The sequence below is a fragment of the Canis lupus genome, chromosome 3 (genome assembly GCF_011100685.1).
Source record: "Canis lupus familiaris isolate Mischka breed German Shepherd chromosome 3, alternate assembly UU_Cfam_GSD_1.0, whole genome shotgun sequence".
NCBI classification, from domain to species: Eukaryota; Metazoa; Chordata; class Mammalia; order Carnivora; family Canidae; genus Canis; species Canis lupus.
In genome coordinates, this window is record NC_049224.1 from 69,134,031 (window position 1) to 69,206,119 (window position 72,089).

Consider the following 72,089-nt stretch of genomic DNA (forward strand, 5'->3'; position numbering starts at 1 on the left):
GAGGTGAATCCATCAGCCCAATCATTTATTCGGTCATATGTAACAAATGCATACAGCTTAGGAGAGAGCCACGTCTATGCTTTCATGGAACTTTCACTTGAGTGGCAGTCTCAGTTACAATTACTTGTACAACGTTGGTGTTTCTTCCTAGATGGAAGTTCCATGAAGGCAGAAATCCATCTGCTTTGTTCACAGTTGATCTTATAGGTCTTCCCACAACTGTGTCCTTTAGCAGATGCAAAATAAATACTAGTCAAGTTGAAATGGAAAGAATTTGCTAATAAAATTAAAGCTATTGGAAATCAGTTCACCATAGTTTTGAGTGTCTAGCACCAGACACCTAGCTAAGATTCAAGATAAGAGCAGCACACAGACCCTGAGATCCTAAAGCTTGTGTTTTCCCTGGAAAGTTACATGTGAAATAACAGAATTACATACAAAGTACACAATTAGCTAAATGGAGGGCAAGGCTGATTACTCAAAAGTGAGAGATCATGAAAGACATAATCCAGAAAGTTATTCCAGAGCTGGGTTATTAATGAATAAGAGGCAGACAGATAAAGCGGGGGAGGAAAGATATTCCATGCAAGGAGAAGTAGCATTTGTCAATGTTTTAGGTTAAAACAACATGGTGAATTTCAGCAATTGGCCATTTTCACTGATTAGAGCAGTAGAGAGCTAGACTGTTGTCAGATTGCAAGTGATAGGGAACCATAGAAGATTTATGAACATAGGAGCCACTGATGAGATATATTTGTGACAAACCTTTAGGCAGCTCTATGTAGGGTGTGCTTTGGAAAAGGGGACTACAAGAATGAATGGAGAATAGCAAAAGTAGTGAGTCAGTCAGAACAGGAGGTGGTAAGCCATAGCCGTGGGAAGAAAAGGAGTGAATAAAATATGGAATGTTTCTAAAGCCACATTGACAAAATCTGGTGGCATCACTCAGTCATTCAAAAATATTAGTTAAGTGAAAAAATAACTTAAAATACATTAAGGTCAATGGCCAATCCAGGTTGTTGGAGAAAATAATTTGGAAAATGTCCTGTCAACGTGGTGATTTTGTTGGAAACACACTTTGTGAAGTGAATTTTATATCAAGGTGCTGAATCCCATCTAGTCTTGTTGCATAATAATAGTAACATCAACAATAATTACATCTCATTATATTTATAACCATAAGACTCACTTGATTATCACAAGATGCTATGACTGAAAAAGGTGAGTTATAATTATCACCATGTTGAAGAGAACATGAGGAAAATGATGTTTAGATGAAATAAGTAACTTGCATGATGTCAAATCTTATGTAAATGGTGGTGTGTGAGTGTGTCTGCCTGCACCCATGTATTTAGAGTTCTTATGGTCATTCCACCGGGATACCTGTCAAAGCAAACAAAACAAAAAAACTGGTACACAGTGCCTATATGAAGATTATAGCTGAATCTATTATGATTAGACCTTATAGGGGAGCAGAATTTGCCACCCCAAATTATGTCTCTTGACATAAGGATTATTTTAGGCTATTTCTTAAACTACTGCAAACACAGCAGAAACTCTGAGACCAAGGTGGTCTTACCCTTTTGTAAGAGATATTTATATTTATAAGGGAAATCTCCATTTGTAAAGGTGTTTCCCTCACTGTACCAGGGAGGGGGGATAATGCTAACTATGTAGAAACTTATCGGTGGAGAAGGCAATGACTTAAATCTTTATGACAACCTTACCCTTGCTTACTATGCTTTTCCTGGGCACCTTCCATGACTGACTTCCACCCATAAACATCTTCTTTTGTCTTTAGCTGAAGATTTTATTTAAAGTGATGACTTTGACCATTTTGGAGAGTTACTTGGTTTTCCTGGGTCTCTCCCATATATACAGGAGGTATACATATTATTAAACTTGTGTTTGCTTTTCTCCCATTAATCTCTCTCATAGCAACTTAACTATTAGATCAGCCAAAGAACCCAAAAGGGAAGAAGGAAATTTTTTTCTGCTCCTACAACCTCTAATAGCAAAGTGAAGAGCTTCAAGAACATTATGAAAAATTCACATAAAACGTAACTTTAGCTTCAGTCAGTTTTATCTGAAAGAAATTTATTTTTTAAATTGCAAAGCATGATGTAGGGCACAGATGAATTAATCATTCTTTGACTTGGGCTGTATTAACCAGAATTTCCTCTGCTCATGAATTCATTTCCATTAACTTGACAAGATCAATTATTTCTCTGTCAGAATAATAGTGGTGAGTCTAAACAGTATAGTTTTAACCTAACAAATGTTTAAAATAAAAAATAATTATTGGTGTTTGTTCTTGAAAACACCCTCCCTTTTCGACATGTCTCCAAAAGGTAAAACCTTAGTTCTAGTTGATGGTTGAAAACAGAATACTAAAGATAAAATGACTCAAAGATGTTGATTTTTCTGACTGATGACATCAGTGGACAAATCTGAACATGAAAATACACCTTGCAACCTATCTTTCTCCACTGAACATACCATCAGACTTCATGTTCTGTGTCTTCCAAAATTCTTGCCACTTAAAAAATTCTTCCTTCATTCAATAGCCATTATCATCTTTTGAGAAACAAATATTAGGGCATATTTGTCCACAAATTAAAATCCTCCAATGGTGGGATGCCTGGATGGCTCAATGGTTAAGCTCTGCTTTCGACTCAGGGTGTGATCCTGGGTTCCGGGATGGAGTCCCACATCAGGTTCCCTGATGGGATCCTGCTTCTCTCTCTGCCTATGTCTCTGCCTTTGTGTGTGTGTGTTTCTCATAAATAAATAATAATAAATAAATAAATAGATAGATAAATAAATAAATAAATAAATAAAATCTTTTAAAAAAAATCCTCCAATGGCTCCCATTTCATTTGGAATTGGATTCGAAGTCATTGCTCTGGCTTATAAAATTCTGATAATTCTCTGTGTCAGCCTTAGAAACCTCTCCACTCTCCAGATTTCCTTCTGCCAGCTAGTTCCTGACTCTTACCTGAATACTCAATATTCTTTTTGTATCTTTGTTCTTAGTACATCCAGCTATCCAGAGTTTTAGCAGCTGGAATTGACAGAACTTTCTATACATTTGGATGTGAGGAGGAAGGAAGGGCAGGCAATGACTATTACATGGTGTTTCTAGTTGTCTCTCTTCACTTACACAAAAGCATTAATTTACTTCTGTTCTGGAAAACTGAAAGCATTGGTGAAGAATTATGACTGTTTAGGGAGTGATAGTAATTATGTCATAATAACGACTGAGTGTATTTTAATTGTGATTTGCTCATAAATATCAGCCTATCCTCTCACAGCTGAAGTAGAGAGGTTAGTAGCTGATCTATAAGAATAGTGGGGAAAAAAAAAGAATAGTGTAGCATAGGCCATGTGATCTACATCATACTATTCAGGGCAGCACAAGCCCTGGGAAAAATGAAGTCCTAAATGCAGAATGTAGAATACTTGACCAAAAACACCCAGAAGTGGGAGTATAAAGCCGAAGGGCAGAGCTATGACCTATTGCTCATGGAAAACACTAGGGCTCTTCAGGACCAAAAACTAGACAACTGTAAATTGTTGACAAGATGGAAGATGAATGGAGCTAAGCATAGATTTTAACAAAATTCCAAATACTCAAGGTGCTTAATGACAAAGGAGAGAATCAAAAGAGATCAAAGGAATCAAAAGTAGATAGAAAGCTAGAAAACAAGAAAACATTTGCAATGTTTATAGTAAGCAAGTGGCTATATCTAGGATACATAGATAACTGTCACCAATCAATAAGATAAAGACAAATAGTGCAATAGAAAACTGGACATGAAACTTACAGAAGGAGGACTATAAAAGATCAATAAATATGTGAAAAGCTATTCAAGCCCAGTGAAATGCAAATTAAAACAAGACACTATTCCTCAGCCATTGGCCTGGCAAAAATGTAAAGATTAATAATAACCATTTTAGCAAGGGGTTAGGGAACAGAAACACTTACATTCTGGTGGGAATGTACATTTGTGGAGCCCATTCAGGAGGCAGGTTGGCATTATTGATAATTCTAGAGATCTAGCCCAGAGAAACATTTTCACTGAAATCTAACAAATCAGGCATAAGGATGCCCATTGTGGGTGGCATTGCTTGGAAGAACAAAAGTTAGGAAACTATCTAATGCCTATTAATAAAAGAATGGCTAATAGCCTTGGACCTCACATAGAACACTATGTGGCCTCTAAAATAACTAAGTCGATCTATACTAACAAGTAAAATTCTCAGAGACATATTGTTAAGTGAGAAAAACAGTATGATTCCAATTGGTAACAAACAAAAATCATGGTCAAAAAAACCTATAGGCAAAACAGCATTATGTACATAAAGGCTTTTAAAGTCAAGCTGGATAAACAAGAAGCATCACATCGACCTGGTAGCTATCTCCATTTACCTGTGGAGAGAGGAGGGGCCTGAGGCAGGGGGTAAGTAGGGATTCCATTTTTGTTTGGATGAAATCTGAACTGGACTGGACATGCTGCCAAGGACTGGAAAGTTGCATAATTGAAGGAAAAAAACAAATGTATGAATGTGTTGGAGGAACAAGGGTACATATTCCCGATTCCAGTTCTTAAAGACTGGAATCCTGTGAAACTTCTAATAGTCACTTATAATAATATTAAATTGCTTTATTTTAAAACATTAATCTTAGGAAATGTGATTAGAGAACTAAAGAAGAGTAAAAGAACACAATCAAACATAGTATTTGCATGTAACCCGTGATTGTGAACATGGAGTCTGAAATAGCATTTTCCAGAAAACTTAAAAAAGAAAACAAATAATATCAGCCATCTGGTTAATTCAAGCTGTGATATCCAGCACTGCCTATGTTATTTGTAATAAGTATAGCAGTCTCTTTATCTCTATATTCAAGATGTCAATCGCTTAAAAAAATTAATGGGACTGGAGTGCTAGAACCCATTACTCAAACTTAGATTTTACCTAGTTCATAAAAACAACTGCATAGCACTCTAAAGATGCAAGCTAAAGAATTTTTGGTTGCAGGCCACAGCAATAAACTCCAGCTAAGCAGAGAAAAGAGAGGGCAGCCCTGGTGGCTCAGCGGTTTAGCACTGCCTTCAGCCCAGGGCATGATCCTGGAGACCCGGGATCGAGTCCCACAGTGGGCTCCCTACATGAAGCCTGCTTCTCCCTCTGGCTGTGTCTCTGCCTCTCTCTCTCTCTCTCATGAATAAATAAATCCTTTAAGAAAAAAAAAAAAGAGAATGAGTTGGGTACATTAATAGTAGCTCACAAAAGAGCAGGAATAGCTGAGAACCAGGGCTTGTGTAAGGATCCAGGAAACCACTACAAAAGTAGGTATCATTTATTAGATGCTAACTTTAGGGAGCCAAAAAGTAACAAACACTGAGTTTTTTAAATATCCTCAATGCTAAGCTAAACTCTGAATATTTTAGCTAATTTATTTCCTCCCAACAATTATCATCATGTCCATTTCACAGATCAGGAGACCATCAGTGAACAAGATGCAGAATTGTAAATCGAGCCAAGCAGTCAGATTCCAGAAGGGCCACACTCTTAATTACCATGAAATTCAGTCCCTATTATGTAATTAGCAAGGCCTGTGTGGACCTTTCACTGGGCATTGGTGACTCAGTCAGTGACCCCATATCCTAGCCCTTCTTGCATCTTCTGTCTAGTGAACTGGACAAAGTGATGCATGCTGCTTCCAGAGTGCACCCTGCAAAACCTTATGTGTGATCTTTCATGGTCTCTCTTTTCCCACCTGGCTAGAGGACATCAATGACCAAGATGACCTTGAAAACCACATGTTGATAATACCAGAGTTTCTATCAGCTTGGATCCCTGGATGAACACTAGGATGACCTTAGAAGCCACATGCTGATAATACCAGAGTCTATCAATATGGATCCCAGGATGAATGTGTGGGACACAGCCCCTCCACCCTAACCTGATGTCCACATTAATACATTTTCTCATGGTAAAACACTGAAATTTCAAGACTCACCTACTGTAACAACTGTCAAAACTAATACCTTCAGACATGTAAAATGTACTAGAGAAGGTGAGCAGAGATTAAATGAATGAGGAAATACTCCTGGAGGAGTATTGGAGTGGTGTAGTGGAGTGGAGGTAGCACCTGAAATTAAAATAAGAAAACAGCTGCCACTTGTATTTTAGGATGAACCTGACTTTGGAGCTAAAGAACTTTGTGAATAGTCAAGAACTCAAGAGTTAGAATTTCCCAAGATCTCCAAAGTCTGTGTTCCTATGGAAAAGGTCAAGCCTAGAAATTAATTGAGGCTGCCGTCTTCGATCCCCTCTTCTGATCCAACTGGGTTTAATTCACATGCTTTTCTGGGCACCTCTCTTGGCTCATAGTTATGTGTTAAAGCCAAAGTGAAACAAACCACAAAACAAAGAGGTAAGTAAAATCCACAGTCTTTTTTTTTTTTTTTTTTCTCTCAAGGAGTTTCCAGTCAAAGGAGGAAGAGTAGACTTGTCTTGAAGTAGATGATGAGTAGTGGCATTAGGTCCTTCCGAGTGTTCCTTCATCTGTCTTCTTGTGAATTAGAATGTGACGGACACAAACAAGAACCAAAGAACATTTTCAGTGTCTGCACACCAGATATCAGAGTGATTTTGGAGAATCTCAATTCATTGGCTCATTGATTATTTCTCCTGAAATTGTAACCTGTCAAGAGTTGATTCGATCAATTTTATATGCTAAATACATTTACAGATATTCTATATAAGCCTCAAGGTAAGTTTTTGCAACTGGCATTATCATAAACATTTAAAGAGGCCCCCTGTGTTTCAGAGTAAGGCTGCTTGCCTGGATCTACCCAGGAGGGAGGAAACAGAGTGGGGGTGTGAACAGAGCTATCCACTCCCCCACAGCTGTCATCTCTCCCTCACCCATTTCCTTCCCTGAGCTCTTTCCAGCTTTCATTTCCCTCCTTACAAGTAGCTGTTTCCCTCCTGTGCCTCTCTTGCTTGAGATTGAAGTCTCAAGCTGTACACTCACCTCACTCTGCTTCAACAGACCTGAGAGAGAGGAACAGAGGGGGAAAACAGAAAATAGCTCAGCAGATGTTTCCGGATAAATGTGTGTGTGTTTTTTTTTTTAAGTGTAAGTTGCTAATGCGGAGGTTTATTTTGGGGCCTGCCAGTGTTAGCAGATGTTTGAGAGGACAAGTACCTGCTTAGACAATTATACATAGAAATTGATAGGTTTGCACAAAGAGTCAATCTTTTTAAAAAGATAGTAGAATAGGATTTCTTATTCTAGGGTAAGATTTGGCATGCTTATCCTAGATTGGTTCTGGGAGACTGATTTGAACTCTGTATTTATTGCTGAACATTTGTACCTACAGAAAAAGGGGCCATAGCAAAGGGGAAGTAGAAATAGCCTCTGCCTGCAGATGCAGAGCCTAGAGAATATAATTAGGGAACACAATGCCTAGATACCCTGACACTCAGACGTTGGAGCTCCGATTAATTGCATCTATGTTGTTTTTGGATATAAATATTTACACTTCATTTCTCATTAAAATTCTGCTTCTTAAAATATTAAGCCCAAACCTCTGATTGCTGGATAATTAATGGCAAAATAACGCATCAAGACTTTCAGGAAACTGAAGGTGTGCAGTTTTCACTTTGGATATTCTCACAGCAGGGAAGGAAGATGCCCAGCGATGCCATTTAGTAAACAGTCCCCGCACATCCACCAATGGGTAAGGACCTACGTACTGGGATTCAGAGATAAGTAGAGCTCCAGCTTTCAACAGCCTAAATCTCATGAATATCCTGTTACAAAGCTGATAAATCCCAAAGACTTCACAGAAAAATTTCCCTCTGAGTGGGAAGAAGTTGTAAGAATAAACCTCAGACGAGTGTAAGGACTACCTGGGCCTACATGAGGAGAGTGTGCCCAGGAAATGGTCCTTTGAGAAACCGTAAGCATGATAATTGGAGGTTTAGAAAGGTTCTGACATGATGTTCTTCAAGATCAGTAGGCATCAGTGGGCAGGAAGGCACTTCTGTTGGGGCTTGATGGCTGGTGGGGCAGAGGACAGGGGATACCTCCAATGGGCAGCCATAGTTGAGGCCTACTCAAATACTACAGCTCTGATGGCCATCTGTCCACAGGGACATCTGAAATTCTTTACTGGACTTGTATCATTTCTCTGTGTCTTCTGCCACTTTTCCAGCGAACATCATAACCCTGTATCCTCAATGTGTGAGTCTTCTCAGTTGAGTGACTATATCACTATACCTTGGCTTAAAGTATCTTAGCATTTGCCTTTGCTGGTAGGCTGTATTCTATCAAAGCACCCACCATCTGGCTCCTCCCTGCATCTCCAGGCTCATTTCCAGTGGTTTCTTCTTGATAATACTGACATCAGAGGTCTACAAATGGGCCAAGCTACTTTAAAATCCCATATTTTGCAGATGCTGGAAAGCCTTTGTTCCTGAGTTTTACTTCAGACCTATAAACTGTGATTGAACACTATGTTATCTGGTGTCTCCTGGTTCGAGATGACCTTCTTGACACATTGTCTTTCCAGCGTGCCAGTACTTACACTACTACTATTATTCTCTTGTGGCATTGCCATGTAGACTGGTATGCCTGTCCCCCAAAGTAGCTGTGACTCCCACAAGGGTAGGAGCATACCATACTGATTTTCACAGTTCCTCCCCCAGCATATACCTTGGCACACAGTGAGGACTCATGGCATGCCATTTGTCTTACTTCCTAAGTGTGAACGCTTCCCTTTGGAGGGACATAGTTACTCAACTGAGAAGACAAAACTAGCCTCAATACCATGATAAGAGTATTGGTTCATGTGAGTGGGAAGCACTGGGGTGGTATGACCTGATCTAAGAATTCATGTCAGAACTTGACATCTCTTGGCTGTGGTTCTATTTCTTTCTGAGAACTGGCTTTATTTGCCCATAATTCATATGGGCTTTTGCCAAGTAGTGGCTGCTTGATGTTCTGGGATCACATCCTTGACTACATAAACTAAAAGAAAAGAGACAACATTTCTATCTAGTGGCCATATATAAATTCCCCAGGAGGAATTCTGATTGACTAGAATGGGGTCTAATGCTCATCCCCAGCCTCACTGAGGTTAGGCGGATAGGGTAATGTGGTTAGGGTGAATGCCCTGCTCACCCCAATAGTTATAGGGTGCTGTGATTGTCAGGCACACCTAAATCACACAGAGTAGGGCAGGGGCAAAGAGAGAAAGGTAATGAGTGGGGCCAGAAGAAGCCAAGAGCACATCTTCAACAGGCAAAAACAACAGTGGTTTTCTCTAACTACCTGGTCTACTGGCCTTCGCAGAGTGTATGACTCACAGTGAGTCCCTAACGAGTGAATAAGCTTCAGTTCACTTACTCCTTTTAACCCATCAGTGACTTGTACAATTACACAGAAAGTGTCTTGCCTTATGTGTTTCATGATTGGAAGCTCATTTCTCTGAGACCCAGACATTCTTCAGGCTCAAAACATACTGCATTCAGTTTCCAACATAAAATTTTCATTTATATTAAGAGATTCTCAATCCAGCAATCCAGTCAGGCTACTTTTAGACTTCTGCCCACAAGCACTGGCATCAATCTGTTTCCAACAAAGTGTTGTTTGCTGTGATAATCTCACCTCCATCAGACGCTCCAAACTTTAACTCCTTGTTTTTAAAATCATGTAGAGGAAGCTCAGGAAAGATAAGGCCCCGGGCTAAGGGAAGCTGGCAACACGATGCCAGAGGAAGGCAACTTGTGTGGGAAATTTATATTTGGTTTTAAGTGTAACTTTGATACCAACTCACCTTGAGTGTGACACTTCACCTCTCTCAGCCATTATTTTATCTATAAAAGAGATTAGATCAGATGATTTATTGGTGTCTTTCAGCATTAATTCTCTATACACCTATGAAGATTCTTATGTCAAAAACAAACTTTGAGCAACCATGACTTCATCCAAGCCACCGGAACCCAAAACACAGCATCATTCATCAAGACTAACCATCCAGTGAACACATGACTTAGATTTGTGCAACCAAATTATTAGACTTTGACAAAATTTCCAAACAATATGATTCCTTTAACGATTTCCAACCCCTCCCGAAAGAGCTAATTTGTTATTCTCCAAAAATCGTGTTTCCCTTTTGACTTTTACTAAGTTTTTTCTTACACCAGTAAAGCTCTACTTAAGCTCTTTCGCCTGCCTGTTCCTCTCCTACCCACCCCTGAAGGTCCAAGTAGATCATACGTACTCTGTAAAGTTTTCCTACTTCCCACCTCATCTCCTTTCTTCAGAATGCTTCTCTCCATTTTTCCCTGAGCTCTGATAGCTCTTTGTTTATATCTTTGAATAAAAGTGAACATCACCCACTTCATGTTACAGTAGTTGGGGGATTTCTCTCATTTCTCCCTCCGCAATGCAAGAGTCTTCCCATTAGGATAGGATGTTCTGTGCAGCTGAGAACAGGGTTAATCAGATCCCAGGACTGCTGGCTGGTCCTTTGGGGAATCATTTGGTCCTTGTGATCATCAAATTCCTAGCAGTCAAAAGAATAACCTCTGGCATGTTGGAAAGACAAAATGGTATTTAAATGAAAATACTTAGTACCATGCTTGGAGCATGGAGTGAGTGAGTTTCACTTAAGGTTAAAGTGGAACACTCACAAAGGCAATTAAAATCTTTCTTCTTTACTGCACTTTGAATACAGTTAAGATTCCTTGCTAGGGCTCCCAAGGCTGGGCATAATCTGGCTCTGCTTCTCCTCACTTTTTTGTTTTGTTTTTGTCATTGGTTTGCTTTTAACAGCTTTATTGAGATATAATTGGCATATAATAAGCTGCATATATTTAAAGGTATAATCTGTTTGGTTTACATATAGATACATACACTTAGGAAAACAGCACCATAGTCATGATACTAAAATATTTACACCCCCTAAGGTTTTCTTTCCTTCCTTTTGCAATTCTTTCTGCCAACACCTTTGCTGCCACATCCCATATTCAAGCAGCTACTAATCTGTTTTCTGTTAACTATACATTAATTTCCATTTCTTTGAAATTTATATAAATGAGATTGGCCTATATATACTCATTTTTTGTCTGGCTTCTTTTACTCAACATATTTATTTAAAAATTTATCCCTATGCCAGAGTGTATCAATAACTCATCATTTTTTATTTTTGAGTGTTATTGCATTGTATGCTAGTTTTTTGACGGACATTTGTGTTGTTTTCAGTTTTTAGCTATTGCAAATAAAGCTGCTATAGATATCCATATGTAAGTGTTACGGAGACATATATTTTCATTTCTTTTGGCTAAATATCTAGTAGTTGAATGGCTGGGTCATATAAGAGTAGGAGTTTAACTTTTTTGAAAAACTGCCAGACTATTTCCATTTTACACTGCCATCAGTAATATGTGAAAATTCCAGTTTTTCCACAACTTTGTCAACACTTAGAGTCATCAGTCTTTTTAATGTTAGAGGCTTTGACAGGTGTATAATGGTTTTAATTTGCATTTTTTTAGCCCCTAATGAGGAGGAGCATCTTTTCATAGACTTATGTGCTCGCCATAGGAATTCTTTGTTAATACATCTGTTCAAATGTTGTGCCTCTTTTTTTTTTTTTAATTGAGTTGTTTGTTTTCATATTATTGAGCATTAGGAGTACTTTGTATATTTAAGATACAAGTTAATATCAAATATATGCTCTGCAAATATTTTTTTCCCAGTCCGTGGCTTGTCTTATTCCATTAACAGTATCTTTTGAAGAGCAGATTTTACTTTTAATTAATTCCAATTTATCTGTTTCCTTTTATGAATTATACATGTAGCTCTCTGTATCTAAGAAGTTTTGCATAACCTAAGGTTATAAAGGATGTGTTCGATCTTTTCTTTTAGAAATCTTACAGTTATGTGTTTTATATTTAGGTATATGATACATTGTGACTTAATTTTTGTATATGGTATGACGTATTGATGAAGATCATTTTTGCATGTGTATATTCTGTTTTTCCAGTACCATTTGTAGAATTTTTTTCTTTCTTTATTGAATGTTTTCCCAACTTTGCAAAACAGAAATTTTGTGTACACCTACGTCTGAATTCTCTATTGTGTTCCACTGATAAATTTGTAAGTTTTTAAACTAATTCCATACTGTGTTTATTACTCTAGCTTTATAAGAAGAGCAGAATAAATCCTAAAATAAAGTACTCTTTGTCTTCTAGCTTGGCCTTTTTTCAAAGCTCTTTTGCTATTTAGATTGTTTGCATTTCCATGTAAATTTGAGAATCAGTTTGTCAACTTCTACAAAAAGTAAAGCCTCTTGGGGTATTGATTAGGATTACGAGAAGAAGCCACAGACATTTTGTGCACACCAACTTCTTAATAATATAGAGCCTCCTTACACATAAACACAACATATCTTCCCATTTATTTAGGTTTTCCTTCATTTTTTCAGTAATATTTTATAGTTTCCAGTGTACAGATCTATCGTGCTCTTTCCCAGGAAAAAGAAATACAGTTGATTTCTGTACATTGATCTTTTATCCTGCAAAATTACTAAATTCACTTAGTTTTAGTGGTTTTGTGTTTTAATAGATCCATTGGATTTTATACTTAAGTAATCTTATCATAAGTAAATAAGGAAAATTTTACTACTTCCTATCTAATGTAAATGCTTTATTTACTTTTCTAATCTGGTAGCAAGGGCTAAATAAACCTTTGGAAGATACAACAATGTAGGATACAAATGGTAAGGTTGGACAAAGGGGTGAGATATCCTGATTGTTTGGAGGAAAGCATTCAGGCTTCCACCAGTAAGTGTGATCCTAGATGTAAAGGGTTTTTGTAGATACTTTCTATCAGATTAAGGACATTTCTTTCTATTCTCAATTTTCTGAGAGTTTTTTAAAGGCATGAATATTGGATTTTGTCAAAATGTTTTTCTGCACATACTGATATATGATTATATGAATTTTCTTCCTTCGGTTTGTTATATGATAAACTATAGTGATTGATTTTCAAATATTAAACAATCTTTGTATTCCTAGGGTAAAGCCCCTTTTGTCATGACACACTATCCTTTTTTTGTATTGTTGGTTTTGATTTGCTAAAATTGGTTTCGAATTTTTGTATTTATGTTTATGAGTGGTATTGTTCTATAGTTACATTTTCTTTTCTCTTTTTTTAAAGATTTTATTTATTTATTTGACAGAGAGATAAGAGTGAAAGTCTACACACAAACAAGAGGAGCAGGCAGAGGGAGGGGAAGAAGTAGACTCCCTGCTGAGCAAGGAGCTCCATGCAAAGCTTGATCCCAGGACCCTGGGATTGTGACCTGAGCCTAAGTAACCCCCTAAATAGACTGAGCCCCCCAGGTGCCCCTACAGTTTCATTTTCTTATAGTATGTATAACTGGGTCTTTATTGGTAAAATGTTGGCCTCAAAGAAAGAACTGAAAGATATTCTCTTCAGTTTTCTAGAAGAGTTTGAGTGGAATTGTTTTTATTTCTTCATTGAATATTTGGGGGAATTCACCAGTGAAATTATCTGGACCTGGGGATTTCTTTGTAGAAAGCTTTTCAGTAAAGTTAAAAGTCTTTAATAGCTGTATTAATATCCATGCAATCTATTTTTGAGTATGCTTTTGTTGTGTTTTTCAAGGAATTTCTCCATTTCCAGCTTATCAAGCTTATAACCATAAAGTTATTTAAAATAACTCCTTTTAATATCTATAATATCCATAGTGATGTCACTTCTCTTATTCCTGATTTTGATAATTTGTGATTTTTCTGTTTTTTATTGTATCAATTTTCTATTCTAATAATATTTTAATGATTGTATTATTTTTAAATCTTTACTAACAATTATTATATATCTTTTCTATTTCCTTTGGGTTTAATTTTGTTTTTACTTTCTTAAAATGGAAGCTGAGTTCTCATTCTTCTTTTCAAATATATATATTTTGTGCAAATTTGTCCCTAAATTCTGCTTTTGATGTATCCTACAGATTTTGATTTTACTTTCACTCAGTTTAAAATATTTTTTAACTCCTTTTTGTTTTGTTATGTACATCTGTGTTAATTAGCTTTTAAATATTTAGCACTTTGCCAGATATCTTTCCCTTATTGATTTTTATTTTAATTCCATTTTATTTAATTCTCTGTCAAAGAGAAAACTTCAAAATTCTTTTTAGTCTATTCAGATTTATTTTATGGCTCGCAGTATTATTGCTAGTGTTAAATTTTCTGTGTGTACTAGACAGAATGTGTGTATATGTACTTTTTTCTGGTGGAATATTTTATTCTGGTGATATATTCTTTTTAAAAAATATATTAATTTATTTTTAAATTTAAATTCAATTAGTTGACTTATAGTGTATTATAAGTTTCAGCAGTAGAGTTCAGTGATACATTAGTTGAATTTAACACCCAGTGCTCATTACATCACATGCTCTCCTTAATGCCCATCACCCAGTTACCTCATTCCCCCCATCCACCTCCCCTCCAGGAACCCTCAGTTTGTTTCTTATGATTAAGAGTCTCCTATGGTTTGTCTCCCTCTCTGGTTTCATCTTGTTTTATTTTCCCTCCCTTCCTCTATGCTCCTTTGTTCCATTTCGTAAATTCCATATATGAGTGAAATCATATGATAATTGTCTTTCTCTGATTGACTTATTTCACTCAGCATAATACCCTCTAGTTTCATCCATGTCTGTAAATGTCAATTAGGTCGAGTTATTTTGTAGTGCTGTTCAAATTTTTTATACTTTCCCTGGTTGTCTATTTGTTTCCTGAAGGATGAATATTGATATTTCTGATAAAAATTATCAATTTCTCTATTTTTTTGCATTTTATCAATTTTGCCTCATGTATTATAAAATTCTGTTCTTTGGTGAATGAACATTTACGATTATTATATCTTCTTGACTAACTGACTCATTTATAATTATCATTACCCTGAAATCTATTTTGGTGTTGAGACCACCTGGGTAGCTCAGTCAATTAAGCATCCAACTGTTGATCTCAGCTCAGGTGTTGATCTTAGGGTCATGAGTTTAAGTCCCATGTTGGGCTCCACACAAAAAAACTGCATGAAATCTATTTTGGGGTTAATATAGCCAACCTAGCTTCTTTTGATTAGTGTTTCCATGGTTAATATTTTCCTTTTCCTTTTTTTGGGGGGGGGGGGATTTTATTTGTTCATGAGACACACATACAGAGAGGCAAAGACATAGGCAGAGGGAGAATCAGGTTCCCTGAAGGGAATCTGATGTGAGACTGGATCCCACTGCATCCCACTGGCCCTGAGCCAAAGGCAGATGCTCAACTAATGAGCCACTGAGGTGCCCTGGCATATCTTTTTCTACCTTTATTCTTATAATTTATTTGTGTTTCTGTATTTCAGGTCCATTTCTTATAGAAAGCACATAATTGGGCTTGGCTTTGTCCTACCCCACTCCGACAATCTCTGCCTTTTGACTGGGGTGTTTAGACTATTTACATTTAATATGGTTATTGATATAGTCACATTTAAGTGTATGATCCTGCTATTTGTTTTCTTATTTTTCTCATGTGTTCTCTATTCCTCTTCTTTTGACTTCTTTTGAACTAATTGAATTCACTTTATGATCTCATTTATCCTTTGTTGTCTTATTACCTGTACCTATGTGTTATTTAAATCATTGCTTTATGATTTGTAGCATATATTTTTTTAAGCTATCACTGTCATCTTTCTGATCACTATTATCACACATCAGTGAGTGTAAGAAACTTAAGCAGTATACTTCCATGGCTTTGATGATATTTTTATCACACATTTTACTTTACCTATAATACACCAAATACGTGCTTCTTATTTGTGTTAAGCAATTATCTTTTGATACTATGCAAACAATGGGAAATAATCTTATGTAATTACCCAAGTAATTACTAATTCCAATGCTTCTAATTCCTTTGTACACATGCATATTTCCATCATGTATCATTCATCTTCTGCCTAAAAAACATCTTTTAAGATTTCTTATAGAATGGATCTACTGTTTTGTATATTTTACCTTCATTATGTTACAGATATTTTGGCTTTGCAAAGGATTCTAGGTTAAAAGGTGTATTTGCTTGCTTTTCACTACTTTAAAGATATTACCCAACTGCTTTCACACATACTGCTTTCAATGAAAAATATGCTATTATCCTTTATTCCTGGGAATATAATATATTTTTCTCTATCCACCTTAATTAAATTTATTTATTTATTTTTATTATTTATTTATTTATTTTTGCTTTACTACTGATTTTGAGAAATTTCATTATTATGTGATTTGTTACAGTGTTTTTCTTCATGCTTCTGTGTTTGAGTCTGATTGCTTTTCTTGAATCTGTGGGTTATAGTTTCCATAAAATTGGAAAAACTGGTATTTTTCTCCCAAACACACCCAAAGGCACACACACACACACAAACATACACACCCCTCCTCTTTGGAAACCCCAATATTATACACATTAGTCCAATAAGAACATTTTCTACAAGTCACTAAAGCTTTGCTTATCATTTTATTCTATTTTTTTCTCCATGCTTCATTTTGATAGTATTTTATTGCAAGACCATCTCTAACCACACTAATAAAGCAGAACATCCCCACCACTAAGTTATCCCTAGCCAATGTTGAGCTTTTTTTTTCGTCTAATTTTTACTTTTCTTCTTTACTAATCTCCATTTACATTTATTTAATTGACTTTTTTACACTAAATATATGTTGAAAGAAGGGCTATGTCAAATATTCAAAGAATAATTGAAAGTAGGTTTATAATAGGTGCATGGAGAAAATTAGACAATTTAGAAGTGACTTACAAGGAAATTTGCCTATTTGACATAGCAAAGGGGCCCAAAGTAAGACAGTTCTAAGATTAGTTAATTCAGTGTCTCAGTGACATCAAGATTTCAGTTTCATTCTGCCTTTCTGCCTGTCAACCCTAGTGTATTGATTGATTATCTTAGCCAGCTTCCCTTATTTTCCCAAGATGCTATAATTTCAAGTAGTACATGCAAATAGCTTTCAGAGATTATAAAGGAATAATATTTTCCTACACCTCTTTGTAGAAGTAGAGAAAACTGGCCCCAGATCTTCTCAACAACCTCACCTTGGGCTGATGTTGATACTATTTCCAAATTAATTAATGGCAGTGGGAAATGGAAATTGCTGATGTTGGTTTAATCTAATCAAGGTGATACCTTTTTCCCAGACCTTTCCTCTTTGTCCCTGGGTATTACGGAGGGTCTTTCCTCCACCTCTTCCAAGCACTTAGCTGCCTGAAATTGTGAAGTGTGGAGTTCCATTAGAAAGGAAGATGGGAAGTATGTAGTTAGGTAGGCTGCCACAAATTATCTTACTAGGATGAGAGTATGCAATTCAAACATTTCAATAAACTTATTTTAGTTTCTCTAGCTAATCTCTCAAGTGATTCAAATATTTTTCAGAGTGTGAGACAAGCCTCCTGATGTCAGCTGAGTTGAGCATAAGGTTTTTTAACTTGTATTCCTAGTCTTTTGCTTTTTCTAACATCTCCAATTCTCGGCCTTCCTTCCTGGTATCTTGCCCACCCTGCTGATGCACATTGTCAACTGAAAATACTGTTGCCACAAACTTCCAACAAGCTGGCAATAGGATTTCTGAAGTAGAAACATATTTCATTTTTTTTTCTTTTAAAAATGGAAATTTAATCATAGTACATTTCTTGTCATGATACATCCATTCAAAAATATTTACAGCTGATTCTATTTACAGTGAATCCACAAATCTCACCAAAATTTTTCATCAAAGGGATAGTGCTATACTTCATTCATATTTTGTGCAACCTTGTACTCAGAATTAAAATTACATTATTTTACTCCAGGGAAGACACCTAGAAATTACCTATTCATTTCTTGTGTTGAAGATGTAGAAACTGAATCTGAGGAAATTAATTGATTTCATCAAAGTTATATATAGTGGTGTGCTTGATTCCACTCATATCAGCTTAGGGGAGCTAACTGTCGGCATCTGCTCCTAATTCCACCATCAGTGATATCAAATTGATAGCTCGAGATTGGCTGTCATATTTACACCAGGGATATTGGCAATATCCTACAAATCAGGGTCTTTTTTTTTTCTTTTCTTAAATGCTGATTGTTAGACATTAACCAACACATCACATAATCAGTAAGATACAGAGCAAGATCTAAGGTAGTAGAACTGAAAGAAATAAGAATATTAAAACCATATACTATTACATGTTAATATTATTAATACCTAGTTTTGCTATCATTATTAACATCTCCTGACTCAGACTCTAGTCTTTTTTTTTCCCACAAAATTGTGATGGTTTTTAGTTTTTATAACTCATTCATATCTACCCTTCTCCCCAGTTTGATGGATTCATTTGTCCTCGGATACATTTGGATTGGATGGTATTTCTGTCAGAATTTTAAAGATGAGTAACAGAAAAAAGACTCTAATGAAGGCAGAGAAGGAAATTATAAGGATATATGCTCACTCATGGAATTAATAAAGGATGCTGAATAAACTTAGAGGATGGGCAGGAACCAAATGGACCTGGCTGCAGAGGCCTGAGTTGAAGTCGTGCCTATAGGACGGTCTGGTTATGACATTGTCATTGGTTCTACTGCAACTGTTGTGAAACATTGTGCCTATTTTATGAACCACAGAAAATAATTTCTGCATAGTCTATGCTTCTAATAACTTAATATTTAAACTCTGCTTCTAATAATGCAATTTTTAAACTTTGTTAGAACCATGTGATTGGGGGATCCCTGGATGGCTCAGTGGTTTGGTGCCTGCCTGCCTTTAGCCCAGGGCGTGGTCCTGGAGTCCCAGGATTGAGTCCCCACATCGGGCTCCCTGCATGGAGCCTGCTTCTCTCTCTGCCTATGTCTCTGCCTCTCTCTCTGTGTGTCTCTCATGAATAAATAAATAAAATCTTAAAAAAAAAAAAAAAAGAACCATGTGATTGGTTGAGACTAGACCATGCTGTTGGTATGGTATAGGAATCTTGTTTTGCCTCAACTTCCATTGTAAGAGCTGGGAAATTGCCTTCCACAAAAATAATTCTCAGTGGCAAACTCACACCAAAGTAGGAACGAAATTTGGTTAGTGTGCGGCAAGAGTGAAAACAAAAACCAAACAAATGTTCCCTACCATTGTCACTATTTAAAACTGGAAAAAAAAAAAAAAGAGTGCACTTACTACATGATGATATGAGGATGGGAGGTAGCAAATACAGGTGTAGAGAAAGGCAAATGTTAGCTGTGGTAGTCATGAAGCCCCTTGAGATGGGCTGACCATGCTGAATTTATTGTAGTTTTTGCATGCAGCTTCTGTCCTAAAGAGGTTCATCCAGGAAGTGAAAATTTTCACATTTATGTAAAGAGAGAAATGGCTCAGCTATAAGATTAAAAATGGATTCCAGAATAGTGATAAACAGCTTAGCTAGTTGGAATCAGGAAAGCAAAAAAGTGAAAGTTAGAGACACAGAATTCTTGGGAAGACACATATTAATAAACATATAGCCATGAAAAACAAGGATGTCTGTGTCTCATGTTAATAATGCCCACCAGAAAATATTCACTTCAAAGAACCACTGCATAACCAGGTAAGTATGATGATTCACCTAGAACATGAGAAGTTCGTATGTCTTCAGCCACCTAGTGCTTTGCTAAGAGGCCCATGATGGACATAATCATGGTGGCAGGAATGCAGGCTATGCATTGAGCCAGGTAACATGGATTCTTACCACACGTACTAGTCTCTTTAGCTATTGTATGCCCAAACAGCAAAGATGAACTTTAAATCCTCAATATGGCTCTATCCCTTGAGATGTCCAGCCTGCTACTTGGTACTCGGTTATGTTGGAACCAATGGTTAACAGGGCAGCAATTTATCTTTACTAGAATAGTAAATCAACATGAATTTGCCTTCCTCCACTTTCATATCTGTGCCAAAAGCAATTTCCAAAGCTGTTGAGTATTTGCTTAATAAACATGAGATCTTGCATTGTACTGGCTCAGCCAAGGGATTCATCTTATTGAAAAGAAAGTGCAACTACAGATGCACATAAAAGATATTCGCTGACTCTACCGCATCCTTCATCACCCAGAAGCAACAGCCTGATAGAATGTTGGAATAGGATTTTGATGGATTCTTATCTCACATTTCGATCTTTCAACAATTTGAGTTTATCTTTGTGTGTGGTATAAGAGAATGGCCCAGTTTCATTTTCTACATGTGGCTGTCCAATTTCCCCAAAACCATTTATTGAAGAGACTGTCTTTTTTTCCACTGGATATTCTTTCCTGCTTTGTCAAAGATGAGTTGACCATAGAGTTGAGGGTCCATTTCTGAGTTTTCTATTCTGTTCTATTGATCTATGTGTCTCTTTTTGTAGTACCATACTGTCTTGATGATCATAGCTTTGTAATACAGCTTTATGAATGGATAAAGAAGATGTTATGTGTATACACACACACACACACACACACACACACACAATGGGATATTAGCCATCAGAAAGGATGAATACCTACCATTTACATTGATGTGGATGGAACTGGAGGGTATTTTTTTTAAAGATTTTATTTACTTATTTATGAGAGACAGAGAGAGAGAGAGGGAGGCAGAGACACAGGCAGAGGGAGAAGCAGACTCCATGCAGGGAGCCTGACGTGGGACTCGATCCCAGAACTCCAGGATCACCCTCTGAGCCGAAGGCAGACTCTCAACCGCTGAGCCACCCAGGCGTCCCGCTGGAGGGTATTATGCTGAGTGAAATAAGTCAATCAGAAAAAGACAATAATCATTTGGTTTCATTCATATGTGGAATATAAGAAATAGTGAAAGGGATCATAAGGAAAGGGGGGAAAATTGAGTTGGGAAAAATCAGAGAAGAAGATAAACCATGAGAGACTCTAAACTCTGGGAAACAAACAAAGTTGTAGAAGTAGAGTTGGGTAGGGGGATAGCATAACAAGACGATGAGCATTAAGGAGGGCATATGACAAGATGGACATTAGGTGTTACACTATATGCTGGCAAATTGAATTTAAATTTTTAAAAATTAAATTAAAAAAAGAAACTCAACCAAAAAATAAAAAAGGAATGTTGGAATAACCTATAAAAAGCTCAGCTAAAACACCATTTAAGGACAACATCTTGCACATTGGAGTGCTATCCTTCAAGTTATGGTACATACTTGGAAACAATGATTGATTTATAGTAATTTGTCCTCAATAAACAGAATTCTCACACTCAGGAATCTATGAGTAAAAGTAGAACTGGCTCTTCTTCCATGATTCCCATAAGCCAGTTGCAAACTCTGATCAAGCTATGACTTCCATCTGTTCAGTTTGGACTCTTCAAGCATGGACAGTCAGGAAAAAGTGTTATCATACTGATTGGGTTGACTCTCCCAGATTTCAGAGGGATTAAGTTCGCTGCCATATAATGGACTCAGGGATTCAAAATCACTCAGGATTCAAAGAGTCATATTTAGCTGGTTTTGTGCCTTGTGATAACAAGTTGTAGCAAATGTGGCCAATATGCCCAACAAGGGTGAGGCCTAATAGGATTGAAGATCTGGATTGCTCTAACATGCACGTACCTTAGAGAATCTGAAGTGTTGCTGGCTGAGAGTGGGAAAAATACAAGCTGTGTAATGAAAGAGGGAGATGATGAATCTCAAATGCAGCCTCAGGTGCACCTGCAGTGATGTGGCTCCCTTGCTTTTCCAGCTAGCTACTATGAGGTTTTAGAGGTTTTTGTGTGTTTGTTTGTTTTGTAAATTATTCTTCAGCGATTATTTCTGCCTACCACTAGGAAGAATCAGTGACAAAAAGGACTTCAAATGAGGATGATCAGAGCTGAACACACAAAAGGTAGTAGATGCCTATGGTTCTGTGTCCCATTTCTTCTGATTTCATACAGCCCTAGTGGATGGCTCCATGCATACTTACCATGTGCCACCTCAAGCAAAAGCTTCAACATCTGCTTTCTGCCCTAGAGCTTTTTCTAATGTCATCTTAACCCACATTCAGGGAAGGCCAAAAATGCAAGAACTTATGCATGGGATCCCTCAACCACTGGGGCGTGAGACTGATAGATCAATGTTGCAAACTCATTCTTGGAGAGACAATTCTGAGAGGATTCTATGTGGCCCACAGCACAACTTAAACCCAGTTTTCATTCTGATAACCAGTTTAATAATGCACACTCCATGCACACCTTCCTGGGTCAGTCAGTAGAGCATGCAACTCCTGATCTTGGGGTTGTGAGTTCAAGTCACGTGTTGGGTGTAGAGATTACTTTAAAAAAATTAAGGGTCACCTGAGTAGCTCAGTCAACTAAGCATCTGCCTTTGGCTCAGGTCATGATCTTGGGGTCCAGGAATGGAGCCCCACATTGGGAGTCTACTCGCCCCTCTACTTTTCTACTCTGCTCAGGCTCTATTTCTCTCAGAAAAATAAATAAAGCCTTTAAAATTTTTAAAAAATAAATCTCATACTCAGGTAACATTTTCACTTTCAATATTTCACTCCTAAATTCTGGAGTCACTTCTCAACAATATAATCTGCACCCAAATTATTGTCTCAAGCTCTATTTTAAGGGGAATCTAAACTGAGAGAGTAGGGAGGCTGAGATAGTTATCCTATTGTTGTTTGGTGAGCATAAAACTTAGTAACCTTCTGGCATCACAGCCCAGAGCACCTTCTGCTATCTACAGTTCATGGGATTCCACATTTAGCATCTCCTTCTCTAGATCACAATAATGAATACCTTCTGTGTAGTTGACATATTCCAACTATAAGTTTTAAATAGTACAATGTTTATAGATCACTTAATCCGGTGCCTGATGCAAGGCAAGCATTCAATGCATGCTACTGGCAATGGTGATTACTATTAGTACCATTATGATTGTAATTTCACTAATTGATCTACTGTTAATTCTGTTCAACTTGAAGATTATTTTTTTACTTAGTTTGTTACTTAATTTCTTTCTTATTTAAAAGATCATTTGAGAATAACACAATTGCCATCAGCTAATTAAGCTAATGCTTAAAATACCTACTTTTCAAGATAATTTTGAAATTAGTGTATATAATGACTAAAACGGGGTCGAACATGTGGTGCCTTTCCAATAATGCTTTTTTTCCCTTCTACTGCTATTATCTATTACTGTCACTATTGTCAATAGTACAATCGGTACTATCATTATTCTTTCCATGGAACAAAAAAATCAGTGTAAGAACAGAGATTCTACTTTTCTCTGCTTCACATATTTTGACCCTATTAAATTTGAGAGTTTCATTTTCATTAACTTTAGTTGCTCAATAATTCATTTTCATCAAATATGGCAAACCTGACCAAACAGACAAATAGAAGATGGCATTTGCAATTTGTGTGCTCTTTTCTCAAAGCCACCAGTAAAAAGGGCTTTCTAGAATTTATTGGATTTACAATTGGGACTCATCCATATGACAATATAGCATGCAAGGACCATCATTGATTGAGTGCCAACTCAATGGGCTGGGCTGGGCATTGGCTTATGACAGTCCAGGACCATCCTCTCTGACTTCTCATCATTGATCTTTATTCATAGGTGAAGCACTAAAGGCACAGAGATGGTCAATCACTCACACAAAGTTATGGATTTTGTACATGACAAGAATACCTCCCTCAGATCAAATTCATGGGTGTTATTTACTATATATTTTATTCCTAATACAGAGACCATATGTACGTTTCAGAGAAAGAAAGGTATCTCTACTCTGAACTCTGATCAAGAATAGGAACTTTGAAGGTGACATTCAGACCCAGAGGCATATCAGAATTTTACAGCTTGCCTACATCCTAGTTAGTAACTGCTCTCACTGTGTCTTTTGAATAGCCTATTTTGGTCCCCAAACCATCAGAAAATCTGAAATAACTGAACCATGTAACAAGAGCTTATAAATTTTTTTTTAAAGAAAGAAAGAAACCCTTTCAGAGACAGGTGCCCTCCCTCTGATTGTACAACTTGCAAAACCTCTCAACTCCAAAGGGGGAATTCCACAAGGGCTCTCAGTACCTGAGGCAGGTGGGGGGCAGAATCAGAAGCTCAGGTCAGCTCCTCTTTCTGCTTCTGCTTTTATCTCTCCTGGTGACTCATCCTGTAATGTGAGTCAAATAAACTCACCAAGGGTTTATTTTTACTCTTTGTTTTTGACTTGGTCTGGTAGATCCTGTTCACTCAGATACGCACATTAATAAAAGGCCAATTTTAAGCTCCATTTTTGCAAAAATCATGATGTCACACAAAAAGTACAGATTTTAGAGTTGCAAACTTGCATTCAGTTCCTGCTCTGCCACTTTCTATCTGTGACCTTGAGTCCATTCCCTAGCCTCTTTGAACTTCAACTATGGCCTTGCTTAAGGGAGATGAAATATATTTTGCAGGGTTATCACGAGAACTTAATGAAAAGAAAAAAAATCCCAGTGGAGTTCCAGATTCTCAGCGTGATATAAAGTGACTATTCATTCCCCTCATTTATTTCCCGTCTTCTCTAAGTTTGACTATAATTTGATGGGACTTATTTTGGAAAAGGTAATAATAGAGGTAGAGGCAAAAAACCTGAGCTCCCATTCACTCTCTGGCCTTTCCTAGCCACAATCTGTTCACATGATTAGATGGTATGATGCACTTGAAAGCACAGAGAATGGCTACTTTGCTCTCCTGGAATCTTGAGCGACCTTTTCACCTGCTCATAGCCCAGTTGTCTGGGGAATAAGGGATCATGGGGCCATCAGGCATGGTAACAAATAGCTCAGATTCTGGCTGCCATACCCAGCTCAGACATTAAATGTCTTTGTGACCTGGGGCAAGAGGTGTGGCCTCTCTGAATTTTGGATGCTCAATTATAAAATGGGATTAAGAACAGTACCTATGTCAAAGCGCTGTGGTGAGCGCTAAGTGACACGGAATTAAAAAAGCACTGCCTGACAATAGGAATTATACATGCTAGCTATCATTATTTTTAATTTCTTTATGGGAATTTTCAGTTCTAGATGGCTTTTTACCTGTTCATTCATGTGTCAATAAATTTACTAGTTCACTTAATCATTTATTCAAGAAGTATTTCTGGAGTGATTGCTATGTTCCAGGCACTGCTGAAACTTTAGAGAAGTGTATGACATGGATCTTGTCCTAAGTATCTCACAGTCTATATTAAAGAGCCTGGCAGACGAACCCTCAGGTACAGAACACAGCTAGGTCCGAAAGATGGAGGTATGTAAGGGGTGCAATGAGAACACCTGAATTTAGAGGGTAAATAAGTAGAAACATGAGCCTCCATTTTCCACCAATACCCATTACCACATTGAGTGATATTTTAGGAGCTGCTGAAGATGAGCTCATATGTCAGAACTTCTCATGATGAAAATGGCTCCAATTTATATTTCATGGTAGCTTCCAATAAGCCAGTGTGCCATGAAACTAACAATGTTAATAATAGGATGTTTCAATTTTCTTGGTTTCCATTGGTTTAGCAAAATCCTTACTCTAGGAAAGATATTTTATCTGCTTGGGAACACTTCTATGGCTACTTCTACTAGGAAGAAGTGCCACGTCTGCAGCCAGGATGAAGCAATTTGCAGTCATCAGATCCCATTTTGGAAAGAATTAGAAAGAAGAACAAAATCATTAGCAGAGGGAATTCCTCTAGGAAAATTTAGAGAAGATGGATAGTGAGGTTCTTTTAAAAGGTAAAATAGTCAGAAGTGAGTTTTGTAATGTTTTAAATCATGCATAAGGGTACATTTTCTTCCATTTTGCTAACTCTGAAACAAAAAGAGCACTGGGCAGAGAGTCAGATTTGAGCCTTAGCTTCATCTCTAATTAGTGATGTGCTCTTGAGCAAGCCAGAACCATTCTGAGTCTCAGTGTCCTCATTTATTTTTTAGAAATGGATGATTATGGGATAATTAATGCTTAGAAAGAACTCTGCAGAGTCACTGACCAATAAGAACATTTAGTAAATAATATCCATTAATGATAATGATGATGATGATGATAAGTAATAATTAAAAAAAAATCCTTGCTGCTCATTTAAAATGAAGCCTGTCAAGAAATCTCGTTGCAAGCTGCACCAGCATGTGATTATAAATTGGGTTATGAGACTGGGAACCTAGAATATATCTATGAGATAATGGCCCAAGAGGAAACCAGAGAGTGAGACTTTAATACTTTCATTAGGAGGAGAAGCAGCTTAAGCATGTAAATATCCCCCATGGACCATAGGAAGACTTTATGAAATTGAGAAGCATTAGAGAAAAATATGGGACTTGAAAAGCTACCTTTGTGTCCCCCTAGAACTTGTGTGTATTTTCCATCTGTTACTGCCTTAGGCAGATGAGTATTGGGATACCTCAGTCAGCCAAAGGCTGTTCATGGAGGGCTTCCACTAAATTAGTGGGGGGATCTGGGACAGTAACTTTCATCCGATATAATATAAAACTCTCACTGATGTGCCAGTCAATAAGTTTCCATATAAAAATTCAGGGTGGTGAAAATTGATTATGATACTACTAGGAGGATGCCTTCCAGGTAAAACACGAAGCTGAGCTGGTTGAACAATATAGAGAAGCACAAACTACAACATGCCTTTGGAAAGAGGTACAAAAATCAAAGCATGATTAGCTGATACTAGAAAGCACAAGAATTTCAGCTAACAAAATGTAATACGAGCTGAGTGAGGACAGGGCAAGACTTTTCTACAGCAGGAGCCTAGTGCCAAAGAGTGATTAGGTGAACAGAATGGAAGTCAGGTGCCAATTACTAGAGGTGGTTTTGTAATTATTGATAACTTTTGGGTCTTTAATATCTTCACACTTAGCAGCAAAATATCTAGCATGGGCAGCACTCTTCTTCCTCACAAGGGTTTCAAAGCGCTGCTTTGGAAGGCACAAAGAAAGACCTCCACCATGACTCACTCCTGGTCATATCTGATCTATTAGTTGTGTAACACATTGCTTCGATAAGCAGTGGCTTATACAGCCCACATTTATTATCTTAAATTTTTTTGTGGGACAGGAATCCAGCCATGAGTTATCTAGGTCCCACACTACTGGGTATCTCAAAAGGACACAATCCATATATTGGCTGAGAGTATAGCCCTCAGGCTTACTTGGAGAAGGAGCTTCCAAGCTCACTCTGGTTTTTGTTGGCAGCTTCCCATTCCTTGGGAGCTTTTGGCTACTTTTCTCCCTCATTTTCTTGCCACATGGCCCTTTCCATACAACATTTTTCAGCATAGTAACTTGATCCAACAAAATGAGCAAGTGACAGGATAAGAGAAAGTCTCAGTAAAAGGAAGAGAGTACTAGCAAGATGGTAGTCCATCTTTTACAACCTCATTGTAGAAGTGCCATTTATCTCTCTTGTCAGATTCTATTCATAGAAATAAATCACCATCCCACATTATGCTGGAGGGGAATATCCAAAGGTGTGAATACGGGGGTGGGGGGTGATATTTGGGAGTCATTTTAGGAGGATCCCTACTACAGCCGGTATAGAAAAGGTCAAATTTTAAGGATCTTAGCGTCCTCTGGCCTCATCTACTTTCCTTTTGCTATCCATCCCAGGATTCTGCTTCTGAAATTCTCCTTGGCCAATATCTTTTTCCCATGCCTTCTTTATTCTATGCTTCAATTTTTCTTGTTTGTCCTGAGATGCTGGTATAGTAAAAAAACAAAGTCTCTTGGAATTCCCAAAGTTGATCTAATTCTAATCCAACTATTTGCATTCTATACAAACTACAAAGCAAAAAACAAACAAACAAACAAACAAAACAATGCATTTTACTTTTTAATCCTCAATTTCTTAAACTGTTAAGTGGAGCTACAAGGAGATGTAGGGTAGTGGCTATTATAATGGAATTTGGAGTTAGGCATTCCAGACTGGATCCTAGTTGTCTGACTTCTCAGTATTATTTCACGTGCAAAAATACTTTTTTTTGGGTCTCTTTTAATTTTGTAACACTGCAAATTAGAACCTGAGACTTGGAGAAGTTATGATCTTAGCAAACCTCTTGGCCCCCAGCAAGTACCAATAGCTGGCTACTATTAATTTTAATTTTTTAAGTATTTCAAATTCATGTGAGATGGCTAAACTGGAGTGGATGAAGCTACCCAATTCAATGACTGGCTAAGTGAAGAAGTGTTTCATTAGACCCTCATAAATCATGCAGATCAGAGGTTAAGGGTGGGCTCCAGAGAAAAACTTTCTGGGCTCAAACACTGCTGTTACTGCTTCCCAGCTGTGCTAAGTAGAATAGGTAAGAGCGTGAGCTGTGGAGCCCAGATTTCCAAATTTGAGTGCTGGTTCTGTCACTCACCAGCTGAGTGACTGTGGGAAAGGTACTTAACATCTTGGTACCTCAGCTTTTTCATCTGTAAAATGGGGAGACTAGCCCTTAACCCTTTGGTTAGTCTTCAGCATGACAAAGACAGTACTCCTGAGCCCTTCATAGAATGAATGACTTAAAAGAATAATCACATGTGGCCATTACTATTCCTCTTTAACTCACAATGATCCATGGTTGTATGAACATTTGCAAACCTTGTTTGTAGACTTGTGGTCCACTCTCCTAATTATGTGACACTCGATAAGCCACTTGCAATGCCTGTGCCACAGTTTCCGTGTTTACCAAGTTGAGTCAATTTCTTTAGCAATAATTAGGGTTATAGTCTGCTCTGGAGACGAATAAATAACTTTCTTTAATTGTCCCCCTCCCTCCCTCCCTTCCTTTTTTCCATGTATGTGGAGTCTAAAACTGAAATATGTGGACAATAATGATGTAATTTTTCCAACATGGATCAAGACAACACTTGACTCTACTAGAGATTTTTCTTTTATAATTAATGGAATGTTTCTTATGTATTATGAGTTATGTCAATCTTTTTGGGGGGATGCTTTGATTTATCACAGCAATTCGCATGTTACCCTTGGTTTTCAGATGAGAAAGCTGAGGATTCAAGGATGTTATTAACATGCTCAAACACTCATGCAGGGAAGCCAATTCTCCATGTCTTCAACTACTCAGTGACACTCTTTCAGAGTTCTCTTTTCCTAAGTGTTTTGGGAAGTATGTTGCCGATGGTCATAGAAGCCTCTCTCGATATGCCACACCTAAAAATGTTTGATAAAATATAAGAAATAGTTAAAGATGCATGGATGAGTGATATCTGAGTGAGAGAATGGATCTCTAGTGTATGCAGGTGATAAGAAAGGCTGCATCCAGAGGATAAAGACAGCTCTCCTTTGTTGACCTGTAGGCAGACAATGATTCCATGAATACCCGGTGACCTAGTGCCTGGATTTTAATAGGCTAAATGTGCAGAGGATAGTTCTTGGCCTTTGGGAAGAATGAGAGGTTAGATGTTGTATAAGCACATGTGGAACATTTATGAAAACTGATCATGTTCTACTTAACTGTGAAGCAAAGTCTCTGCAACTTCAAAGAATAAGTATCCTACAGATGACATATTTTTACCACACCATAATTAAGTTCCAAGAAATAATGGCACACTAGCAATTATATGAATCTCACTGTGTGTCAGACATGGCTTAAGCATTATGAATCTCATGGAGACCTCACAACAACTCTCTTTTGTGGGCGATGGGCCTGAATTCAAAACTGAGAAACTAAGAATCTTCCCAGGGTTAAGATACTGGCTGAAGAGCAGCAGAGCTGGGATTCAAATGCAGGCATCTCTCTCCAAACCCTTGCTCCTAACCGTGGTAGTAATTGCCACTTGGCTTCACTAGCTTTCAAACTTCTACGTTTAGCTTCAGAATAACCCACACATTAGATAAAATGATATAAAAAAGGTAGAAAACACTTAGAAATCAAATATAAAAAAAAGTTCTTGTGGAAAGCTTCTGAAATTGTATCCAGGAAGAAATAGGTCACCTTACATGGTTACAGTAAACATAAAGAAATAGGGAATTAGTGAACTAAGCTTCCAAAAAGAGAAGTTACAAGATGATACAGATGAATAAAGGAAGTGAAAATATGAATCCAAATTAATGTCCAGGAAGCCCATCAATACAAATGTTGGTACTCTGGAAAATGATTTTATTTATTTTTTATTTATTTGAGGGGGGGGCTAAAGAAAACAAGTGTGGGATGTGGGTGCAGTGAGAGAGGGAAGAAGCAGGCTCCCCCCAATCAGGGACCCTGACTCAAGGCTAGATCTCAGAACTCTGGGATCATGACCTGAGCCAAGGGCAAATGCTTACCTGACTGAGTGAGCCACCCAAGTGCCCAGGGAACACACATTTTTACAGCCACTTTGATACACAACTTGGTGTTGACCTGCCAATTTAAGCTTGCATGTGTACTATAATTCCCAAGCCAACCATTTAACTAGTAGAGAGCATATCCTAGAGGATGTCTATACCCTAGAGGATACCTGTACCCCATTCCCAGGATTTCTGATTTATTAGGTCCGAGGTGGGGAGAATTTGAATTTCAAACAAGCTCCCAGGGGATCTGATGTTTCTGGTTGAGGTGCACTATTGATATAGTGCCTACTCTGTACTAGTCAGTTTTAAGTGCTTTACACCTATTAACTTCCCAAATCCTCATAGGATCCTATGAACTAGACTGTTATTATTTCCTTGTTACAGATGGAGAAACTGAGGCACAAAAGACAAAGCAAGCTCCCCAATGTCATTAGCCAGTTGATGATGGAGGTGGGGAACTCAGGCCAACCAACCCTGGGTCTGCATAATTAACCAAAAGCTTTTGGTGCTCTCTGAACAGACAGGTGCAGAAAAGCATTTTAAGTGGAGAGAATCTGAAGCAAAGGTTTGGCATTTGGGGCCATCTTGACATGTTTGGGAACTAAAAGCAAGGCTAAGTGCCTAATACTGAACACACTTGGGTCAGGGAGAAAAGCTGGAAGGGGTCAGAAGGAAGCAGTGGGGGTGATAGAACGCAGAGCTTGGTTTTCTAGACCAGGCTTTGTACTTTGTCCTATGATTACAGAAGCCAAGAGGGACAGGCAGAGATGGATACAGGATGAAATGTGTGATGCTTCTTTTTTTTTTTTTGAAAGATTTTTATTTATTTAATCATGAGACACACACACGCGCACACACACACACAGAAAGAGAGAGAGAGAGAGAGGCAGAGAAGGAAGCAGGCTCCATGCAGGGAGCCTGATGTGGGACTCGATCCTGGGTCTCCAGGATCACACCCCGGGCTGAAGGTGGCGCTAAACCGCTGAGCCACCTGGGCTGTCCTAAGTGTGTGCTTCTAAATATAAAACTTGGGGAATGGTTTGGAGAGAGAGAGTATGGAAGCAATGGGTGGTGGTCCTGATGAGAAGTGATATCTCTTGGACCATGTGGCTGGGAAAGGACAGAGAAGCCAGGTGTGAGGGATAGATACAGAGTCAGCAGGATCTGGTGGCTGCCTACTGGGTTAAGGCTAATTCCCAGCTTCTGACTTAGTCAACTTGGTAATGATGGTGCCAACTCTGGGACACTACAGGGAGAAATATGCTCCAGTCAGTGCTGAATCTTAGGTCCCTGCTAGAAGCCTTGGAAACTTCTATTAAAAACAAGAACTGCTTGCAGTAGTTTCCAGCTCAAGGAGTCCAGCAGATCTGGTATGAATCCCAGCCCCAACACTTACTGCCTGTGTGTAGGCTTTGGTATTTATCCTCTGTGAAGCTCAGAACAATCCCAAGTCATGATATTAAGAGAAATACATATGGAACTTGACATCTGAGTTCACTTAAGACACTGAGTCACCTCTGAATGGGATGCTGATGAGAACAGACAAAATCCTTGATCTCAGAAGTTTATATTCTAAAGGGGAAATAATTGTAAAAGGAAATTAGAGAGTGTGCCATATAGCCATCTGCTCAACCATGAGTCCTGGGGGTGGGTGGGGTGAAGGAAAAACAAAAAAACAGGGAGTTAGAGCCAAAGGATGGGCTATGGATTGAAATGATTGACTATTGAGGACCCCCACTCTGGAAGTTAAATTCCTCAAAGGCAGAGATGAGCCTTATTAATGCAACCCCCAGACCCACAACAGTGCCTAGTGCCTCACCAATATTCAGTGGTTTATTGAATGAAACAAAAATATGTGTTCAGCAGTTTTCACTGATGAAAAATGCTGAATCTGGGAAGAGCTCTGTGCTGGTGGCAGGGACATAGGGTCTTATCACAGAACTGGGATGAGTTTGTGCTGCTTCCATGCTCACTAACAACATTGCAATGACCTATTTAGCTTCCAGAGCTAAAATAAAGAAGTCACTCTGTATACTGCAACATGCTGTGCTATAAAGCAGGAAGGTTTCTCTTAAGGTATTAACCAAATCACCTACAAAATCGCCAAACATCACTGCAGTATGTGGAGCAATATGATGCCCTGGAACTGAATAGTTTATTGACACATTTGCTGACAATGTGCATTTCTGACACCCCATTATTTTCGATCCTGCATCATTTCCTCGTGCAACATGGTCACTTCTCTGCCGTGTCATATCAGAAATCTGCTTAATTTTGCTCTCTTGAAAATTATAAGAGAGGTATCCCAAGGATGCCATTTGTATATACAGCAGCAACTAAATTTTGCAGAGAGGTAAAAACGTATTTTTTTAAAAATCACCACTAAAGGGGGCAAGAGATGTTTGTCAAATGCTAATGTTGAACTTTACTAATGGATGTATAAGGTCCATTCTGTGTGCCAAAACCTTGGTGGATGAGGGAGGCAATCATGAGCTCCTTCCCTGCCAGGAAGGCTGAGCCACATCACCCTTGCAATAAACCCCACAGGTAGGTGCTGTTATTATCTGCACAGAGCAGGTAACAGAGGCATAGATGGGGTTCACGCAACTGTGCAAGCTCCTAGACTATAGGAATAGTGCTTCTCGTGGTTAGTTTCTGTGTTTACTAGGTTAAGAATATTTTCATGCTCAGGGTCTCTTTTTGGCATTCCCTGAGACTGTGAAATGGTTTCCTGATCATTTTTAGTATCTGCAGGGGTTGAGGAAGTGTAGCATAAAAAGCAATCTGGCATTCATTGAACAACTATTACCTATCCTAACTTTCATTCAAGTCACATCTATTCTTCAACTAGTCCTGAAATGAAAACATGATGGTGTTTGCCCCTTCCATCCAAGGATGAGAAAATAGAAGCTCAGAATGTGCAGTGACTATGCAGTGATCGGGTCAAGTGACTGGATCACAAAACCATCACATGGCTGAGATGTGACTTTGAATTCTGTGTTTGAGGGCAAGCATGTGCTCTATTACTGAAGAGAATGTGCCCAGTGGGTGGAGACTCCCTGTTGTTGTTCACCGTATTCTGACCTGTGTTTTGGGAACCAGCCAACTCACGGGGGCTGTGTTCCCAGATAGCATGACCATGGCTTCTCTACAGAATTGTTCTATGTATCCTTCAGTTCTTTACCAAAGGTGTCTTTAGAAAAACAAAACAAAACAAAAGAGATGGTGTTTTATCTATTACTGAGTTGTCATGGATATTGCTCACGAAGAGGGTCCCCATCAGTACAACCCAGGAGAGGACTCCTGTCAGTTCTCACTGCTAGAAAAAAGAAAGCCTAATCTTTTAGCTAATTGTTGTTTTCTTTGCCCACCGAGAAACTCACAACCAAGTTTACGGTACACCTGTAGCAAGCGTGCAGAGCTTGAAAAGTAACAACATTTTGCTCAGCTTTGGGGAGCTAACCATTTCGTTCACGAACCCTTACCTCAGACTATTTTCCTATCTTAATTTTTCCCCATGAGCAACATTTTCATGTACTGTACACAATTCTATAAGCTACCTTTGTGTCCTTTTGGCATTTGTAAACAGTATCTTCCGTAAAACCAGCCACACCGAGATGCAGATCCAGGATGGGCGAGACATTCCCTCTGGAGTCTCCCAGAGAAGTAACCTACAGCACAGTGATGGCAATGACATGATTCGTGGTTAATAAATTTTGACATGTTGTGAACTCACAATGTGCCAGCTACACAAAATTCTTCCTAGTACTTAATCCTCATAATAAACTTGAAGATGGAAACCAAGATCCCTTAAAAAAATACTTATTTATTTATGTATTCATTCATTCATTCATTCATTCATTCAAGAAGGAGCATGAGAGAGAGCATGAGTGGTTGGAGGGACAGAGGGAGAGGGAGAAGCAGGCTCCCTGCTGAGTAGGGAGCCCAGTGTGGGACTTGATCCGGGACTCTCAGGATCATGACACTCAACTGACTGAGCCACCCAAGTGCTCCCAAGATCCCTTTCACAGGTGCAGCATCTGCACATTAGAGAGATCTGAGGGCACCTGAGGTCACCAACTGGGAAGGATGGAGCGAGGCTTCCATCCCAGGTCTGTCTGCCTCCAGAACCCCCCTCCCCTCCATAAGGAGAAGCTGCCTACATACTTCAGAGTAGGTCTAACTCTGGAAAGGAGCTGAACAAGAGGGTGGAGGCAAGGCGAGAGGGACTGCCACAAAGAAAGTGCCATTTGGTTCCCGTTTTCAATTCTGTGGCTTTCAGCCCCCTGAGATGGATGATGTGACCTGGTAACATGTATTGTATTCTCTACTCTGCAGTATTGTTAATTTAAAAAGGCGGGGGATTGATGAGTTTTGCAAGGCCGGGTTTCGTGGCTGTAGTGTGGCGGTCTCCCCAGGGAAGCAGCCCCAGTGCACTGCCTTTTCTGCAGGGTCACCCAGCACACTTTTCACCAAGTTGGCCCCACAGAGGAATGAGTAAAGCCTGGCTGGAATGCCTCCAGGGGTAATTGTCACTAGCACCCGGAGGGACAGGAAAAAATGGTGATGGCGTGGGATTTATAGCTCAAGTTCGGTTTCTCAGGCAGGTCCCACCACAGCCCTGCCACATAGGGACGACTCAGTCTTCCTTTCACTGTTTTAGGTGTAGTGCATCCTCAAAACACTGTATGTCCGCCGTAAAGAAATTAGAAGATACACACAAGCAAAACTACATGAACATCTACAGTGTCTTCTTGCAGATGATTACTGCTATCAGATCAGGACCATTCCAGATCTTTTCCTACGTAAATAAAATTATGAAAATGAAATGGATTCTACTGTATATGCTATTTAAAAGCGACTATTAAAAAAATACACTGTGAGCATTCATTCATGCCAATAACTTCCACTGCAGCAGAGGTTAGAGATGGCTGGTTCAGGTTCCACCCGCCACCTTCTGCATAGTAGCTTACCAGGCTAAGTAAGTAGGCAGTAGATGGTAGATTTGGTTATCAATTTAAATGGCTTTGCACTTAGTGTTTGACACTAGAGCTGGCTTGCACTTATAGGCAACCGCTTGGCTGCTGTGGGTGTCCGAGTGTGAGGACCCTGCTCTGTTGCGTCATTGGCTGCATGAGATTCCTGTTGTTGCCACGCACCAAAGACGACTACTGTGGCCTGAACCAAGATACATTTATTATCTACAATCCTGGCAGTCAGATGTTTGCTATGTCTCTCTGGGCCAACCTCACAGTGTCAGCAAGACTGCATTCCTTCCAGAGGCTCTAGGGAAGAATCCATTGTCTTGCTTCTTCCATTGGTCTAGAGACCAATGCATAGCTTGGCTTGCGACCTCTACCTTCATGGCCAGCAACACTGCAACCCTTGGACCCAGTTGCCATCACCACCCCACTACCACTCCCATCTGACTATGGGAAAGCACCCCCCCCCCCGAAGGATTTATATGATTATGGGACTCAATTGGGTCTGCCGGGATAACCCAGCATAATTTCTTCACGTGAAGGCCCTTGACCCTCCATCACATCCATAAACTCGGAGGTTCTGGGGATTGGGACATGGGCATCTTTGGAGGCTTCTGTTCTCCCCAGCTCCCTACCAGGAATGGCACTCCAGTTGATAGCTATCACCCATTTTAACCAGTCCCCTATTAACGCACAATTAGGCTGCTGCTGACATCTTTATAAACAGCTCTTCAACAAAATGGAATAACTAATCTTTGCTTATCTTTAATTGTTTCCTTAAAGGAAATTACTAAAAGCAGGAATTTTAGAGCATGTGTCCACTTGCAAAGCTTTTCCACACGTAGTGCTCAATACACATTTCTTAAATAACTACTTTGTACCTGGCATTGTTCTGAGCAGTAGGAATTCATTAGTGAATAAAACAGCAAAAATTCCTGCCCCCGTAGAGTTTATATTCCACGGGACACCAATGATGAATTATCTTTCAGCAATAGCTAAGCCACTTTTGATACTGATTTTACCATTTCCTTTCTTCAATTTTACCTTTCAGGGAACCAGCTTTTGTTCTTTTTACATCAGCCTTTTAAAAAGACATTTATTTAAACATATCATAATCAACTAAGCCAGAATATAAAGGAAAATGCGTTTTGCATACATTGAGAACACTCATGGCTTAAGATCCAGTTTTTCTATATATTAGCAATGTGAATTTGGAATGGCTCCTCCTCTTTGTTGATACATCTGATAGAAATGGAGTGCATTCTATGTGTTAAGCAATGTTTTGTTGTTGTTTGTTTATCTAAGTAGGCTCTAAACCCGGCAGGGAGTCCAACTCAGAGCTTGAGTTCATGACCATGAGATCAAGACCTGAACTGAATAAAATCAAGAGTCAGTCACTTAACCAACTGTGCCACTCAGGTGCCCCTGCACTAAGCAACTTTAAAATCATTTTTATGTACATTATCTCAGTTCTCACAAACACTCTGTGAATTAAAGACTCTTAAAATGCCATTTTACAAATGAGGACGCTGAGGCATAGAAAGGGTAAATAATCTACCTAAGGTCACACAGCTAAGAAACATTAGAATCTGGGCATGAGACTCAAACCAGTCTGAGCCCAGACCTACATTCATAACCATCTGAATCCTTGTTATGCGTAGAATTTTGTACCCCAAAAATGCATGTTGCAGTTCTTATTGCCTTGTAATGCAACTTCACTTGAAAATAAACCTGTTGCAGATGCAATCTGTTAAAATGAGGTCATGCAGGAATAGGGTGGGCCCCTAATCCAATATAATGAGTGTCCTTTGAAAGAGGGGAGAGTTGGGCACAGCACCAGACATACACACAGGGAGAATGTCCTGCGACCACAGAGACAAGTTCTACAAGACGAGAAAGGCCAAAGATGGCTGGGAATGGCCAGAAGCTAGGGAGAGGCAAGGAAGGAGTCTCCTCGTCAGGTTTGAGAGAAAGCATGGCCCAGGCAACATCTAAATTTCACACTTTGCACTTGCAGAGCTGTGAGAGAAATCATGTGTGTTGTTTTAAGCCACCTAGTTTGGGGTACTTCATTGTGCAACAGCCCTAGGAAACGAATCCAATCCTCATCTGCATTGTGGAGGTAAATTAGTTTCCTTTTAGCTGATAGACAATGTGACTCACGAAATTGACCATGTGGTTTTCTTTCTTTTGTTGACAGGAAGTTCAGAACGTTGTACGAATTGTACAGCCTTACAGACCATGTTTCCATGGTCTGAACGTCCCTATCTGGATCCGAACATTCCAGATTTATTTTACCTTTACTCTTACATCCTTATCTGTAGAAAAGGATTGTTAACTGTATTGCATGGTTGTTTTCTTTTTTTTTAAAGCCACCTTCAAAGGAAGCCCAGGTGGCTCAGCGGTTTAGCACCGCCTTCGGCCCAGGGCGTGATCCTGGAGACCCGAGATTGAGTCCCGTATCGGGCTCCCTGCATGGAGCCTGCTTCTCCCTCTGCCTGTGTCTCTGCCTCTCTCTCTGTGTCTCTCAGGAATAAATAAATAAAATCTTTAAAAAAAAAATAAAGCCACCTTCAAATTACACCCTAACTAACCACTAAAATGTGTAAAAGCACAGACTGAGAGAAAGTTCTAGAGAGGCATAACTTGCTGAAAGCCAGTGGTCATTTGCAGTAGGTGCATGCCTAGAACCTAGCTGGTTGTATACCCAGTTTACTGGAACCTCTTCAATACGGTGCCTCTGGGACAGAGGAGGCCTCTTCCAAACACCTCTGTCTTCATCCCTCTGCCTGCCTTCCCTGGCCCCCACAACTGTCCTGGCTGGAAGACCCCACCTCATGCTAACCCAATCTTGACTCCAGTACCCAGTTGACATTAACTGAGGCAGCTTGAAGTGCCCCGATAGTACAGGTGACACTGGAGATTGCTTCCTTCCAGAACCCACTATCCTTTCACTCTGTCCAGGGTGGTTTTTAGCAAGAACTAGTGTCTGCAAGGAACTCCCCAGTAGGCATAAGGTGGTGGGGAAAACATGGGGTAATGGAAAGAGTGTGTATGTGTATAAATGTGTGTGTGTGAGTATATGTGTATGCGTGTGTGTGTATATATATACACATTATGTGTATATGTATTGGCTTTGGCCCTATTTCTCTTAGTAGCTGAGTGATTTTGGACAAATCACTTTGCCTCTTGCACTTACTTGGTTCTTCATCTTTGAAATGGGAAATCAACCCCACAGGCAGGCTGAGCCTGTGGGCAGTCCAGCATCTCCCACATTTGTGGCCTATGGTGAATGCTGGCCCCTTCCGAATGCCCTTGCTTCTTGCTTCTGTCATCCAGCTAATTGTGTCAGCCTCTGCTGCTACTGCAGGCCTGCCAGGACGGGCTCTGCACCCGTGATGAATTAGAGCCTGGTTTTCTCGTTCTCTGATGCCTTCCTCCATGGCAGCATGAATGACAGAGCTCTGGGAGCCAGAAGACAAAGGCTGCCCTGGGGTAGGACAGAGCAGAGCAGGAAGAGAAGCTGATTCCTCGCCTCTCAAATCAGCTGTCATCATCTCAGCTTGTCTCCTTTGATGGAAGAGACTTGGGGAGTTCTGGAAGCCCAAGCCATCAGCCTGGCCAGTGTAATGTGTCCATCTCTCCCTAACTTGCTCTGTCTTTATTGTTGTTAGGACAGGATGTATGCAATCTGAATAGCCCTTTTGGCCAGGGCTTGGCAGTTTATTAAAAAAAAAAAAAAAGAAAGAAAGAAAAGAAGCTGACGTTTCATCCAGGGCATTTTATTTCTCTTGAAAGCACAAAGATTGTTGATGCTGTCCACTTTGAGACTGGTCTTTCCCGGCTTTGCTATCACAGGTGATGCTGGGGCCTGCAGCCAGTGCTGGCCTGGGGGACAGGAGGCTAGAAGCTACCTTTCCCTGAGGATCCTTGTGGACCAGCCTGGGGCCCATAGCCCCGTCTTCACCGTATTCCTGTGTCCAGGATGCAGTGGTCTCCTTCGCATGGCTGAGGAGTCTGAGCCTCTGAGTCATTCACCCTGTTTCTCTCACCACTGGAAGTGGAGTTTGGTATCCCGTGCATCAGATCCATCCACATGAGGTTCTCCTGGCCTGGTTCTAATGGGTCTGGCCAAACCAGAGAAACTCTCTCTGAGCTTCAGTTTCTCAACTTCATAAGTAAAATATTTATCGTGGCCCTGATTGCTTCTGGAGTCACTGTGCCACTTAGTCAAAAAATCATTGAGTGGCCATATTATCGCTCACCAATCCCTTGTGTGCTGGGGATCCCCCAGGCACACCCACTAGGGGAGATTCACCACGACTCATCATATGGTTATAGTCGCATTTAAGATTTATTACAGCGACCTAGTGAGGATGCACAGCCGAACGCAAAGGATATGAACACAGGCAGAGTCTTTAGGAATCCACGTGAGGCCTCCTCAGGCTCCCTCCCTGCCATGAGGAGTCCGAGAGAACACAGTCTTCCCTAGCCATGAAAATGTGGCAACCTGTGCGTGATGTCCCTGCCTGCCCAGAGAACTCCCCTAGAAGCGTCGTGATCAAGGTTGTATTATGGCCTGGTCATATAGGTACCCTCCAGGTAGCACATGCCAAATTCTAGCCTTTCAGAAAGAAAGCAGCACAACGCCACAGTGTTTCCACAGTCTAGCCATAGTGAGCCATACTTACCAGTTAGAAAAAGTGTGACATCGCTGTGGGGAACCCAGTAGCTGCCAAGTTCCAGAGGCCAGCCAAGGGCCAACCTGGCAAGAAGGTCTTTCTAAGAATAGCAGTACCTGCTCCGCGACTGCCTTCCCTACTCAAGACACCAGTGAGAGAGGAATGTGCTCACCCCAGGGGAGCAAGTGTAAACTGGGAACATCCCAGGCAAACCAGGACCAGAGCTGTGGGTGAAACACGGTCTTGCCTGAACACAGCCTGCAGCCAGCCTGGCTCGCCCAGTCCGATGTATGCCCTCCAGATGCGCAATTTTCACAATTGACTTCTGATTCCACAGGTGTGTTACCTGAAAGGAAATTCCTATATCTGGTGCTTAGGCAGAAGCGAGGCATTGTTTTCAGGGAAAAAGAGAATGAGAAATTAGGCATTTCATGAAAAATAGACTCCTGTTGTTCCATGCTTTGTATTTGGTTGTGCTTCTTTAACTTTGACGATGTAGTCAAATCGCCGCCTTTGAATTTTAATATTCCAAACAGCCCAGCAAAGAGGATATTAATTAGTATTTCTAGCTACCCGCAGCCTATTAAGTCTGTTGCTTATTAAAGGCAATATAGTTTCAAGTTCAAACGGCTTAAAATAATGAGCAGAATTCATTTTCAGTTCATTAACACAGTTGTCAGTATTCCTGGACAGGTGGCAATACGGCAAGTTCTACCTGGGAAGACCCTTCCCAGGTCGCTGTGCCTTATCCATTCTTGTCACACTTCTCAGCAATGCGCTAATTCTCTGATCTTTTGACATTGTCGTTGGCTGGTAAAAGAAATTTAATCAAAATATGTATGCTGGAATTTTACTTAAGCAGAAATAATGACACTCATAAGTTCAGGTTTCTCTGCGAGCACAGTCATTAGAAATGTGCATAATCTCAAGCCTGGCCTCTCTGTAGAAGCAAGTCACCCTCAGGGAAGTTGAGGCAGGCAGGCGCAGTGGGTTTGCCCCCACCTCCCTGGTCCCAGGGCGCAGCTCTGCAGCTCTGCACCTGATCCACTGGAGGGGAAAACAGAAATGGGAGGGGCCGTCCGAATGCACACCCCACTTCGACAGAAGCATTTCTGCATTCAGTGTCTCTCACAGCCTGGCGTGTGTGTGTGTGCGTGTGTGTGTGTGTGTGTGTGTGTGTTTGGTGAGGATTAAAGGAAATTATTTTTACATATTTATATCCATCTCTCTTTATATACGTAAATATGAGAGACAGAATAAATATATATGTAGTGGGTTGAATAACGAACTGTGCCCAGAAGACACGTTCTCATTCTCATCCCCAGAATCTATGAAAATGTGACCTTATTGAAAAAAAGGTCTTAGCAGATGTAATCACATTAAGGATCTTGAGATGAGATCATTTTGGATTATCCACCTGTGCCCTAAATCCAATGACAAGTATCTTTATGAAAGAAAGGCAGAGGGAGATTGGAGGCAGAGAAGAAAAGCCACGTGCAGACAGAGGCAGAGATTGGATGATGCAGCTGTGAGCCGAGGAAGGCCAGGCCAGGGGTCGCCGGGGCTGGAAGGGTTGAGGAAGGATTCTTCCCCAGAGCTTTTCGAGGGAACATGGTTCTGCTGACACTTTGATGTCAAACTTCTGGACTCTACAATTATAGGGAAGTAAATTTCTGTTGTTTTAAGCCATAAGTTTGTGGTAATTTGTTATGGCCCAAAGAGAGTAATGCTATTTATATACATACATTTTATCTTATGTATACATATATATGACACTGCATAATATATATATAATACTTTCTCTATAGATTATACACTCTATATACATACATATGTGATACTATGAAAATATGTAATATTATAGTATTTATATATGTTATTTATTATTATATATAATAAATCAATATATGTATAAACTGTATACTACACAAACGTATGCCTGTGACAAGCACAGGCCTGGGCACATTTTTATTCAATAGATCAATAAATGCTGTTCCTGCTCTGCTCTCTGCCCTGACCAGCCTAAGTTCCACAGTATAAAGGTCATCCTGAAAATGTACCGCCCTCCGGTACAAATGCCCCTTAGCCAATGTCACTGTTTGCACCAAAAAGCTTCCTTTTCAAGATCTCTTCTCCTTGACCTCCTCTATTAGGGGTTGAATCCTGTCCTCCAAAATGTCATGTGTTGAAGTCTTAAGCCCCAGCACCTCAGAATGTGGCTGTATTGGGAGATGGGGTTTTTACAGATGGAATTAAGGCAAAATGATGTCATTAAGGTGGGCTCTATCCCACTGTGACTTGTAATAAGGGGGGACGAGGACAGACATCACACCCAGAGCAAAAACAGTGTGAGACATGAGGAGAAAGTAGCCACAGAGAGAGGCTGACACCAACCTGCAAACCCCTTGATCTTGGACTCACAGCCTCCAGACCATGAGACAATAAATGTCTGTGATTTGAGCTACCCAGAGCTACAGTACTTCGTTAGGTGCCCCTAGTGGCCTAAGGCACCATCCTGGCAGAAGGTGCTCATAAAGGTGTCACCAATGGCCCAACGTGGGCCCTACATGAGAACCCAAGTGGGAGAAGAAGTCCTTGGATGATGCATCGCTTCAGTTACCTGGAATAGAATGCGGTGCTCTAGAGATGGTCTTGGGGGTGGGGGGCAGCCCTCTACCCCACAATGGTGTGACTCTAGCATGCACTTTGCCACACATCAGACTCTGTGCTGGGCTCTGTTCATATAATAACTCGTGTAACATTTGCACTCTTTCTCCAGATTAGCTGCTGTTATTGTTCAGCCAATGGGGAAGAAAAAGCACAGAGACAGCAGAGCTTGTGCACAGTGTTGCCGGGATGTAGCCCAGGCCATCAGCCTCCAGAGCCTGCTTTTCAACACCACGGGAGGCTGGGGCCTCAGCCTATTCCAGCTCTTTCTCCCTCTGAAACATTTCCCGGTGATTTATTTCTTGTTGTTATTTTTTCTCCCCTTAATCACCCAAGATCTGCTCACTTGGAAACTGGTTTAAAAACAACAGATTTTTTTTGGCATCAACTGCTAAAAAGACATCAAATGGAAGCAAATATATTGGTAATAATGTTTCCTGTGGGGAACTCTAAAGATTTTTGAAATATAATGCAATCTTCTACAATGACCTTTTCCAAAGCCCTGCAAAAAAAATTAATAAAGAGGGAAAAGGAGGATAGGACTCTTTTATCATATTTGATTTGTATTGACTCTGGTGTCAGGGGGGTTATTGAGGGCCTCCCGTCTGGCACGCTTGGTGAAGAGTCACAATTGTAAATTTATCATGTGTTTTATTTATTCCTTTGCTCCTTCCAATAGACACTAGAGTCATTGGACTCTGGGAGGGATATTGTGTTCTACTTATGATTTCCAGAAAGACGGTTATTTTTCCTGAGTATAGGAAAGGGTCTCTCTCTGCTCCTTTTCCTCTACTGCCCCTTCTCAGCTTGGTAAGTTTGGGAAGAATAAGCTAAGAATGCTTGACTAGACCCAGTCCCTGCCCTGTGTGGTCCTAGCTGCCTTCAGAGAACGCCCAGCTCCTCCCTGCTCCAGCCTTACCCAGAATGGACCGTGTGGAGGAATTTTGTGTGCCTCCCATCAGGTCTTTTTGGCCTATCTTTGGTTGCAGCCTTAGCTGCTGTGGTCCAAAATCATACAGTGTGGCCAGATCCCTGCTCCAGGGCACATAGATGCCCCTGTAGGACAGGCTACAGGCCTTTCCATTCTCTACCTCAGGGATTTTGAAGATGAAGGAACCTCAAGTTTCCTGCAATCTTGTGCAGCAATCTTGTACGCCAGGGAGGTACAGCCCTGGAGATGACAGTTGGCCAATAGGGCAAAGGGCCAGGAAATACATGCTCTGGCTTCCCATCCTTCAGACTACAATTCTCTGAGATATTTCTTACTTTTCTTAGGGGCCTGGGATAATCAAGCTTCCCCACCAGCCTTGTTGAGACATCTTTACACCAGCTTTTTCCCCATCCCAGCCTCATTCCCTCATTTCTATTTCCTGGACTCACCTTTCAGATGATCTGTGCACACCCAAGTCCTTGAAGCAGTCCTTGATTTGCAGAGAACCCAGGTGAAGTCACTGCTCAATTCTGCATCAGGGAACTCAGCTGTTTTGCTCTGACACCAAATGAAGTCCTCCAGCTTCTATTAACAATAAAGCTTCTGTTTGGTGTCTATCTTAACCTGGCTTTGTTTCTGAAATTGCTCAGACATGGCAGGAGAAGATCTGTGCTCTCTTGTGGGGGGTACATAGAGATCCCAGCATGCAGAGATGTCACTATGTTCACAGTGTTTTATAGTTTACAGAGTGCCACTGCATCTGTGATTCCAGCAGCGTGAGGGGAACACACACAAAGAAAGGGCCACGTCTTATCTGTGCAACCTCACACATGTCACAAACTCATCGGGGCACCATTAAATAAGATAAAGGATATCAAGGGAACAATGTTGCCTTCAAAATGCTCACGGCACTAGAAAGACAGGAATGGGCAAGTGTGATGTATTTGAGTTTGGCAGAAATTATATGGCTGAAGCCTCCAGTATGAGATGTCAAGACAGCATTGAAGGGTAGGTAAGAATCTATTTCCCATGTCCTGGGCCTTGGGGGCCACTGTGGATTCTGGCCCTACCCCTGTGTGACCTTAGATAGGTCACGTAATATCTATGTTTAAGTCCTGGAATACACATCTGGAAAGTGGGCAAAAGATACTGAAAGTCAGTCTTTCCTGAAATGGGATGAGATGAATACAATCCATGTAGGTAAAGCAGCTAGCAAAGTCCTTGGCACACATCAAGCCCCTAATTAATGCTTGACAATGGGCACCCAGGTGGCTCAGTTAATTAAGCGTCTGCCTTTAGCTCAGGTCATAATCCCAGGGTCCTGGCATTGAGCTCCCTGCTCGGTGGGGTGTCTCCTTGTCCATGTCCCTCTACACCTCCCTCTGCTCATTCTCTCTCTCTCATGCTCTTTTTTCAAATAAATAAAATCTTTAAAAAATTAATGTTACACAATTATATCACTTATCTATTGCTACATACACAATACTCAGTGGTTTGGAAAAACAATAAGCATTTGTTATGTGACACAGTTTCCGAGGGTCAGGAACTAGGGGCCACTTAGCTGGGTGACTCTGGCCCAGAGTGTCTCATGAGAATCCAGTCTGATGTTGGCTGGGCTCATCTGAAGGCTTGACTGGGGGTGAAGGATCTGGTTCCAAGACGGCTGCCCCTCCTGGCTGACAAGTGTGTACTGGCGGTTAGTGGAAGGACTCAGTTCCTTGCCATTGGGACCTCCACACAGAGTGCCAGAGTGTCCTCATGCCCCAGCAGCCAGCATTGTATACACGTATGTGTATCCCTACCCATATCCATAATTATATTTCCATATTTATCCCAATATGGTTTCAGATAAATTTTAAGATCCCTGGTTCTAAGCACAAGGTTAGGAGGAGCGAGGGGTCACTTCAAAATGAGTATCATGGATTTGAATAGGTAGAGAGATAGCAGTAACATGCAAGTCATGAAGGAAAGTGGGACACACATTTGAGAGACAGATGGAAAGACCAGTTGGATAAAAGCATGGGTAACGAGAGACTCGTGCTATAAAGAACATAGGGAGAAGTGAAAAACAGATGGGAAGTGGAAAAGAGAGCGGGGAGGTCAATGAGAGATTATTGGGAGCATTTGTGCGAGAGACCCACATGATTAAAGCATCAATGACTACGATGGGCTCGGGCACGGTGTCGTAGGCAGCTTGAAAAATATCGGAGAGGGGAGACCGCTCAACTCTTGATATTCATTTGTTATGAGTAAAATGCATGTCATTGTAGGGTAATAAGCACTAATTTATGTAAAGTCCCCTCGAGAGAACATATTACACTCTGCCTTCCATACAAGCTGTAATTAAGATATCATGGCACTTGTAGAGGATACGTCTGTGAGGCTGACAGCCCAAGGAATCTTCCTGGGATTTAGTGATCATAGCCAAGGCTGGACACAACTCTGGTGGCAGTCACTTTGCCAACCCTTCTGGAATCAGGTCATCGGTATCCTTTGAGGAGCTTTTATTTGCATTGCTGTGTATGAGGGTCTTCATCGATCCCTCCCAGCCTACCTGATGGTAACCAAACCTCATTTCCAGTTAACCTGGTCTCACTTCAGGACTCCCATGGGCCGAGGGTGAGCAGGAGGCAGCACGCTGATGGGAGCAGGGACTGCACTGAAAGCTGGGCAGACTCAGACTCAAAACTTGTCACTTCATACCTATGGTTTCTGTGAACTTCTGTTTCTTTATTTGAAAAGAAAAAAAAATGATACAAGAATAACACCTGGAAAGATTATAGGGAAGATTAAATGAAATTTACTCAGAAATTATCTGGCAGGTGGTAGTTGGTCACTTTCTCCCCTCTTGCTTGTCTTCTTTGAGTCACATAGCAGACAATGTAAATACTGGAGTCAGGAGGGTGACGGGTAAGCAGTTGTGGTACCCCGTTGGGCAGGTCTTGTCCCCAAAGAGTAGCATCAGCCAAGTGGGGTTTCCAGAACCCATCATTGTCCAGACCATCTCTGGTTTCCCCCACGTTGTTCCATTTTTAAAGAAGATTTTATTTATTTATTCATGAGAGACACAGAGGGAGGCAGAGACACAGGAAGAGGGAGAAGCAGGCTCCCTGTGGGGAGCCCAAAGCGAGACTCAATCCCTGGACCCCTGGATCACCACCTGAGCTAAAGGCAGACACTCAACCACTGAGCTACTCAGTTGTCCCTGTGTTGTTCCATTTTTAACACACTCACTGGTGACCTCAGAATTTCCCCTTAGGCTGTCGTTATAACACCTGAAGCACACTGACTTGTGTCCAAGTCTATTTTCAAATTCCATGCTTTATCTCCCAAGGGTGCTTAATCTTTGCTCTCCCTACAGTTTCAGCTTTATTTGGCTTTCGTCTTCTAGGTTGATGACTCAAAACCCATTCCCTGATGTAAAGCAAAGTAATCATCCAGGTCAAACACACCCGATGACATGGGAACCAAGCCCACCTCCTCTAGAGGAATATAGGAGAGAATTGAATGTTTGTTTGTGGGGTTTTTTTTGAAGCCGCTAAGAGGTTGGGATTATTTGCTAGCACAGTAAAATCTTGTCTCTTCTGGCTAAAGTCATCAGAAGGTAAGGGATTAGCTACTCAGTTTACAATTGGCAACTAACTGATTCCTGATCCTAGGGCCAGAGAAAGCCGATGAGGCCCCATCTACAGGAGACAGTTGGGGATAGGCTTTCAAACTGAACTGGGAGTTTTACCTGATGAAGGCTGATGGATTTAGGACCAGAATGATGATGAATAAGAATCGATTTGGACCAAAGGAAATGGTATTTAGTATTCAATCTGAAGAATAAAATAAAACTGAAACTGGGAAGAGAGAAAATATTTCAAAGGGTCACAGGTGAGAGGGAATCAGCCACAGGAAGGGCTTTGATCCTGTGGGGTCAGAGCTAAGGCCTGGAAACAGGGCCAGACTCCTCTGTCATCAGGTGCCCTGGGATGGGCATGGGCCTGGTGGGACAGTGTTTCTGTGAGCCATGGTTTCCTCTTCTTACAAAATGGGGACAATTGTATCCATCTCATATTTAGTGCTGAACCAAGTGTGGGAGAAAACAAAAGGCAATGCAGCACAAAGGTGCAAGAACTGCTTATAAGACAAATCCTAGCTGAACTTTAACCTTAAACAGATGGCACACTCTTCCCGGACCCTCTACATAACAATGTTCTTGTCATGCAAGCAAACGTACAGATCCCTCCAGCTGTTCCAAAATCCCATCCAGGTTTGTAGCCAGGCAGAGATTATGGTTTGCTCTCAATCTATTACCTTTCTGTTCGAACCTTCCACTCTCAGCAGGGATGCTCCATTCTGAGGGTTCATTCGAGAGGCCATGAACAAAAGATGATTTGCAGTTGACTGTAGGGCCGTCAGGGGTTAATTCAAGTGATAGCAGATGATTGGCTGCAAAGCACTAGGCAAGGAAACTTGACCCCACAAGTATGCTATTATATGCAAGTACAGAGTTATTATTATACAAATCCTTAATAAATATGAGTTTGCTATTACACTTGTTTGTTATTACCCTTGTTACATTATTATGCAAATACACTTATTATTATCATACATTACCATTAGCATTATTATATTGTGCAATTATAATATATACAATGTATTATAAGTTATTATACATAATAATATACTAGTATAATAATACACTCACTTATTGAGGACTTGAATGGGCCAAATACTATTTAAAAGTACTTTCTTTTTTAAAGATTTTATTATTTATTTGAGAGAGAGAGAAAGCGAGAGAGAGCAGGAGCAAGGGAGAGGTGCAGAAGGAGAGAGAGAAGCAGACTCCCCACTGGGCAGGGAGCTCGATGAGGGGCTCAATCCCAGGACCCTGAGATCATGACCTGAGCCAAAGGCAGATGCTTCACCAACTGAGTCACCCAGGTGCCCCTCAAAAGTACTTTCAACTTTCAATTCTCCAACAATCCATCATGTGAGGGAATTGCCATTATACTTGATTTACAGATGAAGATACTAAAGTGGAGGGTCACATAGCTGGTAGGGGGGAAGTAAAAGATGATCCCAAGCACTTTGCTCCAGAACCAGCACTTGTGTCCTACAGAGCCTACCCTGACTCTGTCCATGTGTATGTTGGAGAACCAGCCTGCTTCTCAGACTTTGGAGAGCCCCAGATTTACCAGGAAGCATTATAAGATGCCAATATCTAGACCCATCGATAGAAAGCACATGTCTCAGATCTAGCATTTCATCAGCTTCTTTAGAAGTTCACTCATATGTGGAATATATGAAATACTGAAAGGGACCATAAGGGAAGGGGGGGAACTGAGTGGGGAGAATTAGAGAAGAAGACAAACCATGAGAGACTGTTGACTCTGGGAAACAAAGATTTCTGGAGGAGAGGTGGGTGGAGGGATGGGGTGACTGGGTGATGGGCACTAAGGAGGGTGCATGATGACATGAACACTGGGTGTTATATGTTGGTAAATTGAATTTAAATACAAAAAATTAAAAAAAAATACTGTCAATCATCTGTCTCCTTCCCTCAATCCCTGCCCCTGTCTTCGCTTCCCATGCCATACACATGTTACCTGTTTTCTTTGGGCTTTTTATGTTTGCATAAATAAATAGTTTTTTAATTGAATGCATGAGTATATACAATGCTATGATTTTACAGACGTCACCTACTTATTTTTGTTTTGCTTTAATCACACTGCTAAATAGTGTTTTGGTCAAATAGGAACATCAAAATTATTAGGATGTGGGTAGTCAGACTATAAATGTGACCCTGAGCCAAAAGGTGCTGCCCATTCCGTCCAACAATGACATGCGTCATTAACTTTAAAAAGCTGTTTGCCTTAATTTTTAAAAGGCATTTAAAGAAAGTGGACTACTATATAGTGTCTTAGGCCCAATTTGCCTTAATAATCATTTCAATACACTGATATCCTGTATATTTTTAAAATGTTTTATTTGAATTCAATTTAGTTAATATACGCTATACTATTAGTTTTGAAGGTAGAGTTCAGTGATTCATCAGTTGCATATAACATCCAGTCCTCATCCCATCACATGCCCTCCTTAATGCCCATCACCCAGTTACCCTATCCCCCCACTCACTTCCCCTCCAGCAACCCTCAGTTTGTTCCCTAGAGTTCAGCATCTCTTCTGGTTTGCCTCCCTCTCTGTGTCTTATTTTATTTTTCTTCCCTTCCCCTATGTTCACCTGTTTTGTTTCTTAAACATCCCATATATTTTTAAAAGTCATATACCCAACAGGCTGGAGAACCTAGAAGGTAGTGCAGACAGAAACATTTTAATAAAAAAGCAAATTTCAACATTGGCAATGGCCTTTCACCATGAACACTGCCCTCAGTCCCTTAATCAACTGTCCTTGATTTTTGTTACATCCATTGTATCTAAGAGTCTGAGATGATTTTCTAATAAAAACAAATAAATCTAGGCTTCCTTCCTTAAAAACCTAACTTGTCATGCAGAGTCTATGTGAGTCTTCAAGCATGGTTAGCATATATTCCTCTCTGGATATCAAAACGAAATCAAGGAATTTAGTATTGCCATTAAGGTAATTTTTTTTCTTATTTACATAAACTTAGTTTCCTTCCCTCTCTTAGGGAAAATTCACACATCTCAGGTAAAGTTCACTGGACACACTGTAAATTTTAAACCAGAATATCTTTCACCCGGATTCCTGACCCTGAGCTATTGTAATTTTAACTTTTTTGTTTGTTTGTTTCCAATCTACCCAATGTCTAGAAGTCTGTATATATTATCACTTATCCTCACAAATCCCCATTTCATACATTGGAAAACTGAGGTTGACATTCTTTTTCATAACTATTAAGTAATTATGTCTGTCAGGCTTCTACTAGAAAAACAGAAACTGGGCAGCTGGGGTGGCTCAGTGGCTTAGCACTGCCTTCAGCCCAGGGTGTGATCCTGGAGACCTGAGATCCAGTATCACATCAGGCTCCCTGCATGGAGCCTGCTTCTCCCTCTGCCTGTGTCTCTGCCTCTCTCTCTCTCTCTCTGTGTCTCTCATGAAAAAATAAATAAAAACTTAAAAAAAAAAAGAAAAACAGAGACAGCATAGAAGATCACAAGTACACTGGAATACCTTGTGAACAAGCTCTTTAGAGTAGCTGAGCTGGGTTCACCTGATTAGGGTGGGCCCACCAATGGTGATATCCCTTTTGGTGAACTTAAAATGAACTGATGAGGGACTTTTAGCACAACTGAAATGTCCCTTTACACTGACACTTAGAATGTGTGTTTAAGTACCTGAGGATTGCAGCTGAGTTGATACATCACAAAGTCATCAGAGTAATGGAGTTGGCTCATACAGTGCTTAAAAACATAGTATAAATACTATCACACTGCATCACCTCTTACAAAGTGGTCTCCAGCCTTCATCTCCATAGAGAAGACACTTAAAAAACAATATGCACTGTCTTCTCACCAGCAGTGAGTCACTGTAGAAATGATTTTGAAGGTTGGGATAGAGGTACAGACGGAGCCCATCAAAACTGATGAGATAGTTTTGAGTACGCTGAAAAAAAAAACCCTCTTCCAGCTAAGGATAGTATCACTGTTCTAAATTATTTGGCAAAAGAGAAGCGTAGAAACTCTGGAAGTTAAGTGTGTTGCAGTCTTGGAGGGAAATCTGCCATTTCAGGAGTAGTGAGCCATCTGGAGGAGGAATACCTGTCACGGAACTCTTTGTTTCCACAGGATTTAATTTCTATTTCTGCAAGTCCAATAATCACATCCTGTTTCATATTTTATATGAGCATTTTATCTATTATCACCCTGACTATACATCCCGCAGGGGCCTTCCATCCTGCATTCCCCGTGAGCAATGCACATTTGTTCTGAGCTCAAACTACCCTGGGTATATATGTTCTCCTACAAATAGATCAGAAACAATGCATGAGAATTTCCAGAGGCTAAAAAGGACTCATCCCAGCCCCAAAGTAAAGAAGAAGGCAGAAAACTGACAACAGTAAGAGACAAGAATTTCTGACAGTAGTAAGAACAATAATAGTATTAAAAACCTCAAGAACATGACCCATTTAAGGTCTGACCCAGCAACTCTGCCGTCTATGGCTACAGCCAACACCATCCTTACATTCTAGTGCAGCAAGCGTTCGTTTGGGGGATCATGTGTCAGACCATCAAGGATGGTGCATATGTGTTTAGGGCCACCTGCTTAACTGCACTTAGGTGTTTTGAGATTTTCTGAGGATTGCTGGAGAGAAGGTGGGTGGGGGGGATGAGGTAACTGGGGGATGGGCATTAAGGAGGATATGATGAGCACTGTGTTTTATATAGAACTGATGAATCACTAAATTTTACCCCTGAAACTAAAACTACACTCTATGTTAACTAACTTGAGTTTAAGTAAAGTCTTGAAAGGGGGAAAAAAAAAAGAAATCATTACAGCAGGTGAAATTTTCTTATCTGGAAAGAAGTTACATCATTTCCACCATGATGCCAGATAAACAGCATTGTCCATTCACATCTGGCCCTTCTCGCACAGCCTGTGGGATTAGAATATATCCACAGGGTCTGTTCACACGGTTGGATCCAATATGCAGCATGACCACAGATAAGAAATGAAATATAGGAAGAAGATACAGGATATGTCCCAGTGCCCACAGCTATGGTGGGTCCGATTGCAAGAGGCAGGGGGATATGCCACAATTTGAGGTACAGCATTTGGGAAATAAAGACACTGAGTTTGAATCCTTAGTGTAAAAGCATTTGTGTAGCCTCAGGAATCCCATGATTTCTATATGCCTCGGTGTACCCATTTAAACAGCGGGCTAAGAGTCCCTACCCGCAGAATTTTATAATAGGTGGTAATTATTTGAAATTCGCTGAGCGCTAGTCACAGTGCCAAGGCATTATGTGGGCTCTGTCAACATTTGCAGTTATTATGTCCCCAGTTTGGGGGAATTTAGAAGCCAAGTCAGAAGTGAGCAGAAGCCATGAGATTTCTTGGACCAGTGGCTGCAGTGGGAGAAGGTGTGTAAAGGAACATGCTTAGAAGCCCTATCTACTTTAGGACTTGGTTCCCTAGAGCAAAATGAGGTGCTGGCTGGGAAAGAAGCTTCCTTTAGAGCACAACCAAAAGAGTTGCTGGTGACAGGGAAGCCTGCCCGCTGGTGTCCTAAGAATCTGCTCGTTGAAATGACGTTGGAATTCTGTCCAAAATGGGATGTCCCTGAAGCCTGCCTTCCTTCCATAGGAAAATGCACCAGTGTGCCCGCTCTCTTCTGTGTAACCTAGAGGTGCTTAATAATATCTCCTGGGAGGTATATTTATGAGTTCATCAGGTGGCACAGTCAGTAGCATGCCAGGCCCTGATGCATGGGCTCTTTCCAGTGAGTGGGGTAAACAGTGGGAAGGCTGTGGAAGTGGATGGAGCCGGAAAACACCCCCCCTCCCCAGCTCTGCTGGCCTCTGGCCTTTCTCAAGGAGGACAGAAATGGGAAGCATTTCCGGATCACTCAAAGGCTGCTGCCAGGAGCATTTTCCTGGGGGAAGGAGGTGGGCAGGGCATGGTCTGAGGTGGACAGGAAGGACAAGACCCCAAGCAACAGCACCAGAAGGAAACTACGCGACAGCTTCTTCGCATGCCTTGAACTTCTGTTCTGTGGCTCCCAGAGACCTTTGCTTTTGCTCCTCTGAAAATCATTTTTCATTCCTAAACTAAACTCAGCTTTGTTTTTCAAAGCCCAAACAACAAAGTACTCTGTGTTTATGTGAGAGTGTAGCAGAGAGCAGGCCTGACACGTCCCTTTGTGAGCTAGCGAACAAAACAGATCCTATAAACACCGATGTGGTGAGGCTGGTAAAGGAAAAGCCACATGGCCCCTGGATGAGAGAATTGTAAGCACATATATGACGATGCCAAGAGATCATAAAACTTTAGTATTGAAAGGCATTCTTTTAAACATGCAAACATTCCTGTGCTTGAACTCCTTTGTAACGTACCCGTCAAATAATTTTCCAGCCTTGGGGGGAGGAGCAAGATGGCGGAAGAGTAGGGTCTCCAAATCACCTGTCTCCACCAAACTACCTAGAAAACCTTCAAATTATCCTGAAAATCTATGAATTCGGCCTGAGATTTAAAGAGAGACCAACTGGAATGCTACAGTGAGAAGAGTTCGCGCTTCTATCAAGGTAGGAAGACGGGGAAAAAGAAATAAAGGAACAAAGGCCTCCAAGGGGGAGGGGCCCCGCGAGGAGCCGGGCTGAGGCCGGGGCGAGTGTCCCCAGGACAGGAGAGCCCCGTCCCGGAGGAGCAGGAGCTGCACCGACCTTCCCGGGGGAAAGGGGCTCGCGGGGAGTTGGAGCAGGACCCAGGAGGGCGGGGATGCCCTCGGGCTCCCGGGGACACTAACAGACACCTGCGCCCCGGGAGAGTGCGCCGAGCTCCCCAAGGGCTGCAGCGCGCACTGCGGGACCCGGCGGGACCCGGAGCAGCTCGGGGGGCTCGGGCGGCGGCTCCGCGGAGGGGGCTGCGCGGCCCCGGGAGCAGCTCGGAGGGGCTCGGGCAGAGGAAGAGGCTCCGTGCGGAGGGGGCTGCGCGGTTCCAGGAGCAGCTCGGAGGGGCTCGGGCGGCGGCTCCGCGGAGGGGGCTGCGCGGCCCGGGAGCGCGAATCCACCAGCGCAGGCTCCGGAGCACAGGGCGCCGGGACACAGCCCAGGATCCCGCCTCCCCCGGGACAGGCAGAGGCCGGGAGGGCCCAGGACAGCGAGGACGCTCCTGCCCCAGCTGAGCACATCAGCGGCCCCGCCCCGGAGCCTCCAGGCCCTGCAGACGGAGTTCCTGCCGGAGCTGAATCCAGGTTTCCAGAGCTGCCCCGCCACTGGGGCTGTTGCTCCTGCGGCCTCACGGGGTAAACAACCCCCACCGAGCCCTGCACCAGGCAGGGGCACAGCAGCTCCCCCAACTGCTAACACCTGAAAATCAGCACAACAGGCCCCTCCCCCAGAACACCAGCTAGACTGACAACTTCCAGGAGAAGCCAAGGGACTTAAAGTACACAGAATCAGAAGATACTCCCCGGTGGTTCTTTTTTTGTTTGTTTGTTTTTGTTTTTGTTTTTGTTTTGTTTTGCTTTTTGATTTGTTTCCTTCCCCCACCCCCTTTTTTTTCTCCATCTTTTTCTTTCTCTTTTTCTTCTTCTTTTTTTTTTTTTCGTTTTTTTTTTCTTTTTCTTCCCTTTTTTTTTCTCTTTCTCTTTTCTTTCCTTCTTTCTCTCCTCTCTTTTTCTCTTTTTCCCAATACAACTTGCTTTTGGCCACTCTGCACTGAGCAAAATGACTAGAAGGAAAACCTCACCTCAAAAGAAAGAATCAGAAACAGTCCTCTCTCCCACAGAGTTACAAAATCTGGATTACAATTCAATGTCAGAAAGCCAATTCAGAAGCACTATTATACAGCTACTGGTGGCTCTAGAAAAAAGTATAAAGGACTCAAGAGACTTCATGACTGCAGAATTTAGAGCTAATCAGGCAGAAATTAAAAATCAATTGAATGAGATGCAATCCAAACTAGAAGTCCTAACGACGAGGGTTAACGAGGTGGAAGAACGAGTGAGTGACCTAGAAGACAAGTTGATAGCAAAGAGGGAAACTGAGGAAAAAAGAGACAAACAATTAAAAGACCATGAAGATAGATTAAGGGAAATAAACGACAGCCTGAGGAAGAAAAACCTACGTTTAATTGGGGTTCCCGAGGGCGCCGAAAGGGACAGAGGGCCAGAATATGTATTTGAACAAATTCTAGCTGAAAACTTTCCTAATCTGGGAAAGGAAACAGGCATTCAGATCCAGGAAATAGAGAGATCCCCCCCTAAAATCAATAAAAACCGTTCAACACCTCGACATTTAATTGTGAAGCTTGCAAATTCCAAAGATAAGGAGAAGATCCTTAAAGCAGCAAGAGACAAGAAATCCCTGACTTTTATGGGGAGGAGTATTAGGGTAACAGCAGACCTCTCCACAGAGACCTGGCAGGCCAGAAAGGGCTGGCAGGATATATTCAGGGTCCTAAATGAGAAGAACATGCAACCAAGAATACTTTATCCAGCAAGGCTCTCATTCAAAATGGAAGGAGAGATAAAGAGCTTCCAAGACAGGCAGCAACTAAAAGAATATGTGACCTCCAAACCAGCTCTGCAAGAAATTTTAAGGGGGCCTCTTAAAATTCCCCTTTAAGAAGAAGTTCAGTGGAACAGTCCACAAAAACAAAGACTGAATAGATATCATGATGACACTAAACTCATATCTCTCAATAGTAACTCTGAATGTGAACGGGCTTAATGACCCCATCAAAAGGCGCAGGGTGTCAGACTGGATAAAAAAGCAGGACCCATCTATTTGCTGTCTACAAGAGACTCATTTTAGACAGAAGGACACCTACAGCCTGAAAATAAAAGGTTGGAGAACCATTTACCATTCAAATGGTCCTCAAAAGAAAGCAGGGGTAGCCATCCTTATATCAGATAAACTAAAATTTACCCCAAAGACTGTAGTGAGAGATGAAGAGGGACACTATATCATACTTAAAGGATCTATTCAACAAGAGGACTTAACAATCCTCAATATATATGCTCCGAATGTGGGAGCTGCCAAATATATAAATCAATTATTAACCAAAGTGAAGAAATACTTAGATAATAATACACTTATACTTGGTGACTTCAATCTAGCTCTTTCTATACTCGATAGGTCTTCTAAGCACAACATCTCCAAAGAAACGAGAGCTTTAAATGATACACTGGACCAGATGGATTTCACAGATATCTACAGAACTTTACATCCAAACTCAACTGAATACACATTCTTCTCAAGCGCACATGGAACTTTCTCCAGAATAGACCACATATTGGGTCACAAATCGGGTCTGAACCGATACCAAAAGATTGGGATTGTCCCCTGCATATTCTCGGACCATAATGCCTTGAAATTAGAACTAAATCACAACAAGAAGTTTGGAAGGACCTCAAACACATGGAGGTTAAGGACCATCCTGCTAAAAGATAAAAGGGTCAACCAGGAAATTAAGGAAGAATTAAAAAGATTCATGGAAACTAATGAGAATGAAGATACAACCCCTCAAAATCTTTGGGATGCAGCAAAAGCAGTCCTGAGGGGGAAATACATCGCAATACAAGCATCCATTCAAAAACTGGAAAGAACTCAAATACAAAAGCTAACCTTACACATAAAGGAGCTAGAGAAAAAACAGCAAATAGATCCTACACCCAAGAGAAGAAGGGAGTTAATAAAGATTCGAGCAGAACTCAACGAAATCGAGACCAGAAGAACTGTGGAACAGATCAACAGAACCAGGAGTTGGTTCTTTGAAAGAATTAATAAGATAGATAAACCATTAGCCAGCCTTATTAAAAAGAAGAGAGAGAAGACTCAAATTAATAAAATCATGAATGAGAAAGGAGAGATCACTACCAACACCAAGGAAATACAAACGATTTTAAAAACATATTATGAACAGCTATACGCCAATAAATTAGGCAATCTAGAAGAAATGGACGCATTCCTGGAAAGCCACAAACTACCAAAACTGGAACAGGAAGAAATAGAAAACCTGAACAGGCCAATAACCAGGGAGGAAATTGAAGCAGTCATCAAAAACCTCCCAAGACACAAGAGTCCAGGGCCAGATGGCTTCCCAGGAGAATTTTATCAAACGTTTAAAGAAGAAATCATACCTATTCTCCTAAAGCTGTTTGGAAAGATAGAAAGAGATGGAGTACTTCCAAATTCGTTCTATGAAGCCAGCATCACCTTAATTCCAAAGCCAGACAAAGACCCCGCCAAAAAGGAGAATTACAGACCAATATCCCTGATGAACATGGATGCAAAAATTCTCAACAAGATACTGGCCAATAGGATCCAACAATACATTAAGAAAATTATTCACCATGACCAAGTAGGATTTATCCCTGGGACACAAGGCTGGTTCAACACCCGTAAAACAATCAATGTGATTCATCATATCAGCAAGAGAAAAACCAAGAACCATATGATCCTCTCATTGGATGCAGAGAAAGCATTTGACAAAATACAGCATCCATTCCTGATCAAAACTCTTCAGAGTGTAGGGATAGAGGGAACATTCCTCGACATCTTAAAAGCCATCTATGAAAAGCCCACAGCAAATATCATTCTCAATGGGGAAGCACTGGGAGCCTTTCCCCTAAGATCAGGAACAAGACAGGGATGTCCACTCTCACCACTGCTATTCAACATAGTACTGGAAGTCCTAGCCTCAGCAATCAGACAACAAAAAGACATTAAAGGCATTCAAATTGGCAAAGAAGAAGTCAAACTCTCCCTCTTCGCCGATGACATGATACTCTACATAGAAAACCCAAAAGTCTCCACCCCAAGATTGCTAGAACTCATACAGCAATTCGGTAGCGTGGCAGGATACAAAATCAATGCCCAGAAGTCAGTGGCATTTCTATACACAAACAATGAGACTGAAGAAAGAGAAATTAAGGAGTCAATCCCATTTACAATTGCACCCAAAAGCATAAGATACCTAGGAATAAACCTCACCAAAGATGTAAAGGATCTATACCCTCAAAACTATAGAACACTTCTGAAAGAAATTGAGGAAGACACAAAGAGATGGAAAAATATTCCATGCTCATGGATTGGCAGAATTAATATTGTGAAAATGTCAATGTTACCCAGGGCAATATACACGTTTAATGCAATCCCTATCAAAATACCATGGACTTTCTTCAGAGAGTTAGAACAAATTATTTTAAGATTTGTGTGGAATCAGAAAAGACCCCGAATAGCCAGGGGAATTTTAAAAAAGAAAACCATATCTGGGGGCATCACAATGCCAGATTTCAGGTTGTACTACAAAGCTGTGGTCATCAAGACAGTGTGGTACTGGCACAAAAACAGACACATAGATCAGTGGAACAGAATAGAGAATCCAGAAGTGGACCCTGAACTTTATGGGCAACTAATATTCGATAAAGGAGGAAAGACTATCCATTGGAAGAAAGACAGTATCTTCAATAAATGGTGCTGGGAAAATTGGACATCCACATGCAGAAGAATGAAACTAGACCACTCTCTTTCACCATACACAAAGATAAACTCAAAATGGATGAAAGATCTAAATGTGAGACAAGATTCCATCAAAATCCTAGAGAAGAACACAGGCAACACCCTTTTTGAACTCGGCCATAGTAACTTCTTGCAAGATACATCCACAAAGGCAAAAGAAACAAAAGCAAAAATGAACTATTGGGACTTCATCAAGATAAGAAGCTTTTGCACAGCAAAGGATACAGTCAACAAAACTCAAAGACAACCTACAGAATGGGAGAAGATATTTGCAAATGACATATCAGATAAAGGGCTAGTTTCCAAGATCTATAAAGAACTTATTAAACTCAACACCAAAGAAACAAACAATCCAATCATGAAATGGGCAAAAGACATGAACAGAAATCTCACAGAGGAAGACATAGACATGGCCAACATGCATATGAGAAAATGCTCTGCATCACTTGCCATCAGGGAAATACAAATCAAAACCACAATGAGATACCACCTCACACCAGTGAGAATGGGGAAAATTAACAAGGCAGGAAACAACAAATGTTGGAGAGGATGCGGAGAAAAGGGAACCCTCTTACACTGTTGGTGGGAATGTGAACTGGTGCAGCCACTCTGGAAAACTGTGTGGAGGTTCCTCAAACAGTTAAAAATATACCTGCCCTACGACCCAGCAATTGCACTGTTGGGGATTTACCCCAAAGATACAAATGCAATGAAACGCCGGGACACCTGCACCCCGATGTTTCTAGCAGCAATGGCCACTATAGCCAAACTGTGGAAGGAGCCTCGGTGTCCAACGAAAGATGAATGGATAAAGAAGATGTGGTTTATGTATACAATGGAATATTACTCAGCTATTAGAAATGACAAATACCCACCATTTGCTTCAACGTGGATGGAACTGGAGGGTATTATGCTGAGTGAAGTAAGTCAGTCGGAGAAGGACAAACATTATATGTTCTCATTCATTTGGGGAATATAAATAATAGTGAAAGGGAAAATAAGGGAAGGGAGAAGAAATGTGTGGGAAATATCAGAAAGGGAGACAGAATGTAAAGACTGCTAACTCTGGGAAACGAACTAGGGGTGGAAGAAGGGGAGGAGGGCGGGGGGTGGGAGTGAATGGGTGACGGGCACTGGGTATTATTCTGTATGTTAGTAAATTGAACACCAATTAAAAAAAAAAATAACTATGTTAAAAAAAAAAAAAAAAAAAAAAAAAAAAAAAAAAAAAAAAATTTCCAGCCTTGGATTACAAATTATTTCCAGAGACAGAGAGCTTATTGCTCCCCAAGACAGCTCTAACAGTTGGAAGCTTTCTTTGAGTGAGGCCAAAATCGTCATCCGTGAGGTTCGCAGTCCCCAGCTCCTGTCTCCTTCTACATTTAGTTCCACTTGGAACCCATCCAGAATTTCATACCACTGGGGGCTGGGAGTGAGCCAGTTGACTTCAGCTGCTGTGCATCAGTTTCTTCTGTAAAGAGAGAGTGATGGAGGTATCTACTGCATATAGGGTTGTTGTAAAGATTTAGTGAGATAATTCATGAAAGTATTTAGCACCTGATGTAATACATCATAAGCGCTCACTAAATGGTAGTTTTCCTCAAGTATTGTTTCATATGGTAGCCTTTCCAACATTTTAAGACATTAGTTATATAGATTATCATTGGGTTATGCAATTTGAAATATATACATATATAGGCACACACATATATAAATCTATTTTATATAAAATTTATATATGTGTGTATATATATGTATGTCTATATATATATTTAATTAACTTGATTTAATTTAATTTAATTTACTTGATCCAACTCACCAAACCTTTACAAAGAATCTACTACTGGCCATAGAATGTACAAGGACAAGTGTTAGCTCAAAACTGAATAAAGCATCACCCCGGTCTCCTGTGAAAATTGGTGAGCACACTCATTACCTAGAGCACAGGCTGGATGGGCATGCAGACGAGACAGATGTGGAGTCTGACACCGCTGGTGACATTGGAGCCAAGTCTTGGATAGGTGACTTTAACAGCTCATGTCCCTAGGGCTATTTCCCCATCTCCAATGCCTTGGGCAGTGCCCTATCTCACCAAGCTGCAGACACTAAACAGAACTGTACCTGTCCCTGCAGGACTTACAATACATGCTAGGCACACCAATTATTGAGGTATACATCCGGAGGGGAACCGGGAAATGGGATTTTTGTATGAAACCTGCAATGAAATAGGTAGCTGTGTGCCATGGACCATAAGTTTGCATCCAGGCTGCATCTGTATGCTGAAATCCTAAGCCCTAATGTGATACTATTAGGAGATGGGGCCTTTGGGAGATAATTACATTATGGGGGTGGCGCCCCCATTAATGGGATTAGTGCCTTTATAAGAGGACTCCAGAGAGCTTTGTTGACTCCTTCTACCATGTGAGAATATCATGAGAATTTGGCAGTCAGCAACCTGGAGGCAGGTCCTCATCAGTACCCAAACCTGCTGGTACACTGATCTCAGACATCCAGCCCTGAGAACCATAAGCAATAAATGTGTGTGGTTAATAAACCAGCCGATTTATGGTATTTTGTTATAGCAGCCCAGAGGACCACGATAGTCCTGGGTAAGTGTGCAAGTCTCCATTCATGTTGAGGGTATGGATCAAATGCTTTCTGGACCCTCTCTCTCCAAGTCCCAAAGAGCAGGCCTGCCTGGCTCCTGGGGGAAAAGGGGAGGTGGCGATTCTGAGCGGGCCATGACACCACCTCAGGTGTGGGAGCAGAGGAAGACGTGAAGGCAGAAAAGTGGAGAAAGAACATGTAGAGACCAGATTCTTACCTCACAAATACTTGAAAGGTTGCAATAGTTTCTTCAAATCAATTTAACCTGACCGGGAGCCCCTCTTGAGCTTGGAAGAGGGTGCAAATTTTAATCTGTCATTACAGAGGCTCCTTTATGCTCCTGGGTCAAAGAGAGGACACATGCTTTTGTTTTTGTTCAAAAGCTGAAGCCAGCAAAGGAGGCCAACTTCAGACAATTCTGCTTTTAGTCTTGCAACACCAACTGCCTCTAAAAAGAGTGGCCCAAGGGCTTAAATCAAGGTGAGAAAAACACAACAAGAACAAAGAATAAAACACAAGTTAATATCCCAAGAAAATATTACATTGAAATTATAACCTAGTTATGTTGGAAAGCTGCTGCCACTCCAGAGTTGTCAGTTGTGGGTCGTAATGGCCTTCCGTGAAGGTTTGGGGCCCGAAGGGTCTTTATGCATCTCCAGTCTGCCTCTTTTTTTCTCTTCTGATTGAATCTTTCCTCTTTTTTTGACTTAGTTCGATTTTACCTGCACCTTACCTTGTGTGTGTGTGTGTGTGTGTGTGTGTGTGTGTGTGCGTGAGGGAGGGAGGGATGCTAGGAAGGTGGTACTTGAGGCTTTATAAGAATCACACACATAATAATGGCAAGTCGTTCAAGGACAAGCCAAGCTCTGTACAGTTCTACGTAGACGAGTGTAGGCTGGAGTGTTGACCCATTTTTCCTCCATTGCATACTCAATGCACCTCTTTGGTTCCATTTCTTCACACGTTCCAGGACCCGCTTTCTTCTCCAAGGAATTTCTTTATTTCTTCTTCAGCCAAGAGAATGTTTCATGTGGTCAGTGAAACCTTGCATATGACACATGCATTTCACTGGTTCCAAATCACAAGTTTTTTCTCCTCCACTGTGATAAAACTAACTCCTTTGTCATAAACTCAGAAGTTCCAGGATGTCTCGGAGACAGCAATTCCAGCAAGACTGACAACGTGTGGATGAATACAAGCTCTTCCCTCTAAGCAAAGATAGAGTAACAAAGATAGAGAAACAAAATATCATTATCTTGAGTGTGAATCATAAGATGTTGAACACAAGGGTAAGTTTTGAAGAAGTAAATAATTTTATGATGTTGTTATGCATTCTACTAAATAAAACTCCTTGCTAAAAGCCAAAAAAAAAAAAAAAAAAAAAAAGTCATGCAAGTGTACTCTCAGTATGATTCCAATCAGGATAATTACTGTGTTATCTCTGCAGAGGAATATGAAATTATATGGGAGCAATAAATTGTTCAGCTATCTTTGAGAATTCAGTTGGGTCCATCAGAAGTAAAAGAGAACCTACAGTGCTCTGGATATATTGGAAAATGAAATATAGACATATATTTTACTACATTCTGAAAGAAATCTTAACCACTAGATGGAATATTGTCATTCTGGAAGAGCTCAAATTATTAAATTGGTCATGGAGACCCCAAAAGAGAGGCTATAGGACACAGTCCTAGAGTAAAAGTTTTAGGAAATAACAAGAGTAATAATTTCCCGTTATTTTCCAAAGAATCTGAAGGTAACTCATTGGTAAAGTCTAAGATGAATTGTGTGACTTTGAGCACATTCTCTTCCTGATCTTTGGCCTCATTTTTTTTTTTTTTTTTTTTTTGCTGGCCAACCAAGAGGTCTGGACCAGAGGAGACCTTAGGCTCTTCTGGGCCCAATATCCGCAGAATGAAGGACCTATTAATGATGGCATCCTTACAGGAAATAAAGCATGTGGCCACTTCATTTCCCTGAGCTGGAAGTTGAGGAGAAGCCATGCTTGGAAGATTTCATAAGGAAAATACCTGCAACTATCCTTTCTAAATTCTTCAGACACTAAATAATTACTTCTAACTTTTCAGAACTGTTTTCTTTTTTTATTTGATTAGACCTGTAATAGCATAGGGCCAGAGTTCCTAAGGTGGGGATTTTGGACCAAAAGAGCACCACAGACATGTTCCAGGCATTCAGGAATTCCCTGGGGATGTGTAATGTATGTCCACTTATATATAGAAATATGGATATATACATGGAATTATACATATATTACTCCCCATTCATTGGAAATAAACCCATAAATTTTGCCAGGATTTAAAAAATATTTAAATTCAATTTAGTTAACATATATTGTATTATTAGTTTTGGGAGTAGAATTTAGTGATTCATCAGTTGCATATAACGCCCAGTGCTCATCCCATCACATGCCCTCCTTCATGCCCATCACCCAGGTACTCCACCCCCTCCACCCCCTCCCCTGCAGTGACCCTCATTTTGTTTCCTAGAGTTCAGCATCCCTTCTGGTTTCCCTTCTTCTCAGTTTGTGTCTTATTTTCTTTTTCCTTCCCTTCCCCTATTTTCACCTGTTTTGTTTCTTAAACATCCCATATATATTTTTTAAAGTCATATATTCATCAGGCCGGAGAACCTAGAAGGTAGTGCAGACAGAAACATTTGAATAACAAAGGAAATTTCACATTGGCAACGGCCTTTCACCATGAACACTGCCTTCAGTCCCTTAATCAACTGTCCTTGATTTTTGTTACATCCATTTTATCTAAGAGTCTGAGATACTTTTCTAATAAAAACAAATAAATCTAAGTTTCTTCCCTCAAAACCTAACTTGGCATGCAGAGTCTATGTGAGTCTTCAAGAATGGTTTGTCTCCCTGTCTGTTTTAAAAAGAAAAATCAGATTTTTAAAGGGAACTTGAACTTTCAAAACATTTCAGAAGAATTACTGTTCTTATGGAAGGTGCATGCCATGGACTGAATTCTGTCCCCTGAGTTCATAAATTGAAGCCCTAGCCCTCAATGGGATGGTATTTGAAGGTGGAGCCTCAGGGAAGTGATTAAAGTTAGTTGAGGTCCTGAAGGTGAGGCCCCCAGGATGGGATCAGTGTCCACATACGAAGAGACACCAGTTTCCTCTCTTTCTGTTATGCTCCTGTGAGGATGGTGCCAGAAGACAGCTGTCTATGAACCAGGAAGAAGGCCCCCACTGGGGAAGGAAATCTGTAAGCACATTGATCTGAGACTTCCCAGATCTGTGGAAAACTGCCAGAAAATAAATTTCTGTTTAAGCCCCCAGTCTATGATATTTTGTTATGACAACCCAAACAGACTAATACAGTACAAAACATTGAAATCACGAGAGCTTCATTTTAGTCCAATTTCTCTCTCTGAATATAGCGAGAATCTTGAATATAAAAACACGATTTCCTCTGAGAGATGGAAACAGTATCACTTGGAAGGTCCAAATTCTACTTACATTTTCCATATCATTTTGAAATTGAGTGGCATAAAACTTTTGTTTTGTTCTTCCCATTTCCTTTATAGGTGAAGAAACTGGAGGTCCCCTAGCTAGCTAATGAGGTAACTAGTTGCAGAGGATATAAATGCCCACCCACTGTATTTCGGGTACTTAAGAGCAAAACACCGAGAGCCTATGGTTTAAGGTATTTAACACTGACATAACACGTAAGCATATCCTATAATTTCAGGCTCATGGAATAAAACATGAAAAATGAAAATTATAAAAAAATGAAAATTATGCCTATTTTAAATAAGGACAAATTATTTGTCACTTGTAATGTCTGCCTAAGAAAATCCACTGGGGGGAAAGAAAACCACTGTAGTCATGACAGTATCAATGAAGATTCTGACACCGAAGAGGTCAGGAACTCATACACAATCTCACAACTAGTAAGAGGTAGAGGCTGCAGACTCTCACACTGTGAAAACCCTGACTTTCCAGCTTGGCAAAGTGTCTTTCATTTAGCATCAGTCTAAGTGCTTTTTAAAAAGATTTTAACAAAATTCTAAATGAGGTCAGTTTTGTTTATTTTTTAAAGACTTTATTTATTTATTCATGAGAGACACAGAGAGAGAGAGAGGCAGAGACACAGGCAGAGGGAGAAGCAGGCTCCATGCAGGGAGCCCCATGTGGGACTCGATCCCCGGTCTCCAGGATCACGCCCTAGGCCGAAGGCTGTGCTAAACCGCTGAGGCACCCGGGCTGCCCCATTGAAGTTAGTTTTATGATATGGATTGAATTCACCTTTTGTTTACCCTCTCAAATAATTTACGTATTAGTTCCTTCTTGTACTTCTTAAATAACTCACAGCACATAAAGTAGAAATAATTGCTTCTTTTGTTATTGTCCTATTCAGATTTCCAGTTCCCTCAGTCACTTTCACTTATATGTGTACTGCAAATAATAAAATAAAAAATAAAAAAGTCATTCATAAATATTTATTGAATGTTCCCTCTGTGCTGGAACAAAGGATGTTTGGGTTTCCACTTTGTTTTGTTTGGTATTGGAGGTATAATGACAGGAACTAACTAGAGCCTCTACTTCCAAAGACTTAGTATCAGGGAAGATCAGTAAATAAACTGACAATTATAATACAATGCACTGTGTTCATCACTTGAATTTTAGGAGACCTTAGTACATATTACTTTCTTGTAATATTAAATGGTTCCTTGTTCTCTTACTCTTATAGTTTGTGCATCTTCTTTTTCTGTTATTTTTGTGATGAAACTTGCCGGCTCTTCTTTCGGAAGAAGGCTCAGCTTATGTAGTTGTTTTGCAGTTCTGTGGGGCTTCCACCATGTAAGCAATCTGCCTTTTTCTCCTTTTCCCTCTCCACCACATCCTTTAGGGTTTTAGTGGTTATTGTCTTGCTTTTTAGCATGCTTTCCTTCAATTATTTTCAGCCTACGTGTTTTATTTTTTATAAATGACTGGCTAGTGCTGACTGAAGACACGTTCTAAAATAATGGTTTCTCTTTAGGCCCCCAGGCAAATGATGTTGGAAAAGATATAAAACAAGAGACAGGACATTTCTGCCTATTGATAAGCATCTCCTTCTTCCATATTTAGAGAATATTCTCCTAACAGGCAGTTGGGTCCTGAGAACTCTTCTAGTCGGGTTCTGGAAAGTATACCTTTTGGCATCAACCACTGGTTTGGGTTCTAATTCTGATTCCACTTTCTATGTGAGAGAGGAATTCCTTGGTTTACCTGCCTGACCTCCTTCATGTTTATTTCTGCTTCCATGAAAATTGAGGCTCATTACACCAACCTTAGAAGAATGACATGATGTGTATGAAGGAGTAAAAATTTTGTCCATAAAGTCAGCATATAAACTCTACTTTCTCTAAATCAAAATAAACGTGACTCCTCACCTCAGCATGGTGGGAAATTTAGTCTTAGCATTGACTTCACCATCTACTGGGTGCATCCTGGAAGTCTGGAGGTTTAAGTGGCGCTTAGATGAAAGAATCATGACTTCTGGCCTTCAGCTCATCCTGGTTGCTATGCCATCCTCATTGTCTTCACTCAATGTGGCTCCTGAAAGTCTGACTGCCTCTCTGGAAATCCAGCTTCTTGCTAAGGCTTAGTTAGCTAAGGACATGCTCACCCTTGTCTGGGATAAGGGCTGGCATAGACCACAGCTGACCATAATGGAGGGATGATGATCTCTATTCCTAAAATGTTTATCTCCTTTCCAGGCTCACAAAATTGCTTCTCTTTCTTGCTTTTTCTACCTTCTCTTCCCCACTTACCCTCCTTACTCCCAAACTGCCAGCCTTCTTCCCCACTTCTCCACATAGATGATTTTCGATAAACCCACACCTTTACAGAGGACAAAAAGTGACATTAATTTCTGATAATTTCTGTTCTTATATGGAAAAAAATTCTTAGGGCAAGGAATTACTGATGGCTTGTCCACACTTTGGATTGGAGTCTGTGAGAATGGAGGAAAAACAAACATCAGTGAAAATATTTTAATCATCTCTCTTGACATTCATATCAAGTTCTGGCTTCTCAAAAGTACAGGAGTATCCCTTCCCAAAAAAAAAAAAAAAAATTCAGTGACTCTGACCTGATGGATATAGTTTCTGTTTGAGGCAATGAAATGTTATGGGATGGATGGTGATGATGGTTACATAGTAGTGTGAATGTACTTAATGCCACTGAACCAAATATTTAAAGAAGGCTAGAATGGCAAATTTTATGTTTTATCTATTTTACCACAATAAAATATATTCAGTGATTTCTTAAGCATATACAATAAAACATAGCTCCTTATGTGACTGGACAAGGTCCTTCAAAACCTGTCTCAAGTCATCTTTCTGAACATCTTCCCCATATGTCCTTGTATCCTCCAGTTTTTGCTGGGATGATGTTCTGCAGGAAAAAAACCTCAACATTTCAGTGACTTGCAACAACTAATGTTTACTCCTCACTCACATCAGGTGCTAGGGTTTTGCTCTAACCTATGAGTTAGCTCAGAGCAGCCTAGACTCTCTTCTTATTCTCAGACTCAAGCAGAGAGTGAATCTTGACTGTGGCATTCTCGAGGTGGAGGGCAGGAGTGCAAGAGAGCTGCTGGAATAGGGGAAGCCCCCAGTGACTCTGGGGGATTATGCCTGAAAATGGCACATCAAGGCTTCCTCCAATCCCATTGATCGAAGCATTGGGTACATGCACAACCTCAACAACCACAAGACAGGGAAATTTACTTCTCCCATGGAGGTAGCAAAGGGGAAGTTTCTATTTGCTTTACAGCAATACAATATACTTCAGCACACACTTTTTGGTCAAATATGCTCACTCCCCTTCCTTCCACAAACAAAACATACAAACAAAAATCTCATCTAAAAATGGCATCAGGCTTTCCAGATGTAGGATCTCATGATGGTTTCTACATCAAACTTGAAGGTGGCTCCTCAATAAAGAGGTCTAGAAGCTAAAAAACAAAATGAAACAAAACAAAACAACAACAACAACAAAAAACAGATGATTTCCCCCCACACATCTAAGGTACTTTGGGAGGAACACAGGCAGGATACCCATAATCGACATACTCATTGGAAGGGGGAAGATGAGGACACTATAGAGCAGCTGGTAAGGTTCAAAGTTGGAATCTTTTCAGAAAATCCAGGACACACTATGAGGGGAAGAACATTGGATTTGAGACTGGAAGCACTGATTACTGCTAGCAATAGCAATGTTTCAACTCTTTTGGACATGCATTGTGAGGGTCCACCGTCTTAGGGTAGGGAATGTGCCCTGGTTATCCCCTGGTTCTTCTTCCTGGGAGTAACTCCCCAGTGCATTGCTCTTCTGGCTCTTAAATCCAGACTCCAAGAAGTCTTTCTCTTTCTATTATCCTATTTGGCCACATCTAAAGAGGACAATGGAGACTATTTTTTGTGGGATACACACAGCTTTCTCAGGTTGCTTCCTGGCCATAAATAGGTGGGGTCCTGTGGTGGCAATCATCCGGGATGTCCCCCAATGATTCCACTTGGCATTTATTCCTTAGTCCTCCCCTGCCACGTTGTATCAGGGTTAGTCTGTGTGACCAATAGCACAGTGTTAAAGTGGTGGCATGTCACCTTCAAGACTAGGTCCTAAAAGATATTGTATAGCTTTTGCCTGGTTTTCTTGTGTCACTCACTCTGAGAGAAACTAGCTCCGGTGTCATGAAGACTTATCAAGCAGCCTTATGGAGAAGCCCCCATGTGGCAAGGAACTTCTTGCCAATAGCATGTGAGTAAGCCATCTTGGAAGATCATTCAGCCCCACTTAAGCAATTAGATGGCTACGACTAATTTCTATATTAATCAGCTTTTACTATGATAATGTTTCATAAACATTATCCAAATTTTGGTGAGTTTCTGTAGCAAATGCTCTTTTCTTGTGGGAGTGTGTTTGCTATTGTTTCTTCACAGAGCAGGTGTAAGTGTCTCATGTGTCTTCTCAGTCAGGACCCAGACTGAAAGAGTAAACTAGGTGCAGGATGCATTGTTCCCATGTGGGGTCAGGAGCACGGCTGGTTGGTGGAAGCTCGCAATGCCTCTTAGATCCTCTGCTCCGAACCCTCATTGGCTAAAAGGTATATGACCAAAGCTACATCTGCGTCCCTTCCTTTGGTTAAAGCATGCCACATGCCCTGTAGTAATGGGGAAGGGAATATAATACAGCCATGGAGTGCAGGGCAGAGAATAGCTATTTGCTGACCATGGTCAAGTCTATCACACCATTTACCCAGGATGTCTACGTTGTGCAACAAATCACTACAAAACCTAATGGCTTAAAATCATAATACATTGTTATGTCCTATGTTTCTGTGGATTGATTGGGCTACTCTATCTACTCTGTGAGGTCTCTCATGCAATCATCTCTGATGGTGGCTGTGCCTAGACATCATCTGAAGGTGTCTTCACTCACAGGTTTGTCCCTGCTCAGGGATGGCTGGACATTTCTCTTCTTCAAGTCTATTCATCGGGTAGCTTGAGTTTCCTTACAGCATGGTGTTCTTTCCTTTCTCTTTTTTAATTGAAGTATAGTTGAACAATGTTACATGAATTTCAGGTGTACAACATAGTGTTCAACAAGCCTATATGTTATGCTACATTCACAATGTGCCGCTGTCCTGTCACCATAACACTGTTACAATACCATTGGCAATATTCCCTGTGCTTTACCTCTCATCCCCATGACTTATTTATTTCACCACTGGAAGTCTGTTATTTCTTACTCTGCTTGACCTTTTTCTCCCAACCCCCCACCTCTTCCCCTCTGATAACCACCAGTTTGTTTTCTGTAGTAATGAGTCACCTGAGATGTTCTTTGTTTGTTCTTTGGTTTTTTAGATTCCCCATGTAAGTGAAGTCACATGGTATTTGTCTATTTGTCTTTCTCTGTCTGACTTACTCCACTTAGTATAATTACCTCTAGGTCTACCTGCAGCATGGTGATCTTAAGATAACCAGACCCCTTGGGGCACCCGGTGGTGTAGTTGTTTAAGCATCCTACTCTTGGTTTCAGTTCAAGTAGTGATCTCAGGGTTGTGAGATCAAGCCCCATGTCTTTGGACTCTACATTCAGTGTGGAGTCTGCTTGAGAGTCTCTCTCTCTCCCTCTCTCTCTCTCTCTCTCTCCCCCTCTGCCCTCCTCCTCATGCTTGCTCCCTCTAAAATTAAATAGAGAAATCTAAAAAAAAAAAAAAAGATAACCAGACTCCTTATATGGTGACTAGCTTCCCCTCAAACAAGCCTTTCAACAAATAGGTAGTGGAAGCTTCTATCTTTAGTAGCCAAGGTCTGGAAAGTGGAACAGTGGCATAACCACTGTATTCTGTAAGTTAAACCATATCCTGCTCCAATTCATGGGAAAGAGATTTCTTAGTGAGAGAAGAATCAAAGAATTAGTTGCCATCTTTCCTAGCTTTGCAATGTGACTATAGCTACATGAAGCTGCAATAGACCATTTACCCCTCCTGGAAAGTCTAGCCATGCCTTTGAGTGTCAGCTTGTTTCCCTGGTGATCCACATTCCCAGTAACTAAGAAATAGGTCTTTCATACATTTGTATCTGTTCTATAGTGTCCAGCAGAGGACCTCATCACTCTACCCCCCCAGGAAATACAGAATGAGCTCAATCAAACTCCCTAATACAAAGAGAACAAATCCTAGCAGAAGTAGAACTTGAGATTAGTCAGGAACCCTACATCCCCCAATGGAGGCCTCTTTTTCTTCATCTGTCCTATGAGGTAATCCTGATTTTGCCATAGGTTAGGTTTTAAGGGGGAAAAAAGAAACTCTAGTGCAATATAGAATTGAATCCGTATAGTGGAATGCTGTTCAGCCAATACAAATAATGTTTTGAAATTATTTAATAGCATGCAAAAATGTTTCTGATGACTCTCTGTGTGAAAAAGTACAGACAGCAGAGTAGTAGATACTATGCGTTAAAAGCATTTATTTCTTGGTCGTCGAATTGGGCTTAATTCTAAGATGGTTATCTTACCACAGGAGTTATTTATGTAGAGTATGATGGATAATGAAGCTAGGGAAAATAAAAACTCTATGGGAATAGACACTTTCCAATTCTACGATGTAACGCTATTCAGCCATTGAAAGTAGTGCTTTAAAACCACTTGAAGGTATGACAGTATGTTTGCCTTCTATTTGGGAATGATAAAAAAGCAGATTACAAAATAAAACATACTCTAATTAAAAGCGGTTGACTCTGATGATAAGATTGGAGCTGATGTGTGTGTGCGCGTGCTTTTATATATTTTCCACATTTTGTATAAATAAGATTATTTATTTTTTTGTCAGAAAATAATGCTAAGTATTACTTTAAAGAATGCAAAGGAGGCTGAGGAATCCAAAATTAGATGCTACTTGAAATATCCCAGTATACATAGTGGGCTATACGTAATTCCCTTTTAAATTATCAAACATCACTACTTCATGTTTTCATTTTTAGTGCTATCTTATCATTGTCCTAAGGAATACTGTTCATTAACTGTAACACTGTAATGTCTGGGGGAAAAAAAACGTAATTGGAACATTTCACACGATTCAAATTTTGGCCACTAGTGCAAAAAGCCACACCCAGTGCTGACCCATACACCTCACAGAGAGGAAGAAATGAGCTGGAG